Genomic DNA, 72,089 nt, shown 5'->3' with positions numbered 1-72,089 from the left:
CATAAAAATCTTTGTAGTATAAAAATGTCTATATAGATTCCCGTTATGTTTTTTTCAGAAGTTTAACTGCATTATACCAAAAGTCTTACCGGTATTTGTAGTTTGTAGTGAAACACTTTGAATCCAGATAGTTTTATATAATTTTTTTTTCTTTACCCAATGGTGGAGGGTATTAAAAGTTCGGTCCGGCCGAACTTAATGTTTTTTCCTTGTTTGTATTAAGTGAGTATCAGATCTCCATGCACAGTTACAAGAATTCACAATGTCGCAAAAAATAATATGAATTTGTGTGCATTTTATATTTCTAAATGAGTTTATTGTTTCACAATTACAGCACACATACAAACTTTTAATTCAAGCACAAATACACAAATTAAACACAACCATGTCGACGAAATGTGGCTTTTTTGGAGAGCACCATGCAAATGATCGAGCCGATCATGCCACGATCGAACCTTTGGCAGTGACAAAAACGAATCAAACGATTGGTCCTGACAAATCCTCTTGTGACTATTCCCATTACGAAATCTAAATACGTAATTTGAAACTACTCCGGTGAATAATGACGCTAAAATCATCAAAACACCAATTATTGGGAGGTGCCGTTATATGGGTGCCAGTGTGACCGCTGGAAATTTTCAAAAAGTATCACAAAAAGTATCATTTCTTGAAAAAAGTGGCACATATCATTTTAAATGGTGGCACAGAAAGTGGCACAATTTATTTCACATTTTATTTAAAAAATAACAGTTTAGAACAAAACAACAAATTCATCTATATTTAATACTATATAGTAATAATATATGTATGTACATATTGCATATTTAACCAGTAAAGAAAGTCTTAAAGACGGGCGGGGCCGACTTTATGATACCCTACACCACTTTGCTAATTTAGTAGCGCTCCGCATAACAATTAAAAGTTTTTATGGGAGAACTCAATCATACACGCTATGATTATAATTATAATTAAAAGTTCAAAGGACTAAATATGCCGAAGCATTTGTATATTTTAAATTCGGACTTGTATTGCGCATTTGGTGCAAATTAGTTTGAAATCGGATAAAGATATATATGGGAGCTATATCCAAATCGGAACCGATCTCGATAAAATTTGGCAAAGATATTTCTGAGCTGTATTTGATATATTTCCCTGAATATCGTTTTTACAGAGTGCATATTACGGCTGCGGAGGACAAAAATAGCAAATCGGATGAACAATATATATGGGAGCTATAGCTATATCTGAACCGATTTGGCATACCTATTTTCAGGCTTAATTTGGCTGTATGTGCAAAATTCCATACTATTCGGGCCGATATTAAACGTTTGGTACACAATAAAAGGCAAATCGGACGAAGATATATATGGGAGCAATATCTAAATTTTTACCGATTATCTCCAATTTCAATAGAGTTCGTCCTTGGGCCTAAGAAATGAATGGTGCAAAATTTCATCCGGATAGGGTAATAAATGCGAACTACTTTGTTTTCAAAAATACATGGACAGACGGACAGACAGACAGACGGACATGCATAAATCGACTCAGAATGTGATTCTATGCAGATCATCAAAAGGAACTATGGGTCTATCTAGTTTCCTTTTGCCTGTTACAAACAAATGCACAAAGACATAATACCCTGACCACCTTGTGGTGTAGGGTATAACAAGTAAAAAAGCTGTAAGTTCGGCCGGGCCGAACTTTGAATACTCTCCACCTTATGGTATAAATTTGGCAATTTTCAAAAAACTAAAATCCATTAAAAATTCTGTGAAAATCTTAAAAATACCGAATGTAGCCGGGTATTAGGGTCTATACGACGACGTGGATCTGCATACGCAACTTTTGTCATAAGCCTGCACAGACAATTTTCTGGCATAGGCTGTAGTAAAGTAATTAAAAATGTCTCTTAACAGTTGTTCCAGAAATAAACAAACAGAACAATGTTGACAACTATGAGCATGCGAAAACCACTTACAAACACCTAATATAAGAGCGTTCGCTCTGAAATTTGCTATCGCAAATTGGAAATGGCAGCGTACGACGCTTTTCATTGTTTTAAATACAGCGTTTAAATTAAAATATATTTGGTTAAAAAAAGGTGGCATAATGTATAAAAAATGGCACAAAAATTCAAAAAAGTGGGTCATTTAGGATCAAAATAAAAAAGTGGCACAAAGGTATCAAAGCCCAAAAAACGCAACACAACGGTCACGCTGATGGGGGCTATATGAAGACGTGGACCTGAACATACAATTTTCTATCACATGCTGTAGTATCCATTACGAACTTTAAATAAAAAATTTGAATTTGAAGTTCCTAATGGATACTACAGCCCATGACAGAAAATTGTTTGTGCAGGTCCACGTCTCCCGATATTCGGTATTTTGATGATTTTAGCGACATTATTCACAGGACTTGTTTCAAATTTGGTATAGGCCTCCCTATATTCGGTATTTTGACAATTTAGGTACAATACTCACAGAAATTGTTTGCGTAATGCTAAACTTATTTAAATTTAACTCCTTTAATTTAAAGAGATTCACCTGATGTGTGTTTATCCCCTTTAATATAAATTGACAAAAGTTATCCCCATTTTTTATGCATCTATACAAGTTTTCTATTTAGCATTCGAATAAGAAAGGATATAAAGTTGGAAAATAACATCATCAACAAGTTAAAAAGCAGTTAGTTCGGCCGGGCCGAACTTTTAATACCTTCCACCATTTGCAACGAATTTGGAAATTTTCAAAAAATAAAATCCTTAAAAAATTCTGTTAAAATTTTAAAAATACCGAATATAGCCGTTATATTGGGGTCTATACGACGTGGACATACATATGCATTGTTCGTCATAAGCCATTACCATATTCAAATTCGAAACTGGACCCGCACCGACAATTTTCTGTCACAGACTGTAGTTCCCATAACGAACTTCAAATACCAAATTTTAAACAATTCCGGTTAATAATGTCGCTAAAATCATCAAAATACCGAACATAGCGAGGTGTCGTTATATGGGGGCTATACGAAGACGTGGACCTGCACAGACAATTTTCAGTCTTAGGGTGTAGTATCCATTTGGAACTTCAAATACCAAATTTGAAACAATTCCGGTGAATAACGTCGCTAAAATCATCAAAATACCGAATATAGGGGGGTTACCGTTATATGGGAGCTATATGAAAACGTGGACCTACATGGCCCATTTACGAACTTAACCTGCCTACTGGAAAAATAAACATGTGTGCAAAATTTTAGCCATATATCTCAATTCATTCGAAAGATAGCGTGATTACAACAGACAGACAGACGGACAGACAGACAGACGGACATCGCTAAATCGACTTAGAATTTTACGCTGATCAAGAATATATATACTTTGTTGGGTCTGACATGAGTATTTCGAGGAGTTACAAACGGAATGACAAAGTTAATATACCCTCCATAGTATGGTGGAGGGTATAAAAAAAGGGACTTATTTATCTGTCAAGCTAACAGTCCATTGGGAGAAGTAGACCGGAGCAGAAGCGCTCAAAATAGAGCCGGAGTTTGCTCTAAGAGCAGGGCTGCCAACAAAGGTTCAATAAAAATAGTCAGTTTTTCAGAAAAAAAGTCGGAAAAATCGACAACGGTATATTTTTGCACAAGTATGCATTTCAATAAAAATAGTATAATTATGTATAACAAAATAACATTAGAATAAAAACTTAAAAATTAAACTAAAAGATTCTTGTAGGTTCTGGAATTGAGCAGTTATTGTATACAGATTATTATTTAAAAAAATATATCTATAAAACAACCTGTGTATATGTTTTAACCAGCGTTCGAATATAAACAGTACACAAACATAGTGTATTATACCGGTACACAATTACTAAAAAAATAGCGTTAGTGTGCCAGTACAGTACCACTAAAAAATATTTTAGTGATACTGTACCGGAACACAACGATGATTGTAGTGTATCGAAGACGGAGCGCAAATAAATCGTAGTGTACCGGAGTCGGAGCGTTAAAAAATAGTAGTGTACCACTTGAACCACATTAAAAAAAATCGAAATCATTAAACTTATTTAAACATTGAGCTATACTTTGTAAAATATTTAGTTTTTTACTCCTACATTCATTAATTCGGTTCCACAAAATAACAAGTAAATTATTTGCATAACAACCCATTACAATGCAATCACTAAAACACACTTTTCGCGGAAAATTAAAGATTTCAATTTTCAATGGTTAAATACAAATTATTATCACTTAAGATTTGGTCCTTCTTTATTCTTTATTTTCATATTATTGTATTGTATTAGAAATTTTTGCATAATTAAAAACATGAAACATCTAATTTCTCTCACAAATCGTAAACAACACATATATGGTACACTACCGGTACATTATTTTTTTTAATGCTCCGCCATGTGGTACACTACGATTTGGTAGTGCTCCTGTGCTTAGTGTACCACTCCACCTCGGAATGGTACAGAACCCTACGGTACAGTACCATACTGTTTATTTTCGAACGCTGGTTTTCACACAATAGAAGCACCAGCAATTTGTATTTATAAGGTGTATACACTAGCTACAACAACTATCATTTTACAGTATCAACATTGTTGTTATATAAACTGTAGTCATTCTGACATTTGAATTTGATAAGAAACAAGTAAAAAGCTGTAAGTTCGGCCGGGCCGATCTTTGAATTCTGTTAAAATCTTAAAAATACCGAATGTGGCTGTTATATTAGGGTCTATACGACGACGTTGACCTGCATAGGCAACTTTTATTGTAAACCATTACTATATTCAAATGCATCCATTACGAACATTATATACCAAATTTGAAAGGATTCCGATGAATATTGTCGCTGAAATCATCAAAATACCGAATATCGGGAGGTACCGTTATATGGGGGCTATACCAAAACTTGGACCTACATGGCCCATTTTCAATACCAAAAGTCCTGCAGACATAATATACATTTGAGTAAAATTGTATCAATCTACTTCAATTCGTTCGAAAGCTAGACTGATTTCCACAGACGGACGGACATCGCTAAATCGACATCGAATTTTATGCTAATCAAGAATGTATATACTTTGTGGGGTCTAAAATGTATATATCGAGGTGTTACAAATGGAATGACAAACATAATATACCCTCCATACTATAGTGGACGGCATAAAAACATTAAATTCGGCCGGGCGCAACTTCTTCTTTGCTCGACCGGTTAAGGCAGCCTCTGCAGACCCTAGGTCTGCTAAGACCAAACCTATTACCACCAACCTTCGAGCCAACCCAATAGGAAAGGAGAACATTCCCAAACAAACTAACCGGACAATCTCCGTGTAGCGGTCATCGACCGAGCTGAGCTGGAAGGCAAAATCAGTGAAAGTCGGTGGATTCTCAATGAGGACCGTCTGAGAGAGTTGTTTTTCCTAGGGGAAGATCCAATAAGGCTACAATTCGGCAGTGCTACCCGCTACAAGAGAGTGAAGCGGGGAGGAGTCTAAAAACTTCCACTATGCCACCTCCAATGGGGAAAGGGTTATAAAGTGTATCGACGCTAAAAAGAACTTAAATTTAATCTTCCTTCAGTGGAGGAGACGCCACGGCGGTTAGATTGGAGTCACGAGCCGGAAGGGTACTCTTTTTTGTCTCCATCTACCTACCCTTTGAGTACCCCGACCCGCCAGGCCAAGTAGTAGGGAAACTGTTCACTGAGCTGGGAAGCAGAGACAGTCTCGTCATTGGATGTGATGCTAACGCTCACCATTTTCAATGGGGCAATAAGGATACGAACGCAAGAGGTGATACCCCTGACCTCGTTGAGCACAGCTCAAGCCTATATAAAACGTAAATATGTTGAATCAGCGCAACATGACGTCGTGGGATATGTAGAGAGGAACCTGAAAAACTCGTGCTTTACTTTGGCAGCATTTCTCGATATCGAGGGAGCCTTCAATAATGTCACAATCGAGGCAATTCACAGTTCCCTAGCAAAACTTAAATGCTCAGCAGCAGAATCATTAACTCAAGCATCAGGGAGTGTTCTGTTAGGAAAACGGTCACTAGGAGCACCCCGCAAGGAGGGGGTTTGTCACCATTAATCTGGCTTTTGGTGATAAATGAAATTCTAATAGAACTGGAACACGATGGGACAAAGATAGTGGTTTACGCCGATGATGTTGTCTTGCTGATTGCTGGGAAATTCCTGCAAACTGTTTCAGATCTTATGCAGGAAGCTCTAGTTAAACTCTCCAGATGGGCACGCTGCAATGGACTTGGCATGAACCCATCAAAAACTGAGCTCGTACTCAGGTCCGGGGAATATATATGTCGATAGTCAAGCGTCCCTGAAGGCTCCAAATCCATTTAAAATTAAATCTATGGCCGTTCTGGAATGTAGGAATGCTCTGGAAAAGGTTAAATCGTTTGTCAAACTCTGTTGGGTCCCTGGGTATTGTATCATATCTGGCAATGAATCGGCTGATGAATTGGCCAGACGCGGATCTGAGTCAGTAGATCTAGAGACTGAGAGCTCAGTGAAGTCACCCTAATGTCACTTCTTCAAAGTACTGCATAAGCATTATCTGGGGAAATTTCAACAGAACTAGCTAACTGGATGGGGATGTCATGTCTCCAAGAAGATCTGGCCGGTGAACTCCGAAAGGAGGTCAAGGTCACTGATAACCATGACGAATCTGGATTTGAAGCTTTCGGTGGGCCTAATTACAGGACCCTGTAACATAAATTGGGGGGTGGGGGTAGTGACGACACTGAATACTGCAGGCTTTGTCAGGACGAGGAAGAAACTGAGACGGTGCAGCAGTTACTCTGGCACTGTCCAACTCTTATAGGAGTAAGACAGAGGCTACTGGGTAAGCAAATTCTGCCGGACTTGTCCTCCCTCTCCGATATCGAGCCAACAGTCATTCTTCAGTTAGCCAGAAGACTAAAATGGCTAAGGACGACACGTTAACACACCGTGGATGCAAATCTACTAACTTCTCTATTCTTTATTCAGATTCTTACTTCTTCACTACTCGCTAATCATTTACTTTTCTTCTCTATATTCTATTCTCCTATTTTCTTAATTAGGATAAACACAATGGACCAAAAGGTCTCCGAGTGGAGTGGTTGTTTTTACAACCGCGCATCCTTTAACCTAACCTAGTGGACAGTAGTAAAGTGTAAAATTGTGTAGTCCAGGGAATTTGTTAAAAAGATAGGTAAATTACTTTGCGTCTCCCTACTGTTGAACAATTTGCTTATCTTTATGTTTGCTTAGCCTGGCGTTCGTTATAATAATAGTTGTATTGCGGTTCACCTGTCTATTAATATTGTTTTAGACTCTCTAGCATATTTTCAGGCAGCTATAATTAATAGTATACAGTAACAATTTAATGAAGTATTACGTGGAGTAAATTTTAATTTATACAAAGAGTGTAATGTAATAAGTTTGATAACATGTTCGCTGTACGAGAAACATAGAAATTTAAAATGTGCTTGTCTAAAAACCAAACAGTTTGATCTTATTACTAATCAAGAAAAAGTTCTTCGTTGAGCTTGCATTGATTGCACGTCACTAGAAGTCGATGTTTGTTGTCGTTTTAGGACAGCTATAATTTGAAAAGGTATAAAATTTGAAAAGGTATATGCAAAACATAAAATAATATATTTAAATTCAAGTTCTGCGATCAATCTTCAGAACCAGTTGTACATTCTCAAAATGTATTCTACCGTACAACCAGTACCAGTTAGTGCATCACCGTTGTTTTCTAGTCCTCCATCTATTGTAGTATCTGAGCCCTTCCTTTCAACTAACAGCTACGAGTTAATATTATATGCTCCAAGAAGAAGTGTATTCATATCCAGATTTCATTGTGGAATATTTCATAAAGTCAATTTATAATTTCATAAAGTCAAAATACCAGAATCTTAGTGATAATGATTATATCATCTTTAATTTCCAATCTTCAACTCAAAGGAATATATCATCCTTTAAAATATTTTTTTTTATGTTTGACAATATATTAAATCATTCATTTTGGACTCAAGTGGTCTTAGTAAAGGAATTTCTCCCAGTGTGTTCTTCTATATCAATAAATAAGTAAATCGTTGGCCTTATTTTACCAAAATGTTAGAGGACTTAGCACATATTTATTTGAAATGTTTTTACTGTGTCGTCAACATCTTTGTTTTCACGGAAACCTGACGAGATTTTGTGTTGCTAATATCAATTTAATATAACTGACAGATGGAAATGGCAGCGGAGTTCTGAGAGCTGTTCATAATTCCATTGCTTCTAAACGCATTATGGTATCTGTTGCAGTATTCATACTTTTCAATTGAAATGCTTTGTTGAAATGTTTTGTGTGCTTTTCCTGTCATTCGGCTTTGAGTTTTTTTTTACATCGTTTGCTGAATTTTCTAATAAACCTTTTTATAGAAATCTTGGACTCACGGTGGATTCTTACTGCGTGAGATAAATACACAGAAATAAGGAGTTTATCTAACAAAGGTATGGGCCCAGATTTCCGAAGTTCTTAAATTTAATTTTGCAAATTTGACATCTGGGAACAAAGGAACTAAAATGGCTAATTCTGTGGCTAGCATAGAGAAATTAAACAGCGAAAATGATAGAACGTGGTGTATCCAGGTAAAGAGCTAGCTAATAACGTTGGATCTATGGAATACTATTGAGATTGCTGCTGAAAAAGCAATTTGGATGAATATTGTTAGAAAAGCTTTAGCAACGATAACCCTTTCTGTGAAAGCGAGCGAATTAATACACATCAAGAATTGTGCCACAGCTGAGGAAGCATGGAATGTACTTAATTCATTATACAAGGCTGATACGGCATCCAGAAAGGTGAAGTTATTCAAGAAGTTGTTTCGGTTCAAGTTCAGACATGCTGAGAAATTTTCAGTGCAAATAAATAAATTTTGTTCTACGATTGATGAACTAAATGAAATTTTATTGTTCTGTAGTCTTCCTGATGAAATGGAAGGTTTTGTAAAAGCTATTGAGAGCAGAGACAAACTAGCCACCTACGATAATTTAATTTCCAAGATTTTGGAGCAAGAAACCCGACAAGACGAGACTACGTTTGCCGCAAACTCCAAGAGCCATAATACAGATCCAATTTATGGGCATAATCCGAAAAGTGGAATGCATTCGCAACAACCAAAAACCAATTTCAATAATAAGAAATCGCATACATCAAATATGAAGTGTTTTCGTTGTGTTTAGATAGGACACATCCGATCTCAATGTAAAAAAGATGATTGAGAGAAGATAAGAATAGATTATGCGTGCTCCTTATATAATAATTGAACGAAAATTGCACCATCGTGGATTCCGGATAGTGGGTCGACATCACATATGTGAAGGAACAGACTATTTTTTCAATCATTGACAGAATCAAGAAAGCATATTATATTGGCATCTGTGGAAAGTATTTTTGCTGAAGGAATTGGTGATATCAAATTGCAGACATCTACTACAACTATGACATTGCGAAACGTATGGTATGTACCACAACTTCATTCAATTTTTTATTAATCTCAAAGATAATCATAGCCGGGCATTCCGTGGCGTTAATATTCTGATGGCTGAATTGGTGAATGAGATGTTTATTGCAAAGGTTAGAATGGAAAATGAAGTCCAGTCTTTGAACTCAACTCAAAAATGGCATAAAAAATTTGATCATATGAAGGTACACGATTAGTCTCAAAAAACATGGTTAATGGATTGGTTTTGAAAGTTCCTGATAGCATAGATTGTGTGACATGAGGACTTTGTAAAATATCTGCCAAACCATTTAAAGCTTATTCTACAATTCAAAAGAAAGACGTATTGGAATTGTTACATATGGATATATGCGGACCTATGGATGTGCAGTCGATAGGTGGATCCTCGTATTTTATGACCATTATAGACGATTTTTCTCGTTTCAAATTCGTATTTTGCTTGAAGAAGAAATCAGAAGCTTTTGAAGTTTTCGAACGTTTTGCTGCAACCGTAGGGAAGCAGAAAGATCGTCAGATTAAAGTTGTTCGTAGTGATAAGGAATTTATAAATATCAAATTCCAAAATTTCTTTGCTAAAAGTGTAAAGTTCATCAAACGACAGTTTGTTATACCCCTCAGCAAAATGGAGTAGACTTTAGTGGAGATGGCTAGATGTTTACTGCATTCGTCTGGTTTACCACAAAGATTGTGGGGAGAGGCAATCAATACAGCTGCCTACATAAGACATAGAGCTCCCACTAAGGTTCTTGGATATGTTACTCCATACGAGAAATTTGATAGGTAGAAAACCATCCGTACATCATTTTAAAATTTTTGGGTGTGATGCAATTGTCTTACAAAAAGGTCCGAAATCTAAGAGAAATTCGTTGGTTATTCCACTTCATCCAAAGGATATCGGTTATAGGATTCCAATCAAAGCAAGTTCTCGTTGCTCGAGATGTTTTATTTTACGAAGAGTCGTTTGAAAAGTTATCGGATGAGTCAATCGAACCTGTGTTTTGTACAGAGATTTTGAAACAGACAAACGATCGAGAAACTGATAATACTCGTGTCGAGGCATCTGAATTGCCACCTTAATGAAGAATCAAACATGGACTCTCGTTACTCGACCCAAGGGGAAGAATATCATAGGATGCAAATGGGTGTTTTCCCTAAAACGCAAACCTGATGGTTCCGTTGAAAAGTATAAGGTTAGATATGTGGCGCATGGACGTTCCCAGAAGTATAATGTGGATTATAAACAAACATTTGCTCCAGTTGTTCGACATTCGGTCATGCGATTATTCCTGTCGTTGGCTGCACAACATAAATTGTTGGTAAATCATATCGACGTTGTAGCGGCAGATTACATGATGCAACCTTCTATGTTTGACAATAACACAAGTCAAGTATGCAAATTACAAAAATTGTTATACGGTTTGAAACAAGCAGGCCGTGAGTGGAACGAAAAGGGCAACGATATTTTGATGAAAAATAATAACAAAATATGCAAATCCGATACTAGTCAAAAGGGAAGGAACGGATATCAGCTTGATTGCTTTGTTAATAGCATGTCCTACAGAGATACAAATGAACGAAATTGTATCGAATTTGAATAAACATGTAGAAGCTATAGATAGTGGTCCTGTGAAGTTTTTTTTTAGCCATGGAAGTTGAACGTTATGAACCCAGAGGGGATATAACTATCCATCAAAAGATGTACTGTGAATAGGTACTGAAGCGTTGGAAAATGTCAGACTGTGACCGCAAGCACCCCATGGCCTAATGGTACTGTTTTAGTCAAGTATGATGTGAATTGTACAGACTTGGATCCACATTCATTTAATGTATTTGGCGGTAGTTTCAAGACCGGATCTAATGCACCTAGTTTGAAAATTGTGCCAATTCAATTCTCATCTACACAATGAGCACTTTCAAGTAGCTAAGCATGTCTTGCAATACTTGAGAATTTTTCCTGAGGGAAGAATTACGTTCAAAGCCAATTCAGGAAATCTTAACTGTTTTGCGGATGCTGATTGGGGATGTGCTGTGAATGATCGTAGGTCCTGCTCAGGCTTTGTCTTGTTTATGGGAGACGATGCATTAGCCTTGGAATTACACAAGCAATCATTGGTAGCCTTAAGCACGATGGAAGCTGAATATATAGCCTTATGTCAAGCTACTAAAGAAGTGTGTTTCCATCGAGAACTACTTAATGAGTTAGAATTCCACCATGTAGAATACCCTACCAGAATTCTATGTGATATCCAAGGAGCTCAGTTTTTGGTAAAAATCCAACAGTTCAAAAGAAGAGCAAATATATTGACATCCGCTATCATTATGTACGCCAAAAATATGATGATCATGTAATTGAATTGAATTGCTTTGGTGACTTTAATTTAACTCAAATTACACGGGAATCAGGTGAAAATTAAATTGATTATGTACCAGTTTTGTCCAATTCTATATTATCTGGTATGGATGTGCTTTGGGACACTTTTTACGATCAATTCAAATAAATAATATACGAAACATTAAATATAGAATTTTTTATTTAGTCAATTCATCATTTGTAAACGTTTCTCTGTGTAGATCATCACCTTTGGCTGAGCCTCAAAGCAAATATCCCCCTATTATAATTCCAAAGAAATACAAGAAAAATCATTACATTGAGTGTGGCTTAAGGACTTCGACGATATGCAAGAGACTAAACGTTTGTCCGCTTGGTTCGGCCAACATTAGGATAAGGTTGTGTATGATGGAATCTGAGGAAACACAATTCCTACACTTATTTCCACCGCTTAAATTTTATTGGTCTTTCGAATTATAAAGGCAAAGGTCGGCAGAACTTTTGGGGCGGCTCTGGCATCCCTTTTTGATATGTTACCAAATATGCCATGCGAACACTTCAAGCTGTTTATGTATGCCGTCTCGTATTACTATGCCTCCGAATCTCTTCTAGAAAAATCTAATTGTGAGTTAAGTAATCCACTTAGACTATCATGTGAAATATATAACTAACTGTATATATATATATATATATATATATATATATATATATATATATATATATATATATATATATATATATATATATATATATATATATATATATATATATATATATATATATATATATATATATATATATATATATATATATATATATATATATATATATATATATATATATATATATATATATATATATATATATATGTGGCACAATTCTTGATGTGTATTAATTCGCTCGCTTTCACAGAAAGGGTTATCGTTGCTAAAGCTTTTCTAACAATATTCATCCAAATTGCTTTTTCAGCAGCAATCTCAATAGTATTCCATAGATCCAACGTTATTAGCTAGCTCTTTACCTGGATACACCACGTTCTATCATTTTCGCTGTTTAGTTTCTCTATGCTAGCCACAGAATTAGCCATTTTAGTTCCTTTGTTCCCAGATGTCAAATTTGCAAAATTAAATTTAAGAACTTCGGAAATCTGGGCCCATACCTTTGTTAGATAAACTCCTTATTTCTGTGTATTTATCTCACGCAGTAAGAATCCACCGTGAGTCCAAGATTTCTATAAAAAGGTTTATTAGAAAATTCAGCAAACGATGTAAAAAAAAACTCAAAGCCGAATGACAGGAAAGCACACAAAACATTTCAACAAAGCATTTCAATTGAAAAGTATGAATACTGCAACAGATACCATAATGCGTTTAGAAGCAATGGAATTATGAACAGCTCTCAGAACTCCGCTGCCATTTCCATCTGTCAGTTATATTAAATTGATATTAGCAACACAAAATCTCGTCAGGTTTCCGTGAAAACAAAGATGTTGACGACACAGTAAAAACATTTCAAATAAATATGTGCTAAGTCCTCTAACATTTTGGTAAAATAAGGCCAACGATTTACTTATTTATTGATATAGAAGAACACACCTTTGGCTGAGCCTCAAAGCAAATATCCCCCTATTATAATTCCAAAGAAATACAAGAAAAATCATTACATTGAGTGTGGCTTAAGGACTTCGACGATATGCAAGAGACTAAACGTTTGTCCGCTTGGTTCGGCCAACATTAGGATAAGGTTGTGTATGATGGAATCTGAGGAAACACAATTCCTACACTTATTTCCACCGCTTAAATTTTATTGGTCTTTCGAATTATACAGGCAAAGGTCGGCAGAACTTTTGGGGCGGCTCTGGCATCCCTTTTTGATATGTTACCAAATATGCCATGCGAACACTTCAAGCTGTTTATGTATGCCGTCTCGTATTACTATGCCTCCGAATCTCTTCTAGAAAAATCTAATTGTGAGTTAAGTAATCCACTTAGACTATCATGTGAAATATATAACTAACTGTATATATATATATATATATATATATATATATATATATATATATATATATATATATATATATATATATATATATATATATATATATATATATATATATATATATATATATATATACTATATACGCAGATCTATTGAATGATTTATCCTAATTATTGCAGACACAAACTGCCACTTTACAGCAAATTCGAGCAAAAATTGTAACTAAAACCATGGTACAATGAAGAAATTGCAAGTATAGAGGTCTACCTGTTTGGCTTGTAATGTCAGAATTAGTATCAAAACAATAAAAAGTCAAACAACTTGTTGCATTTATTTTGAATAAATAATTGAGAATATATCTATCTATCTATCTATATATATCTAAAGGATTATTTCGCTACAAAAACTCTACATTTTGTCGATGCATATGTTGAAATAAACATTTTGAAAACACCCAAATTTGAATATTTTCTGAACAATTATTTTTTTTATTGAAAAGAAAACAAATACATAAACAAATAAAGATGACATATTAAGCCAAGAAAATAAAAAAATTAAAATCACCTTGATATCATTGTACCATGACTAAAGCTACAAAACGACTATATCCCTCTGTTACCAAAATATGGATCTACTTGGCCTTCTTTCTGCTGATATAAAACATACAGAGTGAAGTTGTATCGAATGTATAGAAACGAAATAATTAACTAAATATAAAACAATTAGAAAAACAGTAAAAAATCGATCATTTGAAAAAAAAACAAAAATTAATAAAAAAACATTCCGTCCAATAATACCATTTAAATGAAACCCGTGATGAGAAGAAATTTGAAAACAATTCGGGGAATAACGTCACTAATATCATCATATCACAATACCGAATATCGGCAAGTACCGTTACATGGGGCTATAAGAGGGCGTAACCTGCAAATGTGATTTTTTTTTGTTATTGGCTGTAGGTATCCATTAAGATCTTCGAATACGAAATTTAAAACAATTTCGGTAAATAATGTCTCTAAAATAATCAAAATATCGAAAATAAAAATTGATCAAAAATTCGTAAATGGACCATTTACGAACTTAACCTGCATAATTCACATGTGTGGAAAAATTTAGTATTCTATCTAAATTCGTTCGAAAGATATCGTTATTGCAACACGCACACGGACATAATTTTACGCTGATCAAAAATATGTATGCTTTATTGGGTCTGAAATGAATATTTCGAGGAGTTGCAAACGCAATGACAAAGTTAATTGCCTGATGTACTGGTTGCGTAACTCATCCCGATAATTAGCCATTCTGATGCCCATTCGACATGGAAAGAAAATTCCAATGTTTCACGTACTCTCAGTTTAACTTTTCCCTCTACATACATTACCAATACTCCATCCTAAACTTAATCGGTAAAATACAGCATAGAAATTTGTAGTTTATGCGTCGCAAATGCAGTATATTTCTGAAAATCCCGCTCGTTTGCTATTTGGAAGAAACGGGTTTTGAGATCTAAAGTGGTATGGCGTCGACTTGCCACTGGGAAATTATTTCCATTTATTTTTGTTATATATATATATATGGCCATACCACTTTAGATCTCAAAACCCGTTTCTTCCAAATAGCAAACGAGCGGGATTTTCAGAAATATACTGCATTTGCGGCGCATAAACTACAAATTTCTATATATATATATATATATATATATATATATATATATATATATATATATATATATATATATATATATATATACAAATATAATACATTTAGCTAAAGACAAACGAAATTATTATAAGACTGACACAGACAGTTGCGCTCTCTTCTATAGGAACATTGAAAAACTTAGTTTGATAGTAACACTAAGATATACTGTGATATATTTTGTTTATAATAATTTGTTATTTGTGTTATTTTGTAAAACAGATTCTCTAAAATGATTACCGAATGTAATTGAAACGTCAGAATAAAAATATGGAACATATAAAAATGATAATACACTTTTAATGACCTAAAGCCAAACAATCGGGAAACAAATAAAATTTAACAGGGAGGAATGTCACAATTCAAGTAAGGAAAATACGATCAAAATGCATTTATACAAACAAATTAAACGAAAATGCAAATAGGAGCAACATCATCGAGTAATACTCAAAATATAACAGGAAAACAGCAACACTAAGAGCTTCAACAACATGTTAATAAAATGCAGAAGACTAGGGTTATTTCAAAATTTAATTTTCGAAACGACAAAAAACAAGAAATAAATGGCAAAATTCAAATGGCAAAAATCAACGCCAACAACACAAATGCATACATGCTAAACGAATTGTATATTTGAGTTAAACGGTTTAAATACATTTTTTGGAGTTCTGGTAATTTTTCCAAAATATTTAATTTTTCTTCTCTTGTTCTTAAAGGACACCACTTCAAACAATATGAACTTGTCGTCTTCTCAATCTCCAAGTTCGTTATCCTGGTTTTTAAATCTGTAGAGTCTTAAATGTTAAATGATGATTCCTCGGTTAAGTGTTTTAGAATATTGGCAATGTACTTCGAAAGTCCGTGAGAAGTTGAGTTGTTGGATGATTATATTACATTATTACAACTTTGATATTTGTTACTTATTTCTGCAAAGTTGGTGTATTCTATGAGGTTAATGATGACGATCTAAACATAGTTGACTGTTTTGTTGGAAAGTTTAACAATTTTGTATTTATATAATAAACCCCCAGAAATAAATTTAAAGAAATAATATTTTTTAACGGTACCGCCCAATATTCGTTATTTTTTATTCGATTTCCCCAAAATTTCCCCAAATGAATGGTTCCAAATTTTGTATTTAGAATTTGTTAATGTTTCTACCTCAGATGGCAGAATTTTGTCCATTAGGTCCACGTTTTATTATAGCACCCATATAACAACACTTTCGTATATTCGCTATTATTTAATCCACATTTTCTAACGAATTGTTTGTATTTGTGTCCGTAATGGGTTCTAGCTCTGGTGGCAGAATATTGTATAGTGAAGTTATAGTGACGAAACGTGCTTATTTCATTGTTCCCACAGTTTTGGTTTTTTTTCAGGTAACTGAACGCTATACGCGTGTGCTACTCAGCACATTTAACGTTCCCACATGTTCTTGAAATATGGTGTAGCAGTATCAGCAGAGCGGTAGCAGAGCAACGTCAGTGGAATCTCATTACCCAAATACAGTGCCGCAATGTCAGCAAAGCGGTAGCAGAGCTACGGCAGTGGAGCATATCGTAGGAACTTAGATTAAGAAAAGAAAAATATAATGTAATCAGTGGACAACAACTCATGAAAGTAGCAATATATTATTAATAAATAAAAATAAATACAATAAAAATTAACATTAAAATCCCATAATTAGCTCCCAACGTGGGGCAAAAATAAGTCGAAGTGAACTATAACGAAACGAAGACAACACTACTTGACACCAAGGAACGATTATCCTTGGGCAGCGTTGAGAATACACCGGAAGTCTGAACGACAACATAAGGAACACTATTTGTCACCAAGGAACGATTTTCATTGGGCAACGTTGAAAATACACTGGAAGTCTGAAAACACTGTAAGTCTAAAAACACTGAAAGTCTGGAAAGACTAGAAGTCTGAAAATTACTGGAAGTATATATATACTACCTGGAAATTCATTATAAGTTAACTAATTCATTACAAACAAGTTAAAAAACAGTAAGTTCGGCCGGGCCGAACTTTGAATACCCTCTACCACTTGGAAATTTTCAAAAAATAAAATCCTTAAAAATTTCTATTACAACTTTAAAAATACCGAAGATAGTAATTATATTGGAGTGTATACGACGTGGACCTACATATGCATTGTTTGTCATAAGCCATTACAATATTCAAATTCGAAACATTAATTAAACGGTCAATAATGTAACTAAAATCATCAAAATATCGTATATAGGGAGGTACCGTTATATCGGAGCTGTGCGAAGACCTGGACCAGCATAGACAATTTTCTGTCACAGGCTGTAGCATCCATTACGAACTTCAAATACGACATCTCAAACAATTTCGGTGGGTATTGTACCTAAAATCGTCAAATACCGAATATAGGGAGGTACTGATATATGGCGCCTATACGAAGACCTGGACCTGTGTAGACAATTTTCTGTCACGGACTGAAGTTCCCATTATGAACTCTAAATACGTAATTTAAAACAATCCAATTGAAATTGAGGTACCGTTATATGGGGGCTATACGAAGACGTGGACCTGGACAAGCAATTTTCTGTCTTAGACTGTAGTATCCGTTTCGAATTTCAAATACCAAATTTGGAACAGTTTCTTTGAATAGTGTCGCTGAAATCATCAAAATATCGAATATCGGGAGATACCGTTATATGGGGGCTATATGAAAACGTGGACCTACATGACCCATTTACGAACTTAACCTGCCTACTGAAAAAATAAACATGTGTGCAAAATTTTAGCCATATATCTCAATTCATTCGAAAGATAGCGTGATTACAATAGACAGACAGACGGACAGACAGACAGACGGACATCGCTAAATCGACTTAGAATTTTACGCTGATCAAGAATATATATACTTTGTTGGGTCTGACATGAGTATTTCGAGGAGTTACAAACGGAATGACAAAGTTAATATACCCTCCATAGTATGGTGGAGGGTATAAAAAGTAAAACAACATAAAATAGTGATTGAAAATATATGATTGAGTTAGAAACCTTGCTTGAAAGGTAAAATTTAGAAAATATAGAACAAAAAATTAACAATTGAGTGAGTTAATAAAAGCGGATGTGAGCAAAGCATTATGTGCTCAAAGAATAGAATTTGACACAAAAATTACCGCGGTTCAGGGACAATTTAACTTGGCGAAATCGAAAGTGCGAAGGTTACGGTCAACCCACTTGTGCCGTGTGAAATCACTCTAGATGCGATAACATCTCTTCCGGAATTTTCCGGCAACAAGGTATGTCTTGTGTGACCATACTAAGAAATAAAGTGCGGGATGCAGCCAATGCGGTACTCTCATCTTTTAACACAGTGTAAGTTTTAGTGCAATCATTGCATAGGTAAGCAAACAAACGTCCTCTCTATTTAATAGAACAGGAACTGTCCACACTTAGACAGGGTTCTTATGAACAAGAAATTCTTATGAAACTTCTAACAATAAAAAGGCAAACTCTGCGCAATCTTTCTCTAATCACGAACACAATGCAGGACACAAGAATCCAACAACAACTCTGACCAAAGACGAGTGGAGCCTATGGAGGTGGGCCCCTCCCTCTCCCAATTTAAGCATCCTACGTATCATACTCATACTGACAGGCCGCAAGGACATATGACGAAACGACCCGCTAATTCTGGGAAATACACAGAACCAAAAATAGAACGTGTAAATTATCTTAACGATGATCATAATCTACCTGATTTACCTGCTGATCTGGCATACGAAAACGAAGCAAACGAATGATTACCGAATGTAATTGAAACGTCAGAATAAAAATATGGAACATATAAAAATGATAATACACTTTTAATGACCTAAAGCCAAACAATCGGGAAACAAATAAAATTTAACAGGGAGGAATGTCACAATTCAAGTAAGGAAAATACGATCAAAATGCATTTATACAAACAAATTAAACGAAAATGCAAATAGGAGCAACATCATCGAGTAATACTCAAAATATAACAGGAAAACAGCAACACTAAGAGCTTCAACAACATGTTAATAAAATGCAGAAGACTAGGGTTATTTCAAAATTTAATTTTCGAAACGACAAAAAACAAGAAATAAATGGCAAAATTCAAATGGCAAAAATCAACGCCAACAACACAAATGCATACATGCTAAACGAATTGTATATTTGAGTTAAACGGTTTAAATACATTTTTTGGAGTTCTGGTAATTTTTCCAAAATATTTAATTTTTCTTCTCTTGTTCTTAAAGGACACCACTTCAAACAATATGAACTTGTCGTCTTCTCAATCTCCAAGTTCGTTATCCTGGTTTTTAAATCTGTAGAGTCTTAAATGTTAAATGATGATTCCTCGGTTAAGTGTTTTAGAATATTGGCAATGTACTTCGAAAGTCCGTGAGAAGTTGAGTTGTTGGATGATTATATTACATTATTACAACTTTGATATTTGTTACTTATTTCTGCAAAGTTGGTGTATTCTATGAGGTTAATGATGACGATCTAAACATAGTTGACTGTTTTGTTGGAAAGTTTAACAATTTTGTATTTATATAATAAACCCCCAGAAATAAATTTAAAGAAATAATATTTTTTAACGGTACCGCCCAATATTCGTTATTTTTTATTCGATTTCCCCAAAATTTCCCCAAATGAATGGTTCCAAATTTTGTATTTAGAATTTGTTAATGTTTCTACCTCAGATGGCAGAATTTTGTCCATTAGGTCCACGTTTTATTATAGCACCCATATAACAACACTTTCGTATATTCGCTATTTATTTAATCCACATTTTCTAACGAATTGTTTGTATTTGTGTCCGTAATGGGTTCTAGCTCTGGTGGCAGAATATTGTATAGTGAAGTTATAGTGACGAAACGTGCTTATTTCATTGTTCCCACAGTTTTGGTTTTTTTTCAGGTAACTGAACGCTATACGCGTGTGCTACTCAGCACATTTAACGTTCCCACATGTTCTTGAAATATGGTGTAGCAGTATCAGCAGAGCGGTAGCAGAGCAACGTCAGTGGAATCTCATTACCCAAATACAGTGCCGCAATGTCAGCAAAGCGGTAGCAGAGCTACGGCAGTGGAGCATATCGTAGGAACTTAGATTAAGAAAAGAAAAATATAATGTAATCAGTGGACAACAACTCATGAAAGTAGCAATATATTATTAATAAATAAAAATAAATACAATAAAAATTAACATTAAAATCCCATAATTAGCTCCCAACGTGGGGCAAAAATAAGTCGAAGTGAACTATAACGAAACGAAGACAACACTACTTGACACCAAGGAACGATTATCCTTGGGCAGCGTTGAGAATACACCGGAAGTCTGAACGACAACATAAGGAACACTATTTGTCACCAAGGAACGATTTTCATTGGGCAACGTTGAAAATACACTGGAAGTCTGAAAACACTGTAAGTCTAAAAACACTGAAAGTCTGGAAAGACTAGAAGTCTGAAAATTACTGGAAGTATATATATATACTACCTGGAAATTCATTATAAGTTAACTAATTCATTACAAACAAGTTAAAAAACAGTAAGTTCGGCCGGGCCGAACTTTGAATACCCTCTACCACTTGGAAATTTTCAAAAAATAAAATCCTTAAAAATTTCTATTACAACTTTAAAAATACCGAAGATAGTAATTATATTGGAGTGTATACGACGTGGACCTACATATGCATTGTTTGTCATAAGCCATTACAATATTCAAATTCGAAACATTAATTAAACGGTCAATAATGTAACTAAAATCATCAAAATATCGTATATAGGGAGGTACCGTTATATCGGAGCTGTGCGAAGACCTGGACCAGCATAGACAATTTTCTGTCACAGGCTGTAGCATCCATTACGAACTTCAAATACGACATCTCAAACAATTTCGGTGGGTATTGTACCTAAAATCGTCAAATACCGAATATAGGGAGGTACTGATATATGGCGCCTATACGAAGACCTGGACCTGTGTAGACAATTTTCTGTCACGGACTGAAGTTCCCATTATGAACTCTAAATACGTAATTTAAAACAATCCAATTGAAATTGAGGTACCGTTATATGGGGGCTATACGAAGACGTGGACCTGGACAAGCAATTTTCTGTCTTAGACTGTAGTATCCGTTTCGAATTTCAAATACCAAATTTGGAACAGTTTCTTTGAATAGTGTCGCTGAAATCATCAAAATATCGAATATCGGGAGATACCGTTATATGGGGGCTATATGAAAACGTGGACCTACATGACCCATTTACGAACTTAACCTGCCTACTGAAAAAATAAACATGTGTGCAAAATTTTAGCCATATATCTCAATTCATTCGAAAGATAGCGTGATTACAATAGACAGACAGACGGACAGACAGACAGACGGACATCGCTAAATCGACTTAGAATTTTACGCTGATCAAGAATATATATACTTTGTTGGGTCTGACATGAGTATTTCGAGGAGTTACAAACGGAATGACAAAGTTAATATACCCTCCATAGTATGGTGGAGGGTATAAAAAGTAAAACAACATAAAATAGTGATTGAAAATATATGATTGAGTTAGAAACCTTGCTTGAAAGGTAAAATTTAGAAAATATAGAACAAAAAATTAACAATTGAGTGAGTTAATAAAAGCGGATGTGAGCAAAGCATTATGTGCTCAAAGAATAGAATTTGACACAAAAATTACCGCGGTTCAGGGACAATTTAACTTGGCGAAATCGAAAGTGCGAAGGTTACGGTCAACCCACTTGTGCCGTGTGAAATCACTCTAGATGCGATAACATCTCTTCCGGAATTTTCCGGCAACAAGGTATGTCTTGTGTGACCATACTAAGAAATAAAGTGCGGGATGCAGCCAATGCGGTACTCTCATCTTTTAACACAGTGTAAGTTTTAGTGCAATCATTGCATAGGTAAGCAAACAAACGTCCTCTCTATTTAATAGAACAGGAACTGTCCACACTTAGACAGGGTTCTTATGAACAAGAAATTCTTATGAAACTTCTAACAATAAAAAGGCAAACTCTGCGCAATCTTTCTCTAATCACGAACACAATGCAGGACACAAGAATCCAACAACAACTCTGACCAAAGACGAGTGGAGCCTATGGAGGTGGGCCCCTCCCTCTCCCAATTTAAGCATCCTACGTATCATACTCATACTGACAGGCCGCAAGGACATATGACGAAACGACCCGCTAATTCTGGGAAATACACAGAACCAAAAATAGAACGTGTAAATTATCTTAACGATGATCATAATCTACCTGATTTACCTGCTGATCTGGCATACGAAAACGAAGCGGAGCAGGCCGAGGATCACAATGAAAACGAAGAACTATTTTTTTTGGGACAAAGCCCCTCCTGCCTTGGATTTCAAGGTCAATTATTGGGAGGGAAGCTAAGCTCCTTGTCGACACAGAAGAGTCAAAGAGCTATATCAAACCACTTGTCACGGAAACCTTGTTCAATTGTTTACCACAATTGAATTGAAATTGGGTTTTCACCAGATACAGCCATCAGAACCAGTGTAAAAGGCGAGAAAAGAAAACCAACCTTATGATTAGGCTGTTGATTCAATTCTGATTTTATTATGAAAATATTTTTCTTAAGTACTACTGAAACTAATCTAACTTAACCTGGTCGCAGCCACACAATTGTTCTTATCTATTCTAATATTGAATGGAGAACATTGCAGGGCTACTTGTCATTTCATTCAAGTGGTCTTGCACATCTACTGAGTGAATATTTAGTATTTCTAGTTTCCCTAGTGAGAATTAGAACAAGTCCAGAAAAGGTCAATACAATTCAAAATTTCCCGAGCCTACCAGTCTAAGGGGATTAAGATCATTCTTAGGATTGGGAGAATATGCCGTTGTTTCATAAAAGACATTGCCAAGATTGCAAAGCCACTCTCAAACATACAATCGACAAAAATCAAATTTGATTTGAACAGTGGCATTTATGGTTTGCCTAGACAGCGCATCGGCGACCACATTTTCCTTTCTAGTTTTGTAAACCAATGCTTTCCATCTTTTGATTTTTGAGTTCGGATTACTGTCCCAAACGACAAATGTTGGTGATTGATGATCTGTGAATACATTCAGATCTGATACTCCGTAGAGATGATTTTTAAGCGTTTTTAGTGCCCAGACGATGGCCAACAACTCCCGCTCATTAGTAGCGTAATGTTTCTAATGTTATTGTGTTGGCATTCAACACAATAAGAGAAATACTAACGTCCGAATATGTAACGCTTACACATCCAGACTTTCGGAAAACATTTGATTTAACGTCATTGGATGTATCGTCACATGCTATAGGAGCTGTCCTTTCTCAAGGAGACATACCTATCACTCTGATCTCCCGCATTTTATCTGAAAGATAGAAACATTACGCTACTAATGAGCGGGAGTTGTTGGCCATCGTCTGGGCACTAAAAACGCTTAAAAATCATCTCTACGGAGTATCAGATCTGAATGTATTCACAGATCATCAATCACCAACATTTGTCGTTTGGGACAGTAATCCGAACTCAAAAATCAAAAGATGGAAAGCATTGGTTTACAAAACTAGAAAGGAAAATGTGGTCGCCGATGCGCTGTCTAGGCAAACCATAAATGCCTTGGATAATGTGAGTGTAGATACAATTCATAGCAAAATCTCATCAACTAATACAACTTAAAGAACCGACAAACCGTCGTCAATCCCACGGTAGCGGGTTCTACGACACCGGATTGACCCGAAACAACAACACACCAGTTTCGGCCAGCGGCTGCCAACCCAGTGTATACATGTTCGTGTTTGTTTATTTTTCTGTTTTGGGAGCAGCACATCCCGGAATGCTTGCTCCGGATTCTTTTGGTCCGTGCCGGGCTTGAGGAAAACCCCGGACCATGGTTCTGTACGGTTTGCCAAAATACCATCCACCATAGATCAGTCTCGGTGCGATGTAATGGATGCAGAGGATGGGTGCATTTTAGAAATTGTTCCGGTTTAACCCGGTTGCGAAACTATAGCTATAGGGACTATGTTGCTTCGTGCTGCACCAACGTAGTCGCCAGTGAGTCCACGACCTCGTCGTCAACTTCCGAGTCGTCGTCGGAGTATAGAACTCCCCCGCAGTCTCCAGAACAGCAAACTTTACTGCAGCACTTAACGCCACATCTTGCTGTTCCAATTCCGGACAATGCATCGTTCTTGCAGTTCAATTGCAACGGACTCCGAGGTAAAATTGATGAGATAGTGGATTTTATGAATCGGATGAATATCAAGATCGCAGCGGTGCAGGAAACCAAGCTCAATGAAAATTGTAGCTTACAACGTTGCAATGGTTACAACGTATTGAGGAAAGATCGCACCAGAAATGGAGGTGGGGGATTAGCGTTCCTGATACACCATTCTGTTCAATACAGACCTATCTCGCTTGAGCTAGTCTCTAGTGACCCGTACATGGAGTGTATGGGGGTAGCAGTCAAGTGTGGTACTGCCGAGGTAGAGGTGCTTAATGTGTATATCCCGCCGGTTAATAGCTGTGAACCGCGTTACTTGCCTAATATAAGCCCACTTTTGGAAGGCAATAAACGCCTGGTACTAGGGGACTTCAATGCCCACCATGAGTTGTGGCATTCCGTCCTAGGTAATGACCAGAGGGGATCAGCGTTGGCAGAGCAGATTGACTGCTCCACATTTTGCAAGGTAAACGAGGATGCCCCCACCCGAATAAGAGGAGAGTGTCACAGTTCGCCAGACTTAACCATCGTGTCACCCGGTCTGATAAATGACGTGACTTGGCAACCCGTCAGTTCTCTTGGCTCAGACCATCTCCCGATAATCGTCTCCATCAGCAGATCGCCCGATTTCATAACCTCTGAACGCCGCACTTTCCTTAGCCATGGGAAAGCCCACTGGCCCGAGTTAGGAGAGTTCACCAACCTTCGCTTCAGAGAACTGCCCAATCCTTCTGATGTTCGGGTAGCTGAAAGGATTTTCCGGGACATCATCAAAGCTGCAGCCGCTCGCTATATACCTGCTGGTCGAATACCCGAAGTAAGACCAAATTTCCCAGCAGAGGCAGCGGGATTAGCGAATGAGCGTGATGAGCTCCGACGTACCAACCCTACTGATCCCAGAGTCAGTGAACTGACAGTGGAAGTCAACCGGTTGGTACAGGAGCATAAGCGGAAAAAGTGGCTAGACCATCTGAAGTGTTGCAACATCGGAACCGATTTGAGTAAACTGTGGGTAACTGTAAAGTCACTCTCGAACCCTGGGAAAAAGGATGATAGGACAGCAGTCACATTTAACGACGTAACTGTGACTGATCCGAAGAGGTGCGCTGGCTGTTTTAACCGCCAATTTGTCGAGCACTCCGAGAGTGATAGGGCGAGGCGAAGAGTACTACGTCGTATAAGAGCTCTTCCCGCCGAGGATGTACCTCCACAGTTTACGATGGGTGATGTTGCGAATGTCATCCGAAACGCTAAGTCATCTAAAGCGTAGGGCCCGGACGGAATATCAATGGTAATGTTGAAGCAACTGGATACGCCGGGAGTTGAGTATTTAACCAAAGTCCTTAACTTGTCGTTAGCCACCCACATAGTTCCCGAAGCCTGGAAAATGGGCAGGGTGGTCCCTCTACTGAAGCCTGGCAAGGATGCCAGCAAAGGCGAATCATATAGGCCAATTTCGCTTTTGTCGCCAGTAGCAAAGACTCTCGAGGCCTTACTCCTCCCCAGTATCAGAGGAAGCTATTCAGTTGCTAACCATCAACACGGTTTCCGTCCACTACATAGCACTACAACAGCATTGCACGCCATATCCACACATATCAGTCGAGGACTCAACCAGAACAGGCCGTGCCACAAAACAGTAGTGGTGGCTCTCGACCTATCAAAGGCCTTTGATACGGTCAACCATGCCACGCTGTTCGAGGACGTTGAGAACACTACCCTCCGGCCAAGTTTGAAACTTTGGATAGTCAACTATATGTGTGGACGCCAGTCGTACGTGGAATTCCGGAATAATAATAAGTGAAACAGGGAGTTCCCCAAGGTGGGATGATATCTCCGGAACTGTTTAACCTCTACCTTTCCGTAATTCCGCGCCCTCCAGACGGCATCGAGATCGTAACTTATGCGGATGATTGTACGATCATGGCGGCGGGTCCTGTAGTTGATGACATATCTGTCAGGGTGAATAATTATCTCGCGGAGCTTGCCGCCTTCTTCCACGCGAGGAATATGAAAATATCCGCCACTAAATCGACGGCCACACTATTTACCACATGGACTGCGGAGATGAGAACACAGCTGAATGTGCAGGTCGAGGGGCATATAATTCCGACCACCAACTACCCCAAAATTCTTGGGGTCACATTCGATAGCATGTTCAAGTCTTCCGCGCAAGCCACAGCTATTTGCGATAAAATGAAAAGTAGGAACAAGGTCCTCAAGGCGCTAGCCGGCAGCACTTGGGGTGCGGATAAGGAAACCTTGTTGATATCTTATAAAGCGATAGGTCGGTCTGTGGTTAGCTATGCGGCTCCAGTGTGGTCGACGAATACAAGTGCAACGCAGTGGAAATGTATTCAGACCTGCCAGAATGCCGCCCTGAGAACTGCAACAGGTGCATGACGCCTGTGGACCACTTACATGAGGAGACGAAGGTTCTTCCCTTACGTCAGCATAATCATATGCTTTCGTTGCAGTACCTGCTTGGGTGTTATCGCGGGAGTCACCCTAACCACCATATGGTGGATAGAACTCCCCCACCCAGGCGTGTCAGGAAGGACCTGCACGATCTAGAGAGAGAGGTCCAGCTATATAGGAGAGAGCCTCTAGATCATGAAGCCTATCAAGCGGGTCTGAATAGCATTCATACTGATGCAGTCGCAGAGGTAGTCAATAATTACAGTATGAATGCCATACTCGGAGTCCACCCCCATCCATTGCAGCTGAAGAACGTCGGCTGCCTAGGCAAACCACAAACGACGATCTGATCAAACATTTACAAGAGTCTGTAAAAACGGATGTAGAAAACGCACTACGGTGCGACTTACGCACTCTGACACGATTTCCAAATGTGAAGTTCAGACACGCGGACAAGTTAGTTACCGATATATCAGACCCGAATGAACAACAAATTATAACAGCTGAACATAATCGAGCACACCGAGTAGCTCAGGAAAATGTGAAGCATATTATGGAGGACTATTTTTACTAAAAATGGAAAAGAAGAAAGAATGGAAGCAGCTGTTGGCAAAGGAAAAGTATGATCGTCATCCAAAAAGGCAACTTATTATCCAGACCAACATATTGCGGGGAAGTCGTTCACATTGACATATTTTCCACCGGGTCAAAGCATCTTCAATTCAACAAAGGATGTTGAACAAATAAGTTTCATGTAAAAATCCGCCAAGGATAAAGAGTTAACAACTCACAATAAGAACCAACGTGACAGGGAATTTTTGGTAGGGGAAAAAGTTCTCGTCAAGGAGATTATGGAACAAACTAACTCCCCTTTATTGTGAAGAAGAAGAAGTCCAACAAGATCTTAGGACAACAGTTCTGATAAGAGGGAGAAGGGTCCATAAGGACAATTTTCGGTAAAATTTCTTTCACCATAGTGTGAAGAAAGAAGACTTCTTACATTGATCGTGAGTTAAAGGCAATATTGCATACATTTTTTAGGATTGTCTTAATATTGGTCATAGCCTTATAAGTGTCGGCATCAAATGGACGGTTAATGGACTACTTTGAGCACATTAAACATGTAACTAACCTAACCTTATTCGATTTACTAAGAGATGATACAGCTAATGCTACAAACTCATTTCCCCGAACTCATATGAGAAAGTTGCTGGATGCGGACGTAAACCAAATAAGTAGACTGATACAGACGGTAAATATTCACCTTAGGCAAGCGAGAAGCCTGAATGCATTAAGAACAGTCCTGAAATACATCACTGGGACAACTGATAATGATGACTTCGACAAACTGGCTAACAGAGTTGACCAACTAATCAACTCACAGAAGAAACACTTTACTATCAACACCGAAGTGCAGAAAGAAATTAATAGCATCAACACTACAGTAAACAATAATGTAAAGGCAGAAAACAAAAGGATGTTGATACAGGAAATCTTTATGATATTCTCCTAACTAGAATTATTATAACATAATTAAATAATTTAGTAACCTCCATCACATTCGCAAAAAATGGAGTTTTGAACCCTATCCTTTTATATAGCAATAAAATCAATTTAACAATAAAAAACAACACTTCACAAACCTCTCCGTAGCCGATATTATTGCCCTAGCTAAAATTACGATTTACAACACAATAATGTAATATATTTCCTCATAAGATATCCTATCCTTAAGTTTAAATGTAAGAAAATTATATATTTCCAGTAGAAAAAGGTCAATTCATGTTCCACTTGCACTGTATGTCACAATTACACCTCATTAGTAAGAAACTGCAGCGATACGATGTCAACATTTTGTCTGTCATCATCACTCACATCATGCGCTCTGAAATTAATTACACGTAAAACCGCTAACTGCAGTACAACATTCAACAACCTCCCACCAATCACAGCGATAGGTGATTGTTTGGTGGTCATCAATGACCAACTGGCGGTTGTAGAAGAAAACAGCGAACCCCCTGTTACGGTTAATGGTATTTACCTAGTTGTCTTCAGTGATGTCCTTAGAATCAATAGTACGATGTACTACAACGAAAATTCAACAACACCCCTACAGCCGGATTTTCTATGGGCTCCTCCAACATATCCATCACCTACAACATGAGGTCTATCAAGGTCATATCGCAAGTTTATCGACTATTGGAATTCTAATACCCATAGGACTGGTTGCTTACTCACTCCGACGCAGGGCCTCCGCAAAGAAAAAAATCTTATAACTAAATCTGTGGAGGTTGCAATAAGAAACGCTAACGCTGGTATCGCGGACGGCCCTAACATAGAAGGGAGGAGTTACCGTGAAAAACGCGCTTATTTCGTTGTTCCTACAGTTTTGGCTTTTGTTCAGTTACCTGACAAAAGCTTGTGCACATTTAACGTTCCCACACGTTCTTGACACCTGAGTAGCCAAATATAGCGCAGCAATATCAGCAAAGCGGTAGAAGAGCAACGTCAGTGAAGTCTGATTACCCAAGTACGGTGCTGCAATGTCACAAAGCGGTAGCAGAGCTACGGCAGTGGAGCATAGGGTAGGAACTTAGATCATGAAAAGAAAAATTAAACAATTAAAATCGCATAATTTTTATATGGATCTGAGTTTTGCTATAGCCCCCATAAACAGTATTTTTAAAAATTAGGCCGCAATAGTAGTTTGCCGATATTTCTCATCTTGATTTTAGTTTTACATAAATAAAACGATATGCATGTATGTACTAATGAGTGACCAGACTAGATATGTTGACCTTATCAAATGACATATTCCCTCTGTAGCCACATAACTGAGGATATAAGAGAGAATTTCGTTGCATAACATATTGCTGTTACGAAAATAATAATAAATGAAAATTATAAATGTCTTTTATAGTTGATATCTACCACAACTAAGAAACTTATCAGGACTTACCTTGGAGGACATGAACTGAAGTACTTGCAGATCGTGCATTAGAAGGAGCGCACGTGTAATTCCCCGCATGATGAAATCGAACCTTTAATATAGATAATATGCTTATCGATGCTGGTACAGTAAACCCTATGGATTGAGCCATTTTATAATGACCACTTTTGTTATTAAATTTAAAAACCGCTGCATCTTCAGATTTGGCTAGGTGATTTTCGGTAAATATTGGATCCTTATGTAAGTTTGATTTTACAAAGAAACCATTTTGCGTGTCATAATTAACCATTTTATCGTCGTGATACCTAAAAGGATAGAGAGACTCTTAATAGATTTTTCAATAACACGTGTCATAATTAACAATTTTATCGTCGTGAATCTTATTAGATTTCAAAAACACTCCTTTAGTTTATTTATTGCAAGAAAAAAAAAACATTACCAATATTATGCAAATTTCAAGCATTGCAACTACTAACCCATTATTTTTCGAAAACATGTCTACCGACAATTAATTAAGGATTAAATAACCCCTAAATTTCGAAAAATTTGAAATTTATCCTTTTCGCTGCTAGTGTGAAACTCCATAATTTGTGCTTATACACATTATCTTCTCATTTGTGGTTAAACACACTACACACAGCAATCCTTTTGCGAAATTTAAGAGTTGTTTCAAGTCAATCCTACGTTCGCCGACGGCGGTTCTCGAAGTTACAACCATCGACACACTCTGTGTCGGATAATTTGGCTCCAGGGTATATTGCACTAAGTTTTTAGAGTTCTAATAATTGAGTAATTAGTGGTAGTGCTATTAAAATTTCACTAAAACTAAATGAATAGTGGTAGTGAAGCTACAAATTACACTTAGTGATATTTATGATGGTTAGTTAACATTACCATTAAGTGGGTCCTTGGCTCTGGTGCGTATTGCAATAAGTTTTTACAGTTCTAAGAATTGAATAATTAGTGGTAGTGCTATTAAAATTTCACAACACTAAATGGTTAGTGGTAGTGAAGTGACAAATTGCACTTAGTAGTATTTAACAAGTTAAAAAGCAGTAAGTTCGGCCGGGCCGAACTTTTAATACCCTCCACCATTTTCAACGAATTTGGAAATTTTTAAAAAATAAAATCCTTAAAAAATTCTGTTAAAATTTTAAAAATACCGAATATAGCCGTTATATTAGGGTCTATACGACGTGGACGGAGTTCCCTTTTTCGTTTGTGGTCAAAGTCCAATTGTCGTGGACAACAACATCGAACAGTGCAAAAGAAAAATAATTTGGAAGAAAGAAAAAAAAAAACAGTGAGTTTGGCGCATTCTATTTTGCATGAATGTTATCACTTGTTGTTTTGTCACATTTGTGTTGTGATCTCATGTTCGTATGAGATAAATAAAATAAAAACTAACAACAAATATAAGCATCAATTCTTTTAGTACACATTGCATTGTTCGGTGTTCAATAATCATACATAATTATATTCACATATTTATGTTGGTGACATATTTATGCTTTACTGGTTTCTCGTTATTTGTCGTTCGATCATACACACACGCTGTATACATACATACCCTTGTTACTGGCAGCCGTCGTAACACGTTTGATACAAAGTTAGAAATTGTTGGTGAATATTACATATAAGTGTGTGTATGAATAGTTAACAATATTTTTGGACAATTTTAGTAACGTGCACCTTATATTCGGCACATTTAAAGTATTGTGTTAGTTAATTGAATGCAAACTGAATATCTTTGTCGATATTTTGAGTTTTTGGGGGAATTTTTTGATTGTTTTCGCGTTTGTTATATTTTGAGCAAATAGAAAAAATACATTTTGGTAAATAGTTTTGAATATTTTCCGTTGATTTAAATTTTCTTTTGTTTTTTGGTAAAATTTTAGATAAAATTTGTTGGTTTTTTTCTACAATTTCGGTAGAAAAGATAATTTTTGAAATATAATTTGGTTCTTATACTTAACAATCATGTCGCAAAATTCGCTAGTTGCTTTCAATTGTAAACTGAAGATCCTATATAAAGTCACAGAGTTTATTAGAAAACTAAAACTTGAAGATCTTGACTTCTTCGAATTAGAGGCGCGTAGCTCTAATTTAGAAAATGTATGGAAAGCAACGGACGAGAGTTTCGAATTGTGTGAAAAGTATTTGGAAACATCGGGTGCAGCCACCCAAACGGATTTTGATACCGTTTGCACAAAATATGAGGAAGCTAGGGAAAACTATATGCGTTGCTTAAGTGGTTAAAAAAATAGGCTGTCTGAGGTTAGTCGGTCGAAAAATCCTTCGGTGAATTCTTCTCGTAGCAGTTCATTACCGTTATCGCAGCATCCACGTGATATTCCTTCAGAAGCACATTCTCGCGATGTTGCTTTAATAAACTTGAACTCTTCCACTCATACTTCTCGTGAAGTTGGTGTTAAAGCTAGTCCTCCAATATCGTCTATTGGGGATCCTAGTGTCGTTAAGAGTTTTGTTGATCCTCCTGATATAGACGTTTTCGATGGTAATTTCCAAAATTGGCCCATGTTTAGAGATTTATTTAGCGCGGTCTATATAAATAATTCGCGTTTGAGCGATATTGAGCGCCTTTGTTATTTAGTGCGCAAAGCCAGCGGAGAAGCTCGAGAAATCGTCTCGAGATTCCCTCTGACCAACCGCAGTTTCATTGTTGCGTGGAATGCCTTAAAGGACGAATATGATAAACCTCGGTTACTCGTCCATACTCATTTGAAATCTCTTTTCGCGCTTCCTGTTCTCGAAAAAGAAAGTAGCTCTGGTTTGAAAATAATTCAACGCGGCATTAATGGATGTCTTTCGGCGATGTCCATATATGACATTCCTACGGATCATTGGGATCCAATTATCGTTTTCGTTTGTCTCCAACGTTTGCCAAAAATCACACTTACACTGTGGGAGCAAAGTGTCAAAAACAAAACTGCGATTTCTTTGTGGAAGGACTTGGATAGTTTTCTGACGGAGAGAATTCGTAGTCTCACTTGCCTTCACGACATGATAGAAGTTGAACCATCACCAAAACTGGTTGATCAATCTCGTTCTCTCCTCGGCAGTCATATCGATCTTGTTGCTTGTTTTGTCCCTCGCAGAGCCATCCTCTTTTTGAATGTCCTCATTTCAAAAATATGACCCTTTCGGCAAGATTTTCTACGGCGAAACGTCATCGTTTGTGTATCAACTGCTTGCGCAAGGGACATGAAATCAAAAATTGTAAAAGTTGTCGTCGGTGTTTGATTTGTAATCGTAGTCATCACACATTGCTTCATAGAGATGGTTCAACAACAAATCGTCCAAGTCCAATGGCAATACCTCCAAGTTCGCGTTTGTCAGTTTCGACTCTACCTTTTTGTCCCTCGAATTGTTCCCCAACTTCTAGTCAATCTGCTATTTCAAATGCATCTCGTTCCTCTACATCGGCTGGAGAGGTAGTTCGACAGGCATTTCACGCTGCGCAGAATCAATCGGTTCTTTTGGGCACTGCCATGGTGAAAGTTGTTCATCGAGGTGGTTCGTATTCTGCTAGGGCGTTGATAGATCCGGCCTGTGAGTCCTCTTTCGTCACAGAGCGACTTCAAAAGAAACTTAAGCTTCCTATTTGTTCGTCCAAATCCACCATTTCGGGTGTTAATTGTTCACTTGCGGCCACATCAAAGGATGTTTGTAATATTGAAATCAGAAGTAGCCTGGACCATTCATTGTCCCTGAAAACTTCAGCGGTCGTGCTAAATTCGATTTCAGGAAATCTACCCTCGCTTGCGGCCACGTTCGACCTCAGAAATCGACTATCTAATGTTGTATTAGCAGATCCTCAAACGTTTAAGTCGAGTCCAGTTGATATTTTGATAGGAGCAGACTTGTACCCAAGAATTATTAAAGATCAGAGCTTCCGCTTTTCGTCTGGTTCTCTGCTTGCTCAAAATACAGTCTTTGGTTGGATTGTAACTGGACCACTTTCGTATCGAAAATATCGCCCACTTGAAACTACGTAAAGCATTGCGTCGTGGTAAATATATACACAAAACATTTTTCGAAATTGAAGTCTAGTATTGTAAAGTGGCCACAAATGTACTCGTTTTTCGGAGCAAATCCGTCACTGCGGATTTCACAGACTCGGTTTTCGTTTCTAATCCGTAACTGCGGATTTCGTGGAACTGAAATCCGTAACTGCGGATGTCGTTATTGTATCGTGAAAATAGCCCATAACTGTGGGTTTTGCTTTGAACTTAAAACGTTTTGCCCAAGTCCGAATCCATAACTGTGGGTTCTTGGTGACTTTGAACTATCAATTTGTTTATCGTTTACTTTCGAAACTGCTCACATGTTGCACTGTACCACTACTTTATACTATTTATCGAATTAATTTATATTGTTACACCATGCTGTAAGGTGGCCGGCTAATGTTTAAGTAAGAATTGTCTCCATTTATTTGAAATGGAATCGTGGTGCAGTTTGTTGCAACACTTATCGAATTATACATTCGTTGAAATCTGTTCACTACTTCTTATTGCAACATTGATATGTCAATGTCAGATTTCAACGAATTGGCGCTAAAGCTACCACCTTACTTCAGGCTGTCTTGGTGATTCCGTTTTTGCTATCGGTTGAGTGTTTGTGCTCAACGTTGTAAACATTACACGTTCGTGTGTAATTACTAAGGTAAATTTGGTTACCTATTGATTTGAATATCAATAAAGAATTCATTTATTTAACTTGCAAGAAACTAAAACGATCGTGTTTTATTTCTATTTATTTTTCTCTCCCCCTTTATCGGAGCGCAATTTCGGCGCATTAACACAAATGCTTCGGCGTATTTAGTCCTTTAAATTTTAAATTATTATTATAATCATAGGGTGTATGATTGAATTCTCCCATAAAAACTTTTACTTGTTATGTGGTGCTCAACTAAATTAGCAAAGTGGTGTAGGGTATCATAAAATCGGCCCCGCCCGACTTTAGGACTTTCTTTACTGGTTTTCAATTAAAAATGCTCTGTTCCAGAACCTACAGGAATCTACAAGTTTTGCATTTTTTCGATAAAGAGGAAGAGTATTATATTGTAACGCTTCTCCGTTATTGGTATTAACTTCCCTACGAGGATTTTTACAATTGTAACCTTGTAAATCAGGCAATATATGTAGTTTTGGTTCATTTTATCTGTACTTCTTGTCAGACTTCAAGCCCAATTTCAAGGCCAGCTTAAATAACGGCAAAAAGCGTGGCTTTCCATTTACTGCAAATTTCAGATCATTAAGCTCGTCTCAAAAGAGAAATATACAAAATTATTCATACACAACAACATGAGACAACATGAGATCTTCGACCTAACAAGACAAAATTCAAAAAGGAGGGCCTGGCACACGTACAAATTTATATTTCTAGGATTGAGAATTTCTAACGCTACGATAAACAATCTTGATATATTTTCTACATTTTTATTGCCTAGGGTACTGCAACTTGTATGGAAAACTCCTCCACAGCTTAATAGTTAGTCTCGCTTCGAAAAGCACCTTAATTTTACCACTCCAATGACAATTATAAAGTAGAGTAATGCAATATTATTTTTAGTATTCCTTGTAAGGACTTGCTTTTAGATTGATCAAGTTGACGCATCTCATCTTTATCTCAATAAATAGAATTTTAATCGAAAGGCATATTTCGGTTTCTTAAGAATGAAAATATATTTGTTCTCTTCCAGAAAGTAGAAACATATAACAATTTTACTACGATAACCCATCGAAGAATATTGCAAAACTTGTAGATTCTTGGAGGTTCTGGAAAAGAGCAAATGATTTATTTATAGAATAATGACTTGTAAAAAGCTTAATAACAACAGCAATCAATAATACTTTAGACTTCTGAAAAAGAACTGACCGAAGATCTGTGAAATAAAAATCTAAAATCCAAAATATATCCTCCAAACATACCGCAAACTACAAAAGTTTTAGATATCAATAAATTTTAAAATTTGTTTTGGAATTGTCAGTATCAAAAATTTTCAACGTCGAATCCTGCCAAATTGTTCACGATTCCGAATAGAAAATCTAGATGGACCTCATTGAAATTGGTATTAATCTGTTCAGAGTAAGATATACCTTCCCCATATAACTACTTCCAATTTCACTCTTTTTATGCAGCAAATATGCTACACAACCCGAAATAATTTGGATTTTTGGACATAAGCAAGACTACTGGATTATGTACCAACAAGAGACATGACCACTGAAGTAGTGTCTATGATTCAATGTGAATTGGCCCTTAAAGATCCATGCTGAGGGGTGACAATAAGTTTATTATGAGCTATTCACCTTCGAAAGGTCAAGAGTGTAGAAGAGTAAATTGTATAAATCTTTTGTATATATATATATATATATATATATATATATATATATATATATATATATATATATATATATATATATATGTATATATATATATATATATATATATATGTATATATATATATATATATATGTATATATATATATATATGTATATATATATATATATATATATATGTATATATATATATATATATATATATATATATATATATATATATATATATATATATATATATATATATATATGTATATATATACATATATATGTATATATATTCCATTCGGCCAGTCCGAAATATATATATAGCTTTGAACTCCAATTATGAGGTGGATAAAAGGATTTTTTCTTATTTAAATCACGCGAAATTTTTTTAAGTTTGACATGCTATGTTGTTCTGCTATATTTTTGATTTGGCTCCATTTGTCATCTTGGTAAGGGGTAGAAGAAAGTTTTTAATGCAGGTCGATATTTCGGAGTAGTGCCCATATAAAGGCTCCTCCTGATTTTACCATATTTCAAAGGATTTGGCTAAAAATTTGTATTTGGGGGGTGAAAATCTTACCCAAAAATTTCAACATATCAAAAAATTGAACAGTGTGGCTTCTTTGTTCGGGATACCGTAGTATTTTGTTGTTGCAAAATGGTCAGGCTTATCCCTTTATTGTTGTTTTTATAAAAACAACGTTTGTTTATTAGTGGAGAACGATGGTAATGTTTACCAGGGGGTAAGGCAGGGAATACCTAGGTTTCGGAAAGAGCCACCAATCCTCATCAGTTCCCTTGTTTTTTGTCTGGGATATTCTCCCCAGAAGTTATTATCTTATTATTATTATCTTTCCGAAACCTAGGTATTCCCTGCCTTACCCCCTGGTAAACATTACCATCGTTCTCCACTAATAAACAAACGTTGTTTTTATAAAAACAACAATAAAGGGATAAGCCTGACCATTTTGCAACAACAAAATATAAAGAAATTTTAGAATTTTTTCATGTAAGTAGTACCCCCTCAAGTCCACCTTTTGGCGGACAAACAGACCGAAATGTTTAGTCGGTCTTATGAGGACTCTAATGCACAAGTAATTAACTTTGGATATTTCTAAATCATTCAGCCCTCAATTATGAGATGTAAAAAATACAGTAAATTCCAAATTACTACATATTTGACTGAACATTTTGCTACGATTTTTACCATACCAAATATTAATTTGATTCCTTACATGGGGATAAGATTGATATATACTTTTGGATAGATTTGTGTAGCACATCCACACATTTGAAGCCCACGGTTTAAATATTGAAGCCCACGGCTTAAATATGGGTATAGGTATTTTAAAACACTTTTATATATTTCGAGGTATTACAAACTCAATACAGCCTGGTATAACAAAATTTGGTATATTTTTTAAAGACATTTGTGTTCAATCTGAAACTCCTATTATATTGAAATCAGTTGAGGTTTGGATATAGCTAACATATATATTTCGGCCGATTTCATACATATTATGCACCAAACACGATATATATGACCGATTCCAATGAAATTCAGAATGTGTGGCGGAATTTGGTTATAATAATAAATGTGATAAATTAATTGGAAATTAGTTAAGATTTGGATATAGCTCCCATATATATATTCTCGGCCGATTTCACATATTTGACGCACCAATTTCAATGAAATATGAAAGGTGTGGCGGAGTTTGGTGTAAAAGTATTTTTTTTTTTATTTAATTCGGATCAGATTGGGATATGATTTTAATAAGAACCATTGACCCACAACGCCTTAGGCTAACACTAAAAAACAACACAACAATTTATTTGAAATACGCTAATTACGGCGAAGTATGTTGCTATCTCGAATTCACTAACAGCAATATAAATGCCACTCTACTTAAAAAAATTGCAGTTTCCTGCACGCTTGGTATTTGCTATGAAATAAATAAATCCAAAGGACAAACCCTTCGTGTATGCATGTCATGTTACTGCTTTTGTAATGATTTTGTTTATTAACGCATTAAATTAGTGCAATATTTATATACCATCCACCATACTATGGAGCGTATATTAACTTTGTCATTCCGTTTGTAACTCCTCGAAATACTCATATCAGACCCAACAAAGTATAAATATTCTTGATCAGCGTAAAATTCTAAGTCTAAGTTCTATGTCCGTCTGTCTGTCTGTCTGTCTGTCCGTCTGTCTGTTGAAATCACTCTATCTTTCGAAAGAATTGAGATAGGTGGCTAAAGTTTTGCACACATGTTTATTTTTCTAGTAGGCAGGTTAAGTTCGTAAATGGGCCATGTAGGTCCACGTTTTCATATAGCCCCCATATAACGGTACCTCCCTATATTCGGTATTTTGATGATTTTAGCGACATTATTCACGGGAATTGTTTCAAATTTGGTATTTGAAGTTCAAAATGGATACTACACCCTAAGACAGAAAATTATCCGTGCTGGTCCACGTCTTCGTATAGCCCCCATATAACGGTACCTCCCGATATTCGGTATTTTGATGATTTTAGCGACATTATTCACGGGAATTGTTTCAAATTTGGTATTTGAAGTTCAAAATGGATACTACACCCTAAGACAGGAAATTGTCTGTGCAGGTCCACGTCTTCATATAGCCCCCATATAACGGTACCTCCCTATATTCGGTATTTTGATGATTTTAGCGACATTATTCACCGGAATTGTTTCAAAATTGGTATTTGAAGTTCGTTATGGGAACTACAGTCTGTGACAGAAAATTGTCTGTGCGGGTCCAGGTCTTCGTATAGCCCCCATATAACGGTACCTCCCTATATTCGGTATTTTGATGATTTTAGCTACATTATTCACCGTTTATTTCAAGTTTCGAATTTGAATATGGTAATGGCTTATGACAAACAATGCCTATGTATGTCCACGTCGTATAGACCCCAAAATAACGGCTATATTCGGTATTTTTAAAATTTTAACAGAATTTTTTAAGGATTTTTTTTTTTGAAAATTTAAAAATTCGTTGCAAATGGTGGAGGGTATTAAAAGTTTGGCCCGGCCGAACATACTGCTTTTTAACTTGTTTTTTTTTAAATTTTTATACCCTCCACCAAAAAATATTATAATATATATTAAGTTCGTCATTCCGTTTGTAACTCATCGAAATAATCATTTTAGACCCAACAAAGTATATATATTCTTGATCAGCGTAAAATTCTAAGACGATTTAGCCATGTCCGTCCGTCTGTCCGTCTGTTGTAATCACGCTACAGTATAAACGAATTAAGATAGGAAGCTAAAATTTTGCACAGATCGCTCTTTTGTCTGCAGGCAGGTCAAGTTCGAAGATGGGCTGTATCGGTTCACGATATCGTATAGCCCCCATATAACGGTACCCCCGATATTCGGTATTTTGATGATGTTAGCCACATTTTTCAATGGAATTGTCTGAAAATCCACACAAGTAGTTCCTTGTGGGTACTTTATACCTCGACAGAGAATTATCTATATAGGTCCACAATATCGTACATCCCCCATATAACGGTACCCCCCGATATTCGGTATTTTGATGATTTTACCCACATTTTTCAACGGAATTGTCTGAAAATCCACACAAGGAGTTCCTTGTGGGTACTTTATACCTCGGTAGAGAATTATCTATATAGGTCCACAATATCGTACATCCCCCATATAACGGTACCCCCCGATATTCGATATTTTGATGATTTTACCCACATTTTTCAACGGAATTGTCTGAAAATCCACACAAGGAGTTCCTTGTGGGTACTTTATACCTCGGTAGAGAATTATCTATATAGGTCCACAATATCGTATAGCCCCCATGTAACGGTACCCCCACGGTATTTGGTATTTTGATGATGTTAGCCACATTTTTCAATAGAATTGTCTGAAATTCCACAAAAGGAGTCCCTTGCGGGCATTTTACCTCCTCAAAAAGAATTATCTATATAGGTCCACAATATCGTATAGCCCCCATGTAACGGTACCCCCGATATTCGGTATTTTGATGATTTTACCCACATTTTTCAACGGAATTGTCTGAAAATCCACAAAAGGAGTTCCTTGTGGGTACTTTATACCTCGGCAGATAATTGTCCATACAGGTCCACGATATCGTATAGCCCCCATGTAACGGTACCCCCACGGTATTTGGTATTTTGATGATGTTAGCCACATTTTTCAATGGAATTGTCTGAAAATCCACACAAGGAGTTCCTTGTGGGTACTTTATACCTCGGCAGGGAATTATCTATATAGGTCCACAATATCGTATAGCCCCTATGTAACGGTACCCCCGATATTCGGTATTTTGATGATTTTACCCACATTTTTCAACGGAATTGTCTGAAAATCCACAAAAGGAGTTCCTTGTGGGTACTTTATACCTCGGCAGATAATTGTCCATACAGGTCCACGATATCGTATAGCCCCCATGTAACGGTACCCCCGATATTCGGTATTTTGATGATTTTACCCACATTTTTCAATGGAATTATCTGAAAATCAACACAAGGAGTTCCTTGTGGGTACTTTATACCTCGCCAGAGAATTATCTATATAGGTCCGCAATATCGTATAGCCCCCATGTAACGGTACCCCCGATATTCTATAGTTTGATGATTTTACCCACATTTTTCAATGGAATTGTCTGAAATTCCACAAAAGGAGTCCGTTGTGGGCATTTTACCTCTTCAAAAAGAATTGTCTATATAGGTCCACGATATCGTATGTCCCCCATATAACTGTAACCCCGATATTCGGTATTTTGATGATGTTAATGTCAATGGAATTGTCTTAAAATCAACACAAGTAGTTCCTTGTGAGTACTTCACCCCCTGAGAGAGAATTGTCTATACAGGTCCACGATATCGTGTATCCCCCATATAACGGTACCTCCCGATATTGAGAGAATTGTCTATACAGGTCCACGATATCGTATAGCACGATATCGTATAACGGTACCCTCGATATTCAGTATTTTGATGCTTTTAGCCATATTTTTCAACGGAATGGTCACAAGGGGTTCTTTGTACACAAGGGGTTCTTGTGAGCACTTTACCCCCCGACAGAGAATTCTCTATATACGTTAACGATAACTTATAGCTCCCATATAACGGTACCCCGCGATATTCGGTATTTTGATGATTTTAGCCACATTTACCAATCGTATTGTCTGAAAATCCACACACGGTGTTCTTTGTAAGCACTTTACCCCTGAAACGGAATTGTCTATATAGGTCCACAATATCGTATATCCCCCATATAACGGTACTATCCTACATTCGGTATTTTGATGATTTTAGCCTCTCTAGAGGTCATAATGTAAACAACTGTAACAGCACTCTAATTGCGTGAAGTGTAATATTAGACATCACATTTTACTACACCGAAAAATGTTCATGTCAGTACTGCAGGTCATATACCACCATCCTTTCATGGTCCATCAGGTTCTGTTCCTCTTTCTCGTCTACCAGAATCTAGCAATTTTAACCCGAATCAACCATCTACGTATTCGGGCCAACAATCTAAGTCCGTAAATAGGCAGGATTAGAAACAGAATGATTATCTTGGGCACAGAAATGGTGAATATTGTTCACCAGAGTATATCGTATCCAGTTTCTGAAGTATCGTTTATTACTGTTGGATTTCAACAGCATTTGAGTTTCCCTACAATTTCCACTCAAAGTTAAAAAGCAGTTCGGCCAAGCCGAACTTTGAATAACTTCCACCATTTGGAACGAATTTGGAAATTTTGAAAAAATAAAATTCGTTAAAAATTCTGTTTAAATTAAAAATAGCGAATATAGCCGTTATATTAGAGTATATGCGACGTGGATCTACATAGGCATTGTTTGTTATAAGCCATTAATAATATAATAAACGGGTACAACGTAGCATCTTCAAAATACCGTACATAGGGAGCTACCGTTATATCGGAGCTATAAAAGGACGTGGACCTGCACAGACAATTTTCTGTCCTAGGCTGTAGTATCCATTTCGAACTTCAAATACCAAATTTGAAACAATTCCGGTGAATAATACATCAAAATACCGAATATCGGGAAGTACTGTTATATGAGGGCTATGTGGAAACGTGGACCTACATAACCCATTTACGAACTTAATATGCCTACTGGCAAAATAAACACGTGTGCAAAATTTTAGCCTTCTATCTCAATTCGTTCGTGAGGTTGCGTGATTACAACAGACAGACAAACAGACTGGCATCGCTAAATCGACTTAGAATTTTACGCTGATCAAGAATATTTGTACTTTGTTGGGTCTCCATAGAATGGTGGAGGGTATAAAAACAGTATGTATCAAAAAACCTAATATACACAAATTGATGTTAAAAATTACGTACAAATTAACATTGGTTCTTTGTAAAAATTGTCTTCTGTAAAAATTGGTCTTCTGTAAAAATTTGTCTTCCGTAAAAATTATTGCATTTCCAATGCATTAACATGAGCAAATAAAATTTTCAAAATTCCGCTATAGTTTTCAAAATTACGAATATCCGGTGTTACAAAAAAAAATTAGAACAGTGTTGGCATGTTTGTTTGGGATACCGTAGTATTTTGCTGTTGCAAAAATCGTCAGGCTTAATCCCATTATTGTTGTTTTAATAGAACAACATTTGTTTATTAGTGGAGAACGATGGTAATGTTTACCAGGGGGTAAGGCAGGGAATACCTAGGTTTCGGAAAGAGCCACCAACCCTCATCAGTTCCCTTGTTTTTTGTCTAAAATATCGAATATTGGAGGTACCGATATATGTCCTATAGGAACACATGTATTTGTACATGGTAGAATAATACGGGTAACAGCAAGTGTTATTATACAACAATCGTAACAACAACCACATACAAATTTGGTTTTATACGTAATACAAGTGTCAGAGTTATGTGTCCAAAAATGTAATCAAAATAATTAATTTTCAATAAATTATTTTAATATCAGAAATATACATTTTTGGAATTTGGATTATTAAATTGAAAATGCAGAAGAATAGTTGTTAAAATATTTAATTTTAATGCTTTCACATCATTCCCATGAATGTGTAGTTGTTAGCTGTTGGTCCTAATCTCTCAACACTTCATGCAATCGCTAGAAAATCGTGGAAAAGGCGACATCCCTTTCAAGTTGAAGCTAAACAGCATACACACATAAAGTATTCTACATTTTGCAATTTTAGGAAATATGAAATATACGAATATATTATCTAACGTGGTGTCGCTGCTCCTTAACCACAAAAAAAGTTTCCGAACCATCGGCGATTTGACACTAGTATTACTAAAGAGTCAAATCAGCTGGGACTTGCTGTTAGTCTTATGCCAGACTATGAAAATTTTCATTGAAAATGTTTTCCCATTTTCATCGACGTCTACACACAATTTTTTTTCATATGAAAATTTTTGATATTTTCTTTGTTGCTTTACACTGGAATCAAAGAAATGACGCGCAGCCATCTTAATTTGAGAGTTACGAATTTAAGCACAAAGAATAATTCCTTCATACCTCTTGCCTATAAACTCATTTTCACATTAATGAAAATTTTCATGGTCTGGCATAAGACTTACCTTTAATAATTATACCATAGTATTTGTATAGGCATTTTTTCTTTCATAGAAGTTAGTTAGTTAGTAACTATGGTACAATGAACCAATCCATTTTAAATTTTTTTATTTACCTGCCTTAATTTGTCAAATTAATTGTGTTTTTTGCAATTATACGAAAATTGTTGAGAAAATATTCAAATTCAGCTGTAATCAAAATGCATATTTCAACGTATGTGTGGACAAAATGTACACTTTTAGAGAAAAATAACTTCCTTACAGTGATATAGGACATGATTTTTCAGGACATTGTGATATTTCATTCAATTATCGCCTTTCTTGTTTATATATTCAAAATCAATGCTACAATTTATTTTGTTTATTTGATAATGAACAATCTGTTGCATTCGCATTGATGGTAATTCGGACACTACAATCCAGACATGTTGGCTTCTTTTTTGCTATATCCTCAATTATAATGGCCTCCCTTTACAATATTAAAAGTTTTTTATTTTTTTTTTTAAAGTTCTTCAACCGAGTTCTCAAGCATTTGGTGTTTAGATAGTTTGAATTCATGAATTTTTAAAAGTTTTGTTTACCTGCTGGGATGAGTTTTAAGAGTTCTGCCCGGTCAAACCTAATGTGTTACTTGTTAATATTTTTGATAATATGGAGAAAAAATTGGCTTTGTTCAATCAGACTAAATGCGCAATGATATATTGAAAAGTATTGCTTTATTGAGACAATATTTTATATTAAATAGCTTTCATTATTTTCTAAACCAAACAAAAATTTCAAGGACTATTTCATTAAATAATTATTTAATTCTCAACACGCCTCCCCAACATTTTAATTTTTTTTTAATTGTATTGCAATGTCCATGTTGTTAAAACAAAATACATATACGTTTTGATTTTGGTACAGGTTTTGTAAGGGCATCCGCTATCATTTCTTTCGTTGGTAAATAGCTTAACTTTAGAGTCCTATCTTGTATCTTCTCCTTTAGCACCAAACTTTGCCATTTTTTGTGCACTTTGAGAATCGGTGTTTACTCCCCGTTAGGAAACCCAATTTCTCCCAGCAGGTAACTCAAGTACGAGACTTCTTTAATCGCGTTAGAGCTGTATATTCAGTTCAGCACTGGATGTTGCATTTCCTTTTTTTCAAGATATCACCCATCTTGCTAGAATAACAAACCTCAGATTGAGATTTTCTATCATTACTTCATGCTTTCCATTTGGATTTCGACTTCTTATTTAAGGCAAATGCTTTATATCCTATTTGTCGTAGATGTTTCATGCAGGGTCTCTTGCCTGTCCACAATTCTTTAGGGGGTTTTCCACTATTTAAATTTGTTGGACATCGATTTCTTATATATGCTGATGTAGTTATCATTTCAGCCCACAAAGAAGTTGCGAGATCAGCCTCTTACATATAACAGTGACCCATATCAATTAACTTCTGATTCATACGTTCGGCAACTCCATTCTGCCATTCAACAGACTTCGGCCAAAGCCAATGATACAAGTTCACCAATTCATTGGTGTTTATTTCTGTTCGAACTTTCCTTACAGGTAATATAGGTATGCGACCTCTTAATGTAGAGATCAGGTTTCTAGATATGTAAATGATTGAAAGTTGAAAACAAACTTCTAATTCGCATTTCCATTCTGTCCTTAACAAATTTTGTAAGCATGGTCATAACATATGATTCATTCCGATCTCTTTTCCGTAAGGTATCATAGTTTTTTTATTGAAGTGGGTATTGGAAATGGTAAATATCTTGTTCGTCAGCAAACCTCAGCAACTGGAACCTTTCTACATTTAAAGTACTCACTCTTCTCAAATCGAACAGAAAATGCAAGCGAAATACACTTTTATACAATTTTTCCCACTCCACTAATTGTAATTTCTTAATAAAGGTGAAGAGCTAAGTAATGTAATCACCACATGATTAGTAAATTCAAGCAAATAAAATGTGGAGCAAAGTTCATTGCATTCCTAGAAAACTTACTAATTACAACATTTTTGTACTACAAACATTGTTATGTCTTAAATACCAAATTTGAAACAATTTCGTGGGTAAATGTGACAAGGATTATCAAAATACTTAATATCGGTTGCCGTTGTATGTGAGCTATAGAAAAACGTGGATGTAGGTATTCAATGTTCTGCCACCCATTTTGAACTACAAATACAAATTTTTAGACAAATCCATGGAAAAATGTGGCTAAAACCATCAAAATGCCGGATATCGAATTTTCCGCCACCGGAGCTACAACCCATTACGAACCACAAATACCATTTTTTAGGCAAATGCGGATACCTTCATATAAGGGTTATATCAAAGCATGGTCCTATTCTTATAATTATTTGAAAGAATGTGTTCTTCTTCTTAAAATCTCAAATTACCAACATTTGAGGATTTTAAAAGGGGCTACATCATTTGAGGGACTACATAAATTTAGACCGACCTGATGCATATTTTGTACAACTGATTCTTCGTGAAACCCCAAGGACTGTATCAAATTTAAAACTCTATCGTAACTTTTGCGAAGTGTAAAGCAAAATATTTGAGGCCTTTTGTGTTTGGTTAAGCTATATAAAATGGACCATAAAAACATTTGACACGAAACCCCATTTTTGGGATTTTTATCTACCAACCAAACAGTTTTCCAAATGTAATTTACCGCAGTGTAATTACTGAATTTTCCAAGTGTAATTACTGACGATAGCGCATAGTCACAGTATAACGTTACATGTGAGTTAAGGTTACTTTTAAGGTTTCGGAAGAATTTTCTGAGGATATGAATCCTTTTCTCTCTAAATTTTCAATTGCTCCACTATTTTGTATAGTCCGCATATAACAGTGCTCTTCATATTCGGTATTTCACTGATTGCAGTCCCAATGAATTTGCATTTTAAGTTCTCATTGGATAGATTATTTCCATATCTAGTCAATTTCTTGCAGTTTTGGACTTCAGAATCGATAGTAATTCCTAAATTGAAATCCCGGCAATATGACTTTAATTTAACTATCATAAATAAAGTTTTATCGATTTATACAAGTTAGGGACCCCATAAAGTATGTTAAAAAGATGAAATCTTTGTTGATTAAATTATGTCCGTGAGCCTCTTTATTCACCATCTGCAATTACGATAGAAGTCACCAAATTCAATAAGCGTCTTTCAAACTTTGCACAGTTTTTATATAATTTTAAGGATGATTGATTATACAAAAGGTATATATTTGTTCTCATTTAAATATATCCCTCATATAATATTATCTCCCAATATTCGTCGACCAAATTTGCTCTAAATTTTAGGTATTTTGAAGGGCTCAAAAGCATTTTTGAGGTTATAAATCATTTGTCAGAAAATTGCAACAAAAGTCCACTTTATGATTTATTTTGTATTCCCCAGTACCTCTTTATATTCGTTATATCATCGTATTTAATTTAATTTTCAATTCTCAATTATCAGTATTATAAAGGTCTTAGCAATATTTTCCAAATCAAAAGTAATGTTAGAATTCGTAACTTTTAGAAGATCATGTTATAAGGTATTTAGTTTTTACCAGTCGATTAAACTATATCTGTCTGTGTATGCGGCCATTCGTTGAAATCGCAATAAAGGCGAAATATTTAGGTTGATCTTTAAACTACAATATTACTAGGAAGTTAGAATATATCAGTTTTGTTTAGGTATAATAATACCACTAAAAATTCGTCCTTTTGCTTTTGATGCTTTGAAAAGTATTTTTAAGTCAAAATTGAAAATTTTGGTTTGTCAACCATATAACGACATGTATAGAAAATATGCAAAATTTCTCGATTTTTTCTGTTTTTTTTCAATAAGAATTTTAAATTCCAAAAGGCATTTTGAAACAATTCTACACAAAACTCCATATCAAAATAGGAAAGTCAATTTTTTCAGTTCCGCGATTTTTATAGAGGCTTTACGCAACATTTTCTTTCATGAAAACGTTTCCGCTGAAATTACAAATAACCAAAAGAAAATTTGAGTCAAATCGGCCCAGCCGTTCTCAACAAACTTGTTACTATCCTTTTTTAATTTTTTTACATACAGATTTAAAGAAGTAGGTGTGGGCAGTTCCTCTGACCCCAAACAGATACCTAAAGTTGGAGGGAGAGTCAAGATTACGTCATATACTAACTGTGGAACAGATATCTTCATGAAAATTGGTATTTGTTGGTCATAATGGGTTCCAGCTCCGGTGGCGAAACATTGCATGTATGAGTCTACGATTTGGTATAGATCCCATATAACGGTACCTCCCGATATTCGGTATTTTGATGGTTTTTGCCACATTTTTTCACTGATGTGTCTGAAAATTGGTATTTGTAGGTCATAACGGGTCCCTGTGCGTGTGGCAAAACATTGCATGTATAGGTCCACATTTTGGTATACCCCCCATATAAAGGTACCTCCCGATATTCGGTATTTTAATTTTTTCCCACATTTTTTCACGGATTTGTCTGAAAATTGGTATTTCTTGGTCATAATGGGTTCCAGCTCCGGTGGCGAAACATTGCATGTTTGGGTCCACATTTTTGTATATCCCTATATAGCGGTACCTCCCGATATTCGGTACTTTGATGATTTTTGATTCGGGCGACCGAACTTAATGTTTTTTACTGTTTTTTTTTAGGGTGTCCCTCAGTTTATGGTTCATAGTTGGTATAAAATTTGTATGTGTTCTCTTATTTTCAATATTGTACTCCGATCTAGCAATAGAAAAGAATTAAACTTATTACATCATTTTTTGCGAAACAGCAAGTGGTCACACTTTTAACGTGTTTTAATGAAGTATGGTTTTGTTATTTTCCGGATTATTTATGTTATTTTCTGGAGTTGTATCCCTATTAATTGATGGAATATTATTGTCGCCAATCACAATTAATGGATCAATTGGGTTTAACCAAAAAAAATCTAATTGCCGCGCTATGTTTCGAATAAACGGCCAGAGCGTGGTGGAATATATGAGCATGTAAGGTATACAAATGTTTTGATTGTACGAATTTCCACTGATATAAATTCAATATCATTGTGCAAATGAACAAAATCTAAAGAGACAGCTATAAGAATTCCTCCACCATTTTTTTCAGAAATTTGAAAGCAATAGAATCCGGAAACTTTAAATATTTTACAAAAAATATCTGAATTGTAAACTTTTTGTTGTAGCCAATTTACAATAAGAACAATAATTAAAATTAAAATCGAAGCTAAAGAGTGTTAATTTGGAATTTAGACCTTTTAGATCACTGACTTCGACAACGTTTTTACGGCTGCACCCATTTTGAATTTCGTGGTCATGATGTATCATTGAGCTATGCTTTGCGTTACATCGTGACAATACAATTGAGGCAGATTTGTTACCATTCTAGCACTTGAATACGTTACGAAACTTGCAGCTTAAGGAAACCTTAGTAGTATTAGAGTTGATGGTTGCGATAGCAGAGTGGTGTCGGATTGCCGACAGCCATGTTGTGTCGGTGAATGAATAGAAAGGGTAAGACAAACGTATATAATGAGAAACTTGCATCTTGTAATTGATCATTGGTTAAATTAGTTTTAGAAGGCTCTTCATTATTCTTGGTATCTAGGAGAGATTGTATGGTAGTGTGGGGAATGTATATTTTAAAACCAGTAAGAAAAGGTTAAAGTCGGGCACAGCCGACTTTATGATACCCTACACCTTTGTGCATAATGATTTGTGAGATTTTTGGAGTCAAATACTTGAATTAACGAATTAAAACTTAAAATACCGTCATCAATTTATTTTCTGCTGATGATATAAATCGGGGGTATAATAAATATAATCAATAAAGGTTTCACACAATAGTTGGAAATTAAGGCATCGAATTTGGAATAATTGGTTTCCTTTCAATGATGAAAGTACTTAGCTCCACCGCCACGTCAAGGCTTATTCCTTGGAGGAGTAAAGCAGTCGAATAGCATGAAGCTACTTCACACTAAGTAGCACATTATTCAACATACTTTGTTTTATTTTAATAACATTACATTTATTAAAAGTAGTCTTATAATTGTTAACCAGCGTTAAAAATAAAAGACAACTTTCATTGCATGGGAAATATATTTATTGGAAGTGAAGTACATATATATATATATATATATATATATATATATAATCTTCTTTAGTTTGATATGGTAACATATATCGCGTCATGATAACTATATACAGTTTCATATGTGAGCGCATTTATTACACTTCTGTCAATGTTACTGAAACACCAATCAATTTGAGACAACCCTTTCGTTGTTGGGCTATTCAGTATAGAGGAAAGTCTATTATTATTAATTAGCGCTTCGGTAGATGTTGTCTCTCTTTGGCGACATATATTAAAATCACCAACTAAAACACATTTTTCAAACCCTATACTATTTAAAGTATAGGTTATGTCCTCATGTAGGCAATGCAAAGTATAATTTTTATTCCTATACAGTACAATTATATTGATATTTCTTACTTGAAACACCATAAGTTCTAGCGTTTTATTATGCGCATGTACCTGTTTATGGAGCTTGTATTGTGCATAAATTTCGTTTTTTACATAAACTACTAAACCCCGTTTGCATCTACGGTTATCGTGATCAGAGGAATCTAATCTCATTCCTGGCAACACCCTAAAACCTGGAATATCATATGATTCATTACGTAGTGTCCACGTTTCGACAAAACATTTAGCATTAATAAGTCATTACGTAAGACTTCAAAATGAGCATGCAGACTTTGCACATTATGATAAACAATTTTCAAAGTGCCAGTGTTATGCAAGTGACCGTAATGTGTATTTAGACACTTGTGTGTTCGTAAATTCATCATCTCTAAATAAACAGGATCATTTTCTTTAAAAGGACTTGGAGGAATAAATGTGCCTATAAGAAAGAGACCAGCTGCCGTGGTCGCTCTGCTGCAAGCTACATACAAAGCTGATCTACTCATGCGAGGCTTCAAATGGACAGCCACATTTTCATACGTAGAACCTTGGCTTTTATGTATCGTTATACCCTCCGCTGGTACTATTGGAAATTGCTTACGATCAATACTAACTTGATCATTGCGTTTGTATTGAAATGTTTTGACACAAATATCAATGGGGGTCCATAAAGCTTCGGTGGGATGCCGTTTTTTGGAACGAGCTAAAACTCCAATATTTTCTTGAGGAAACTTTATCCAAAGCGTAGAAGGTTTCCTAGTTGTACCGATGAAATTTATTTCCATCAGTTGACCAGTTGCTCCATTTACTAAGCCATCACCTGTGTCTATATTTGCAGTAACCATATATTTCGCTGTTGTTTTTAATATTAAATGGTATTGCAAACCTCGTGTTTCGGATACCTTAAATGTTTTAACAGAATCCAAGATTCTATTTTTATTTTGATGTGTTAAACTCGTAGATTTGACAACGTCAAAAGCTTCGGAAACAACTTCTTCTGTTTGAATAGAGTTTAACTTCAATGTGTTGTAGACATTGACTTCATCATTGGAGCAAAACAAATGGATGGCATCATTAGGAACGTCTGTTGGAAGTACAACACGCTGTTGCAACAGAGAAATATCCTGGATTGTCATTTGTCCAGAAGCTAAATTGTTTAAAGCAATGGCAAACGCACGATCTCCTCTTTGGCGCATTATCTCGGTTAATTCAAAATATTTGAATTTATCCCACGTTTCCGTTCCATATATTGCACTGTAAGGATCATTAGTTGGAGCTGAAAATATCCATCTATCACCAACGGGAGAAAGCTGTTTTAAATCTCCAAAAACGATCACAGAGACGCCGCCAAAATAATCAGTGTTTTTAAAGATTTGTTTCAGCCTTGCGTTTAAATATGAAAGCATTTTTGCCCCTACCATTGATATTTCATCAATAATGAGTAATCTCAAATTCAGCAACTTAGTATAAATTGCATTCAAGGCATCCGGGCCCAAAGGTCTTAACTCCGAACTGGACTGATTTACGGGCAGCGAAAACATTGAATGCAACGTAGCACCACCAATCCCGAATGCGGCTTTTCCAGTAGGAGCAGTAAGTAGTACTTTAATTGCTGTTGGATCAGATCCAGGGATCGAATTTAATCTTCTATTAACGCACTGGTATATAGCTGATATTAATCTACTTTTTCCCACACCTGCGCCTCCACCGATGAATTCATAAAATTGTAATCCACATTTAATATTATGGCAAAGGTGAGTTAAATAAAGTTTTTGCTTGGCGTTCAAAGTGCTTACCATATTTAAAAGATCGGACTCCGAAATAAGAGGTGGGAGTTTAATTGCACGTATTGATGAATCCACATTTCCTTCTGTTGTTGCATCATCCTGCGATTGTAAAATATTTACATTTCGATCAATTTCCGGAATACCAAGGACTCTAAATTCATCATCGATATTCCCATTATTAACGTCTTCGTTAATATCACCTCCAAATTCTTCGTCGTTGAGTCGCTGTAGCACATTTTCCAGTTCTCGATCTTCAAAAACGTCGTATTTCTTTCTGTTCCTCTCAATACTTTCCTTTAAAGCAGTACAAGTAGCTTCATTGTCATTTCGCAGTAAGTCAATTTACTCATTTCTCCAAGGGTGGAACAACATTACCAATTCTCGAAAATAATCGCTTCTGTGAGTGTTTACATTATATCTTCTGTATCGAATAATATGAGGCTTGATTTTTTCTTTGATAAAGCCACTATTATTTTTCAATTGAAAAGTTCGTAAATACTCTTCAGAATTTTCTTCAGTTTCTTGTTCTTCGTAATTATCTTCTCGAACATTGTTTCGCCGTGATCGTGAATATTTGTAATTAGCTGCGAAATCTGCTAGACATAAATCTTCTAGTTCATCTGGTCTTTGGATATAGTGTTCCAAAATACCAACGGCATATATGTCTAAAGAATCGGAAGGCAAATTTTGTAATTGTTGACGGGATTTAAGCATAAATACTCGCTCCTCGGGGCGCCCAGTATTTATATAGATTTCGACATTGCTACACTCCGATAGACGCATTCCTAAGCAACAAAATGTGGCTTCTTGAGCTGATATTTCAGTACCTGAAATGAACTTGTGAGCTATATGCTGCAGCTTTTGCTTTATTGAATGATTCCCTAATCTTATTTCTTCCACCGCATCCCGAAGTATTCTGGATACGCCACGATTAGATTTATTGATGTAGTTGATTATATAACTACAACATGCATATGGATCGAGGATATATTGGATATCCATGTTGGCTCTATGCAGTGACAATATTGTTGGATTGTAAGCATTCACCATTTTGTCCTCATATCTTCGACGTAAAAATATTTTCGGTTTTTTTTAAAGAAGACCGCAGAGATAACAAATAGTCCTCGTATGACAGATTTATATTTTCATGACAAAGAAAATTATCAAAATCATTAAATTGGGCGACTTGACTTGAGTCTAAATTTGAATTTAACATACTTTGAATTTTGTCAAAGTTCGCTTTGTACCTCTGCATGTTTGGAAAGTTTTCAGGAAGCGGCAATAAAATTTCTGTTGAAGGCATCGGTGGATATGGCATACCGTACCGACAAATCCTTTCACCACGAAACTCTCTTGAACAGGAGCGATTGTGATTGTGGCGCTGATAGGGAATATATTCCTGTAAACTATCATCAGCACCATTCGTAGAAATATATTTATCAATAAAAGCAATGGCCGTCGAAAATGTAGAGGAATTATTGAGATCAATTGTAGGTGAGTCTTTAAGCCAATACATTCCGTGAATGTGAGGAGATCCACGTTGTTGAAATTCTACTCTCCAATAATATTTTTCAACGAAATGATTATCGAAGATCCCGTTATTCATTTTAAATAAAGAAAACAATTGCCTAAATCTGAAATCAAAGTAGCGAGAGCATGTAACCGCATCGCTACGTATCAGTCGGGCCTTTTCGGAGAAGGAGAGATTGGAAGTTATAAAAAAGGTTGGAAGGTCAAATTGTCTAATCATTGCAACGACTTTCTTCTTTTCTGCTTCCCAGTGTGCCGGCGAGGTTCTGATTCCTTTGAGTATGCGATAACCGTCATCATGCTGAATAAGGCTATTCACATAGGATTCATCCAAAGCATTTTCAGCTGTAACATTCCGGGATCGCGTGTTTTTCCTTAAAGCAATTGAAATGGCACTTTTAATCGATAAAAGCTCTAGCTTTTTGTAGCTATACAAAATTTTATCAATTCTGCAACATCTTCTATCATACCGCCGAAGTTCAGATCGAATGATTTTGGAGTAAGATTCCGTGCAGGATCGCTTTTGCCCACAATATATGGTAACAAATGCCAGTTCTTCCGAATCTGAATCGATGATCATATCGAGGGGGCGGTGACCCTCGCCTGGTGCCATAACAATGCGTTGATGAGGCACATTTTCAAGACCTATAGTATCGAGCAATGTTTGCTGACCACCTGGATTAAGGTTTTCCATGATGAACTCATCCCCTTGTGGATTTTCAGCAACCGAGGGAGCCCTAGAGATTTGGTCATCGAATATTGCTTGAATTGCTCCTTGGTCTTCTTGATTTGCCACAAAAGGTACGACCGCCGAAGAATTATAACCGTCGAACCATCCTCCATCAATCGTAATACCATGTTTTATATACAACTCGATATTTATCAGGTATCTGGCTGCCTCAATTACTTTCGCTGGTCTAATTGTTTCAGTCATGTAATCATGCTGATACTCCATGCGACGTTTAAGATGCAGTTGAATCACCTGGGCTTGGTCAAAATGCCGAGGAAGAGACGTTACAGTTTCGCTAACCGATATTTGAACATTTACTACTGCGCCGCGAATGGCACTTTGTCTTTCGAAACCTAACGCAACAATAACCATAAACGGTAATCGAGCAGTAACCAAACGTTCCTCAACTGATGTTAAATCTTTAAGAGCTCCAGGAATCTCCGGAAATTCTAAACCGTTTGAAATTCGTATATTTGGTTTTTTTCCACTTTTTATAGCTCTGTTACAGGTTTTGCAAAACGTGTAGAAACCATTAGCTGAGGGAAACCGTTCAGATAAGCAAAAAACTTCAGAAATAAAATTTGAATTTGACATACCTTGCTTTTGTAGAAATTCAACTTGATGAGGAAACCACAAGCCTCCGCAGCATATACATATCCTGGTTGGTCCCTGCTTGATAGTTTCATTGTATCGCTGGAAACGCTCGTTATTCCGACGGCTTATAATCCTGGCAGATTCTTCTTGTCTTTCTTCGGCTGTTAACTGGTTTCTTCTTGTTCTATTCCTTTCGGCCTGGTTCACATTGATTCTAATCCTGTTGCTGGGGTTACGTCTATGGGTTTCTACCCTTGATATCGTTGATCTATTCAAGTCATGTTGCGAGATCCTTTGAAAAATCCTTCTTTGTTGTCGTTGAACAGTGTTTCTTAAACGCTCGGAGGCACGGACTTCAGGATCTTGGCGTCTAAGGCAGTGTTCGGCAGTGTTCCGTAGCTGTTCGTCCTCCCGGTAAAGAGGGTCTTGACGTCTGTCGACATGTTCTCGAGTATTCCTATCCTGTTCCCCCTCACGATAGAATGGATCCTGGCGTCTTTCTGCATGTGCCTGAGTATCCCTTTCTTGTTCCACGTCACGATATAGTGGATTCTGGCGTCTAAGTGAATGCTCGACAGTGTTCCGTATCTGTTCGTCTTCCCGGTATAGCGGATCCTGACGTCTGTGTGCATGTTCCCGAGTATTCCTTTCCTGTTCCTTCTCCCGGTATAGCGGATCCTGACGTCTATCTGCATGTTCCCGTATATTCCTTTCCTGTTCCTCCTCACGATAGAGTGGATCCTGGCGTCTTTCTGCATGTGCCTGAGTATCCCTTTCTTGTTCCACGTCACGATATAGTGGATTCTGGCGTCTAAGTGAATGCTCGACAGTGTTCCGTATCTGTTCGTCTTCCCGGTATAGCGGATCCTGACGTCTGTGTGCATGTTCCCGTGTATTCCTTTCCTGTTCCTCCTCACGATAGAGTGGATCCTGGCGTCTTTCTGCATGTGCCTGAGTATCCCTTTCCTGTTCCACCTCACGATAGAATGGATTCTGGCGTCTAAGTGAATGCTCGACAGTGTTCCGTATCTGTTCGTCTTCCCGGTATAGCGGATCCTGACGTCTGTCTGCATGTTCCCGTGTATTCCTTTCCTGTTCCTCCTCACGATAGAGTGGATCCTGGCGTATTTCTGCATGTGCCTGAGTATCCCTTTCCTGTTCCACCTCACGATAGAATGGATTCTGGCGTCTAAGTGAATGCTCGACAGTGTTCCGTATCTGTTCGTCTTCCCGGTATAGCGGATCCTGACGTCTGTCTGCATGTTCCCGTGTATTCCTTTCCTGTTCCTCCTCACGATAGAGTGGATCCTGGCGTCTTTCTGCATGTGCCTGAGTATCCCTTTCCTGTTCCACCTCACGATAGAGTGGATCCTGGCGTCTAAGGGAATGCTCGATATTGTTTCTTAGCTGTTCCTCTGCTCTATAGGATGGGTTTTGGCGTCTGTCTGCATGTGCAGCAGCGTCGCGTTGTCTTTCTTCAATTCTAAATTGTAGGTCTTGTCTGCGTAGCCTCCTCCATTGTCCGCCATATGATCTTCGAATAGTATTGTTCTGCGTGGTTCTTAACGTTTCACGCTCTTCTCGAACAATACCCCGAATAATGCGTCGGCGTGTGGCAGCACTCTGCTTGCGAGTTCTCGGCATTTTAATTTAATTTTTTTGTACAGTGTGTGCAACTTGAATTATAAAGTTATACTAAATTCAGTGATTACATATCCACAGCTTAAGTAAGATATTGAGGGGTGTGAGCAAAATACAATTTTAATACTTTTATTGACTACAGGTAATATTTGCATTGAAAAATGTACCCACAATCCCTTTAGCAAACAATAAGAGGTTAATACTTTTATTACCAGACAGGTAATAAAATGACCTAGTTATTCGATGTGTTTGCGTAGAAAACAAAAACACAGGTGTTTAAAACACAGGTAGCAACCTTAATCACAGGTAAGTATTATTTAAAATAAGAGAGAAATGATTATTTATTCAGGTAGTTGCAAAAAAATAAATCCAAAATTTTAAATTCTGTGGATCATAAAAATATATATTTGATGGTGTCATAAAATATTTAATAAGGGATTAGGTATGGGGATTGAAATACTCAATAACAATAAACTAATATCTGTGAAATGTGCGCTACCATAGACATGTAAAATTTACACCGATTACACCAAATTTAATGTGGTTATTTCTATACTAAATTCGGTCGGAAATTTCAAAAGTGCAAAAAAGTGCACAAGAAACCTAAAATCGGCTGAAGATATATATGGGAGCTATATCCAAATCTGAACCGATCTTTATAAAATTAGAATCATGTATTGCTAGGCTGTATCTGATATCTGGTGCTAAATATCAGTCTTGTGGAGTACATATTACGAATGTGAGGTACCTAAACACCAAATCGGATGAAACATATATATGGGAGCCATAGATATATCCGAACCGATTTTCACCAAATTTTAAGTACTTATTTCTATACTACATTCGGTCCGAAGTGCCGAATTTCGCAGCATTGGGACTGATATTAGCCATTCGATATTATGAATGTGAGGGACTTAAACACTACATCGGATGAAACATATATATGGGAGCTATAGCTATATCTGAAACGATTTTCACCAAATTTGAAGTATATGCTTGTAGTCTTAATTCGATGGGAAATGCTAAAATTCAGGCCATTTGGGCTATTATTGGCCATTTGGAGCGCAATTGACCCGAAATCGGTCGAAGATATATATGGGAGCTATATCTAAATTTGGGCCGATTTTCACCAATTTCAATAGGGTTCGTCCTTGAGCCAAACAAATGTTATTTGGAAAATTTCATCTCAATCGAATCATAAATGCGACCTGCATTTTGTTTACAAAAATACATGGACAGACGGACAGACGAACAGACGGACGGACAGACGGACGGACAGACGGACGGACGGACATGCATAAATCGACTCCAAATGTGATTCTATGCTGATCACCAAAAGGAACTATGGGTCTATCTCGTTTCCTTCTCGATGTTACAAACAAATGCACAAAGACATAATACCCTTACCACTATGTGGTGTAGGGTATAATTACTGGTATGACTCTCAAGCAATCGTTCGAAGTCAGACGAGTACAATTTTTTTTTTGTACAGAAACACAAATTTTCCCAATTTGAGATTCTTAAGACTATTACGTGGCGTTTATTTTATTTTTTTTTTTTTTTTGCTATCAGTAGGTGGCTGGTCGGCTCTCCATTATGTTTATTTACTCGTATGTCATCTACTAAACAGTATTCCTTCTCAGAAGCATCGCGACACCATGTGATTGTACCACTGTTTCCGACGAATATCTTATCCACTTAGGAATTTTTTCCCAACTTTTTTGAATACAAATGCGAAAACTTTCGTTAATACAGTTTTTGATTTTAAATATGGCTTGTTCGCAAGAGGCAACATGAATCCTTCTACATTTGATAATAGGCAAGTATATGAGTGTTTTTTTTTTTTTGTGTTTTTCAAAGCTTCTAAAGTAATTTAATATTGTTCTCACATAGTTCATGCCTTCCGACGATTTGTCTCCGTCTCTCGTCTTACATTTTAAATGATGAAGTAGAAGCGTATCAGACATAACAGTGTATGACGAAAATTTGAGTCAAATCGGCCCAGTCGTTCTCAACAAATTTGTTACTATCCTTTTTTAATTATTTTACATACAGATTTAAAGAAGTAGGTGTGAGCAGTTCCTCTGACCCCAAGATTACGTCATATACTAACTGTGGAACAGATATCTTCATGATTTTGACAAATATTAGGTTAATATATATATATATATATATATATATATATATATATATATATATATATATATATATATATATATATATATATCATGAAGATATCTGTTCCACAGTTAGTATATGACGTAATCTTGGGGTCAGAGGAACTGCTCACACCTACTTCTTTAAATCTGTATGTAAAATAATTAAAAAAGGATAGTAACAAGTTTGTTGAGAACGGCTGGGCCGATTTGACTCAAATTTTCGTCATACACTGTTATGTCTGATACGCTTCTACTTCATCATTTAAAATGTAAGACGAGAGACGGAGACAAATCGTCGGAAGGCATGAACTATGTGATAACAATATTAAATTACTTTAGAAGCTTTGAAAAACACAAAAAAAAACACTCATATACTTGCCTATTATCAAATGTAGAAGGATTCATGTTGCCTCTTGCGAACAAGCCATATTTAAAATCAAAAACTGTATTAACGAAAGTTTTCGCATTTGTATTCAAAAAAGTTGGGAAAAAATTCCTAAGTGGATAAGATATTCGTCGGAAACAGTGGTACAATCACATGGTGTCGCGATGCTTCTGAGAAGGAATACTGTTTAGTAGATGACATACGAGTAAATAAACATAATGGAGAGCCGACCAGCCACCTACTGATAGCAAAAAAAAAAAAAAAATAAAATAAACGCCACGTAATAGTCTTAAGAATCTCAAATTGGGAAAATTTGTGTTTCTGTACAAAAAAAAAATTGTACTCGTCTGACTTCGAACGATTGCTTGAGAGTCATACCAGTAATTTTAAAATATACATTCCCCACACTACCATACAATCTCTCCTAGATACCAAGAATAATGAAGAGCCTTCTAAAACTAATTTAACCAATGATCAATTACAAGATGCAAGTTTCTCATTATATACGTTTGTCTTACCCTTTCTATTCATTCACCGACACAACATGGCTGTCGGCAATCCGACACCACTCTGCTATCGCAACCATCAACTCTAATACTACTAAGGTTTCCTTAAGCTGCAAGTTTCGTAACGTATTCAAGTGCTAGAATGGTAACAAATCTGCCTCAATTGTATTGTCACGATGTAACGCAAAGCATAGCTCAATGATACATCATGACCACGAAATTCAAAATGGGTGCAGCCGTAAAAACGTTGTCGAAGTCAGTGATCTAAAAGGTCTAAATTCCAAATTAACACTCTTTAGCTTCGATTTTAATTTTAATTATTGTTCTTATTGTAAATTGGCTACAACAAAAAGTTTACAATTCAGATATTTTTTGTAAAATATTTAAAGTTTCCGGATTCTATTGCTTTCAAATTTCTGAAAAAAATGGTGGAGGAATTATTATAGCTGTCTCTTTAGATTTTGTTCATTTGCACAATGATATTGAATTTATATCAGTGGAAATTCGTACAATCAAAACATTTGTATACCTTACATGCTCATATATTCCACCACGCTCTGGCCGTTTATTCGAAACATAGCGCGGCAATTAGATTTTTTTTGGTTAAACCCAATTGATCCATTAATTGTGATTGGCGACAATAATATTCCATCAATTAATAGGGATACAACTCCAGAAAATAACATAAATAATCCGGAAAATAACAAAACCATACTTCATTAAAACACGTTAAAAGTGTGACCACTTGCTGTTTCGCAAAAAATGATGTAATAAGTTTAATTCCTTTCTATTGCTAGATCGGAGTACAATATTGAAAATAAGAGAACACATACAAATTTTATACCAACTATGAACCATAAACTGAGGGACACCCTAAAAAAAACAGTAAAAAACATTAAGTTCGGTCGCCCGAATCAAAAATCATCAAAGTACCGAATATCGGGAGGTACCGCTATATAGGGATATACAAAAATGTGGACCCAAACATGCAATGTTTCGCCACCGGAGCTGGAACCCATTATGACCAAGAAATACCAATTTTCAGACAAATCCGTGAAAAAATGTGGGAAAAAATTAAAATACCGAATATCGGGAGGTACCTTTATATGGGGGGTATACCAAAATGTGGACCTATACATGCAATGTTTTGCCACACGCACAGGGACCCGTTATGACCTACAAATACCAATTTTCAGACACATCAGTGAAAAAATGTGGCAAAAACCATCAAAATACCGAATATCGGGAGGTACCGTTATATGGGATCTATACCAAATCGTAGACTCATACATGCAATGTTTCGCCACCGGAGCTGGAACCCATTATGACCAAGAAATACCAATTTTCAGACAAATTCGTGAAAAAATGTGGGAAAAAAATTAAAATACCGAATATCGGGAGGTACCGTTATATGGGGACTATACCAAAACGTGAACCGATACATCTCATTTTCAATACCAACCATCCTAGACACAACACAAATTGCTCTGCTAAATTTCTACGTCGAATAATGTGGGCTGTATCGTGATTTCAACAGACAGACAGACAGATGGACAGACAGACGGACAGACAGACGGAAGTTGTTAAATCGACTTAGAATTTTATGTTGATTATGAATATATATACTTTATGGGGTCTACGACGAATATTTAAGGATGTTACAAACGGAATGACAAAGTTAATATACCCTCCTTTCCAAGGTGGAGGGTATAAATATCTGTTTATAATATAGCTAAAATCATCAAAATACCGAATATAGAGAGGTACCATGGGGGTTATAAAACGTGGACCTGCACAGACAATTTACTGTCATAGGCTGTAGTATCCATTATGAATTTCAAATACAACATTTGAAATAATTTCGGTAAATAATGTCGCTAAAATCATCAAAAAACCGAATATCGGGGGGTTCCTTTATATGGGGACTGACGTGGACCTGCACAGACAATTTACTCTCATAGGCTGTAGTATCCATTTCGAACTTCAAATGCGAAGTGTGAAATAGTTCCGATAAATATTGCCGCTAAAATCATCAAAATATTGAATATCTGGGGGTACCGTTATATGGGGGCTATACGAAGACGTGGACCTACACAGACAATTTTCTGTCATAGGCTGTAGTATTCGTTACGAACTTCAAATTCTAAATTTTCTAAATAATGTCTCTAAAATCATCAAAATACCGAATATTGGGAGGTACCGTTATATGGGGGCTATACAAAGTCGTGGACCTACATGGCTCATTTTCTGTTTTAGGATGTAGTATCCATTGCGAACTTCAAATACCAAAATTGAAACAATTCCGGTAAATAATGTCGCTAAAATCATTAAAATACCGAATATCTGGAGGTATCGTTATATGGGGCTACACGAAGACGTGGACCTACATGGCCCCTCCATACTATGGTGGAGGGTATGAAAACTTAAAATCTATAAATGACGGCATTTCTTAAAATATTCTCAAACATTGAGCAAATTGTATCCCTTATCTGATTTAACTTCTTTTTAATAAATCGATACGCTTAAGGCAGGTTAAACATAAAAGGAATTTCCAATTTCTTCAAGTTCAATACTATAGTCGTCCAGTTCAATAAGTTTTACAATAGAATTAATCAATCCGAAAACAATAGTACTTTAGAAAGAAAATTAATATTGCAATTAAATACTAACTTCTTCTTAGTAAGTTACCATCTAAAGTTAACCATCTTCTTACAACAAATGATATCTATATAAGTAAATTATATAAGTCTGTAAACATATATGAATTATCTATAGACTTAATAATAATAGATTATTTTATCAATTATTATGTACCAACAAGAGACATGACCAGTTAAATAATGTTTATGATCGTACAAAAAAAGCCACAACTGTCCTTTTTACGTAGTCACCAACAAAAAGGTCGACGGTGTAGAAGAGCAAATTGTGCACTGGCCATGGGAAAATCCAAGCGTAAATCGAACGTACGCAGACGAATTACAATCTTTGGAGTAGTCCTTTGAGGGTCCTGTTCCCGTTGCAATATCCGATTCATGAAATCGCTGTACCCATTAGTGCCTCGTGAAAACTTTCCAGCGTAGTACTATTTTATTCCCGAGAGTTTGTTGAAGTCAACAGCCTATGATATCCTCTGACTCATTTTAGCATTAAGATTTTTATTTTGTACTCATGTGTTATTATCGACTACATAAAAATTGTATACATTTTCACGAATTCCATAATTTAGTACAAATCTCAATAATTACCAATATTCCTTTTTATACCTTCCACCATTCTATGGAGGGTATATTAAGTTTGTAATTTCATTTGTAACTTCTCGAAATACTCATATTAGTTCGTACAAGATGTATAGATATAACTTAGCTGCTAATTGATCTACATAACATCACATGGTGCTAGAATTTTATCTTTCATTTTGTTAAACGTCATATATGTTTCCCTTTTCTGGCAACAAACGGCAGGAAATTTTTTGTTCAAAACTATTTCATAGTCTCCATATATAAACGCTAGAAACCATAAACCAAAAATAATCCTCACAGTTCTGAAACTATACCTATATCTCAAGACCAGATTCCAAGAGAGACTTCAATATCAAGTGTCTAAATTCCAGCTCTATGTATTCACTCAATACCAAATTTAGTAACATTAAGTATTTTTAAACCCTACCCATATATATATATATATATATATATATATATATATATATATATATATATAATAAACAAAATCATTACAAAAGCAGTAACATGACATGCATACACGAAGGGTTTGTCCTTTGGATTTATTTATTTCATAGCAAATACCAAGCGTGCAGGAAACTGCAATTTTTTTTTAGTAGAGTGGCATTTCTATTGCAATTAGTGAATTCGAGATAGCAACATACTTCGCCGTAATAAGCGTATTTCAAATAAATTGTTGTGTTGTTTTTTAGTGTTAGCCTAAGGCGTTGTGGGTCAATGGTTCTTATTAAAATCATATCCCAATCTGTTCCGATTTAAATATAATTTTAAAAAAATTACTTTTACACCAAACTCCGCCACACCTTTCATATTTCATTGAAATTGGCGCGTCAAATATGTGAAATCGGCCGAGAATATATATGGGAGCTATATCCAAATCTTAACTAATTTCCAATTAATTTATCACATTTATTATTATAACCAAATTCCGCCACACATTCTGAATTTCATTGGAATCGGTCATATATATCGTGTTTGGTGCATAATATGTATGAAATCGGCCGAAATATATAGGTTAGCTATATCCAAACCTCAACTGATTTCAATATAATTTGGCAATTTTTGCTGGTGCCAGATTTTGTCTCTCTCGCTTTGGGTGCATCAAATATGTGAAATCGGCTGAGCTAAGCGTATTTGAATATAATTTGTCAAATTTTTTTCTGTACCAAATTTAGCCACTCATGCCGAATTTCGTTGGAATCGGAAATACGTATCGTGTTTTGTGCATCAAATATGTGAAATCGGCGGAAAATACATATGGGAGCTATATCCAAATCTGAACCGATTTCAATTTAATTTGACAAATTCATTTTGGCTCCCAATTCCGTTACTTATTTTAAATTTCATTACAATTGGAAATACATATCGTGTTTGGTCCACCAAATACATGAAATCGGCCGAAAATGTATATGGGAGCTATATCCACATCTGAACCGATTTCAATATAATTTGACAAATTTATTTTCGGATTAAATCCCGTCACACATTCCAAATTTCATTGGAATCGAACATTCATATTGTGTTTGAGGCATTAAATGAACGAAATCGGTCGAAAATATATATGAGAGCTATATCCAAATCTGAACCGATTACAATATAATTTGGCAAACTTATTTTTGTTCCAAATTCCGTTACGTATTCCAAATTTGGAGACTGTATTTTCAACCAATCAATAGATATGTGCATATAAAATCTAAATTTTTGGGAGGTACCTCCGATTCTGATGCTATATCTCCAGTTCCAAGTGGAAATTCAAAAATGTATATAGCCTATGTTACTTTCAGGCGATGTTGCAGTACATAGGGAAATTTTCAGGAAAATCTATTCAGCCATCAGTCCATAAATTACAAACAAACAAACAAACCCTCTAAAATTTGGAATCTATTATCAATTATTATTAATAACTTCCCTTAGTCACTGTACCATTTTCGCGTGTATGTGCATGCGTTCTTTTGAGGTATTTTTTTAACTTAGGAAGAAGATTTATTTGCATGATAACTTTGTCTAAAATTCGCCGGTATACAATCTTAACAGTTATATCTTTGATAAGTGTGATTTTACGACACCAAAGTTGTGGAGAGCAAGAATATATATTTTATCAACATCACAAAAGCATACCGGAATTCTGGCAACTTGAATTGAAAGGCCTTTCAACGAGTGAGGCCGTAAAAACCGTAAGTCATCAGTATTCTTAGTGTGTATTTTTTCTGTTTTTGCTTTCCACTTCAGTGCGATCAATTCCACACCTGACTCTTAATTCTTTAGTGTTATATTATCTTTGAAAACTGTTTCTCGTATTTAATGGTAGTAGTCCCGTTTTTCTTAGGTTTGGATTGATCGTAAGAAAAAAACATTTTCGAGTTGATTTTTATTTTTATATCATAAATTTTCGCGAAAAACGCTGAATTTTAGGTTATAAAAATTGTCCATTTCCTGGAAATAGTGCCATTTAAAATGCAATAACCTAAAACTTAAAACTCAGAATTTCCAACCTGACCTGGGTACAGTTTGAAAGACCTAGGTACAATAGTCAGCGCTGAGAAAAAAAGAACAACAATATACGTTTAATGGAGTTAACTGTCGATTCGCTCTCTTTCTTTTAACAAATTATTTTGCATTTGTACTTCCTCATATTTCAGTTTGTCAAACCTCAGCCTATTGCAGTATTTTGTTAAACAAAACTCAACAGAAAATCAAATAGTTAAATGCTACAAAGAAGTAAACAAATAGTATTTTTCTCTTCAAACCCGAAATTTATAATTTCTAACATGGTCAAATCTACACTATAGTTTCGAAAACAGTTTTCAAAAGATTATAATTGATTTCGTAATAGAACGCCATGTTGCCCTTAACTTACATTTTGACCATACAGGGTGAGATGAAAAAACTGCAGCCAAATTCAGACTGCTGTCATTTATAAGCCAATCGTCCGACAGTTGTTAAAATTATTCCAGTGACAGCTGATTGCATTATTAACATGCTTACAAAAGCATTTTGGTAAGAATTTTCCAGAAAAAAACTTATTCGTGATGAAATTTAAAAGAGCTTTCGCTTGGCCGAAAGTGGTGAACAGTCGAATTTGGTTTTCTCCGATGAGGAAACATTCGTTGTCCAGCCGTTTATAAACGAACAAAATGATCGTGTTCACTGGCCAAAGATCATTGATCATTATTAAGGCTATTTAAAACAACATACAATACAATAAATATATATATATATATTTTTTTGTATATACATATGTCAAAAGCGAACCATTTGCGTTTGAATTTTAATGAGATTAGAATAGCTAGGTAGGAAACAAAAATGGGTTTACTATGGATATTTTGGTTGATGATAAGCTGACATCTTCGTATAGCGGACCGGGAAAAATATAATCATCTCCACATGTTGTCTTGTCTTGTCTTTATGACCGAAGGTTTGTCATTCCATTTGTAACACCTCGAAATATACATTTTAGACCCTAAACTTGATCAGTATAAAATTCTATGTGGACTTAGCGATGTCCTTCCGGTACCGTTATATGGAAACAGTGGAACAATATGGACTATATATATAGATATATATATTGTTGATTCAAATAATTGTCGTACACTCTATTTCGTTACCTCAGTTTTTTTTGCAAAATTGATCGATTATTTATAATACTTATAAAATATCTCACCGAGTTTATCTCAATTTTTGAAAATTTATTTCGCATTTTCTGTTAACTGGTTGCCACTACGTGTGAGCAATTTTTTAGAAAAAATCATTTTATTTGTGAAAACTTGGTTATTTTCTGCATAATAAAATTTTAAATTTTGTGTACATTTAGTACACTGAGAGAATTCGTTTTGGTATTTTATTCCAGGTTTGGAAATTGCAGGTATTTTTTTACTTTTTAGTTAAAATACAGTGTATATATATATATATATATATATATATATATATATATATATATATATATATAGCGTAGATTCAATGGTTTACATCATGACATAACATAACATGATATAACAGTGTACAAAAGTCTCAAAATTTTGCCATAATATGAACGTAAATGTAAAAAAATACCTGCAATTTCCAAACCTGGAATAAAATACCAAAACGAATTCTCTCAGTGTACTAAATGTACACAAAATTTAAAATTTAATTATGCAGAAAATAACCAAGTTTTCACAAATAAAATGATTTTTTCTAAAAAATTGCTCACACGTAGTGGCAACCAGTTCAGATAAACTCGGTGAGATATTTTATAAGTATTATAAATAATCGATCAATTTTGCAAAAAAAAAACTGAGGTAACGAAATAGAGTGTACGACAATTATTTGAATCAACAAAAAATCAATGCATATTTTTCCCACAAAAATATTTATTAAACTTAATACATTAACGTTTTTTATACTATCCACCAAACATAGTTTGAAGAGTATATTAAGTTCGTCACTTCGTTTGTAACTCATCGAAATAATAATTTTAGACCCAACAAAGTATATATATTCTTGATTAGTGCGACCGTCCGTCTTTTTTAATTACGCTACTGTCAAAACGAATTAAGATAGGAAGTAAAAATTTTGCACAGATCTATCTTTTGTCTGCAGGCAAGTTCGAAGAAGGGCTATACCGGAACTAGCTGCTTTTTAAAATTTATACTTTTAAATCGAGCCTTTGTATATTTGCTCTTGGTGTGCCTGAGAGCGTATGTGTGAGCCTATTAATTTTTAATGCCTTTTAAGAAAGATAACCATCGTTTTTATACCCTCCACCAAAAAAAAGTATGGAGGGTATATTAAGTTCGTCATTCCATTTGTAACTCATCGAAATAATTATTTTAGACCCAACAAAGTATATATATTCTTGATCAGCGTAAAATTCGACGATTTAGCCCTGTCCGTCCGTCTGTTGTAATCACGCTACAGTCTAAACGAATTAAGATAGGAAGCTAAAATTTTGCACAGATCTCTCTTTTATCTGCAGACAGGTCAAGTTCGAAGATGGGCTATATCGGTCCACGATATCGTATAGCCCCCATTAACGGTACCCCCGATATTCGGTATTTTGATGATTTTACCCACATTTTTCAACGAAATTGTCTGAACATCCACACAAGGAGTTCCTTGTTGGTACTTTATATATCGGCAGAGAATTATCTATATAGGTCCACAATATCGTATAGCCCCCCTATATCGGTACCCCCCGATATTCGGTATTTTAAAAATTTTACACACATTTTTCAACGGAATTGCCTGAAAATCCACACAAGGAGTTCCTTGTTGGTACTTTATATATCGGCAGAGAATTATCTATATAGGTCCACAATATCGTATAGCCCCCCTATATCGGTACCCACAGATATTCGGTATTTTAAAAATTTTACACACATTTTTCAACGGAATTGCCTGAAAATCCACACAAGGAGTTCTTTGTGGGTACTTAATACCTCGGCAGATAATTATCTATATAGGTCCACAATATCGTATAGCCCCCATATAACGGCACCCCCCGATATTCGGTATTTTCATGATTTTACCCACATTTTTCAACGGAATTGTCTGAAAATCCACACAAAGTGTTCCTTCTGGGTACTTTATACCTCGTCAGAGAATTATCTATATAGGTCAACAATATCGTATAGCCCCCACATAACGGTACCCCCGATATTCGGTATTTTGATGATTTTATCCACATTTTTCAACGGAATTGTCTGAAAATCCACACAAGGAGTTCCTTGTGGGTACTTTATTCCTCGGCAGAGAATTATCTATATATGCCCACAATATGGTATAGCCCCATATATATATATATATATATATATATATATATATATATATATATATATATATATATATATATATATATATATAGAACAATTATTGCGGTTAACCAATCCGCAGGATTACATTATTTGCCAACAACTGACAAAAAAATTTCGCAGTAGACAATTCGATCAGAGTGACTTTGTAGAAAAAATAATTCAATATTTCCTTTCTTTGAAGAAGAGGGCAGAGTGAGTAAATTTTGAGGAAAACTAAGGAAAATTCCACAGAGTTAATATAATGTTGAAATATTTTAAACGAAATCAAAATAGAAAAATTTGTTTAAAAAAATTGTTTGTTTGACACAATACTTGAAAAACTAATAAATAATATTATTAAATATAGATATTAATAATCAACAACAATCCCACTTTAACTATGTTTAAGTAAAAATAATTTATTTAATTTTTAACTTACTAAAAATAACAAGTAAAATACATTAAGTTCGGGCGGTCCCCCATTAAAGGGGTTAAGCAATCATTCTTACATAAAAGTATCCGAATTAAAGCGTGCTCCACTTTAAACTACAAATACCAGTAAGACCTTTTGCATAATGCAGATAAACTTATCAAAAAACCATAAAGTGGGTGACGTCGTTATATGGGGCCATACCAATACGGCAACTTCTACAGACAATATTTTACTTCAAGGATTGTCATCTACCAAATCTTCTAAAATATCATGGGTAAAGGTGACTAGGATTATCGAAATACCGAATATCGGTGGGTATCGGCTTATGTGCGCAATAGGAAAACGTGGGCCTATACATACAATGTTTCGGCGCACGAAGTAGGACCCATTATGACCCACAAATACCAATATTCAGGCAAATCCGTGGAAAAATGTAGTAAAAATCATCAATAAACTGAATATCGGGATGTACCGTTATATGGGGGCTATACCAAAACGTGCAAAGTTTCGCGACCGGAGCTAGAACCCATCATGGCCAACAAATTCTAATTTTTAGACAGATTAGTGGGAAATCATCAAAATACCAAATATCGAGAGGGCCCGTGATATGGGGCTATACAAAAATGTGAACCTATACATGCAATGTTTCGCCACCGGAGCTAGAACCCATTATGACCCACAAATTCCAATTTTTAGACAAATCCGTAAAAAATATGGCAAAACTCATCAAAATACCGAATATCGGGAGGTACCCTTGTATGGGGGTACGTGGACCTATACTTACAATGTTTCGCCACATGAGCAAGAACCCATTATGACCTACAAAAACTATTTTTTATACAAATACGTTAAAACATTTAGAAAATAATGAACAAAATACCGAATATCGAATACCGTTATATAGGCATTGTTCTGCTAAATTGTGACGCTACGTCAAATAATGTGGGCTGTATCGTGATTTCAACAGACAGACAGAGAGACAGACAGACGGACATCGTTAAATCGACTTAGAATTTTATGCTGATAATGAATATTTAGGGATGTTACAAACGGAATGACAAAGTTAATATACCCTCCATACTTTGGTGGAGTTTATGAAATCGCGTTGTTATGTTCCTTTCTATAAATCTAAAAGTTTCATTTAATTTGCAAAAAGTTTCATTTGATTTGCAAAAGTTTTCATTTCCGCTCCAAAAGGTCTCATTTCCACTCCAAAAGGATTCATTTAATCTGAAAATGCTATATTTAACAAGTAAAAAACATTAAGTTCGGCCGGGCCAAACTTTTAATACCCTCCACCTTAGGGTAAAGGAAACGTTAGAAAAAATGTGTCAAAAATCATCAAAATAGCGAATATTGGGATGTACCTTCATATAGGGGCTATACCAAAACGTGGACCTATACATGCAATGTTTTGCCACACACACAGGGACCTAATTTTCCAATACCAATTTTCAGACAAATCCGAGAAAAAATGTGGCGTAAATTATCAGAATACCGAATATCGGGAGGTACCGTTACATGGGGACTATACCAGAAAGTGGACCGATATATCTCATTTTCAATACCAACCATCCTAGACACAATACAAATTGCTCTGCTAAATATTGGCGCACCACGTCAACCGACCAACTGGTTCCGACATCCGCGACCCGAACGTGACCGTCAGTTCCGGGATAAACATATTCTATACGGCCTAATTTCCTAGTGGGAGAAAACTGATCTTGACGAACAAAAACTAGATCTTCAAAAACTATATTGACAACTTACAACACCGAACCACCAGACGAATAAAATTTTTCATACGAGGAATCTAATATTCCGATTCCAGAGTACGAAACATCAGCTAAATTCGACCAACTTGAGAGCCAAAGTGCTACGATAGGGTTGAATTATCGCTACCAATACGAAAGCGTGGGTGAATATGCCAATCTACCATTCATCCGCATGACGCCACTATCATCCACAAAAGGATTAAGGGGAAGTAGACCACTTCACTATCTAACCAATTCTTGCTTTCTTTTGTCTAACCAATTCTTGTATTCGCGAAAGATATGCACATTTTGAGCGATTACCACTAGCCAAGTGCGAACGTGACTTATTTCTGATGAAGAAAGTTCCTTGTGGTGTAACAAAAATAGTTTCTATACCGGATATGTTTTTAGCGAAGAAATCTAATGACGTAAGCAATGATGCGAAACGCTTTCCGCAAACATGAAAAATTTGCCAAAATCTCTTCAAACATCTACGGAAAGACCGATAAAGGGGATCGAAATATTATCTATAACAAGTTGAGCAAAATTATGATTGGACAATATAGATTTACTTTAACTTAACCAATTAGGGCCATGCCACCCTTGTCGGACCACGACTTCCTAAATCTTATTTGACATGATACTAATTGTGATTGCCATATTCTTATGAATCCGACATACACCATTAGCAATGGCAAGCATTATGGTAGGATCTGTCCAACAGTAAACTTGACGAAATTCAATACCCATTTCCCGAACTATGGCTTTAAGACGATCTAAAAACAAAACCGCTCAACAAAGCTCTAAATGGGGCGATGAAATTGATTTCGAGGAAGCGACCAATATTTTGTGACAGATTTTTTTTCCATCTGAGCAGTTGATACGCATATAGACTACCCCCATGTATGTCTTCTCCGAAGCGTCGAGTTCGGCAGAAACTCAGCAGCATAAAACTCC

General features: G+C 35.8%; 1 protein-coding gene across 1 annotated transcript; it reads right to left on the bottom strand.

Moving 5' to 3' along the window:
- Positions 1–20,531: 20,531 nt before the first annotated feature.
- LOC131807068 (uncharacterized) lies at positions 20,532–58,412 on the bottom strand. Its single transcript, XM_059132095.1, has 3 exons — positions 54,452–58,412; positions 51,218–52,215; positions 20,532–20,654 (listed from the first exon to the last, which is right to left on the bottom strand). Exons 1-3 carry the CDS (start codon positions 56,886–56,888, stop codon positions 20,532–20,534), a joined length of 3,558 nt encoding a protein of 1,185 aa, XP_058988078.1. The 5' UTR covers positions 56,889–58,412.
- Positions 58,413–72,089: the final 13,677 nt, after the last annotated feature.

The sequence above is a fragment of the Musca domestica genome, unplaced genomic scaffold, assembly GCF_030504385.1.
Source record: "Musca domestica strain aabys unplaced genomic scaffold, Musca_domestica.polishedcontigs.V.1.1 11, whole genome shotgun sequence".
Lineage (NCBI taxonomy): Eukaryota > Metazoa > Arthropoda > Insecta > Diptera > Muscidae > Musca > Musca domestica.
Note: the sequence above shows the minus strand (reverse complement) of the source record. Positions and strands in the feature narration are given on the sequence as shown.

Bases quoted from the DNA above. Each gene is read 5' to 3' on its own strand.
- LOC131807068 (XM_059132095.1), bottom strand. From the start codon at position 56,888: ATGCCGAGAACTCGCAAGCAGAGTGCTGCCACACGCCGACGCATTATT. The intron at 52,216-54,451 runs GTGGGCAAAAGC...CTGATCCAACAG, and splicing joins GGCATTTGTTACCATATATT to CAATTAAAGTACTACTTACT. The intron at 20,655-51,217 runs GTTAGTATTGAT...CCACTGCCGTAG, and splicing joins AATACAAACGCAATGATCAA to CTCTGCTACCGCTTTGCTGA.